Genomic DNA, 72089 nt, shown 5'->3' with positions numbered 1-72089 from the left:
GAGAGGAGGACCCTGGCCTGGTCAGTCAGTCAGGAAAGCCTTCCCTAAGGACATGCTCTATGTGCAGACACCTGAAGGATGTGTAGGAATTAGCAAAGCAAAGTGATTTAGGAGAACAACATGTGTGAAGGCCCTGATACAGGAAGGAGCCTGGTGCATTTGAAGAACTAAAAGAAGCTCTGTATTGACGGGCCATCAAGGGAGAGCAAAAGAGTGGTGTGAGGTGAGGCTGCGGAAATAGGCAGCAAACAGGTCACACAGGGCCTTGGAATGCCATGTTAAGGATTTGGCCCTTTATCGGTCAAGTCTCTTTTTGTTACACATGACAAGACCTAATGCAAACTAGTTTAAGTTGAAAAGGCAATTTATTGGTTCATATAATTGGAAAATCTGGCATTAAAGCTTCAGGTATGGCTGAATCCAGGAGTTCAGTTAGTATCATCAAGACTTCCTTTTCAATGAATTAGTTATCTTTGCTTGTTTCTGCGTTTGTTATTAGTTCTAATTTTCTCTTGCACTGACATATTCTGTCCATTTGGTAGGAAAATAGGCTGATATTCCAGGCCTATATCTTTACAACCTATAATCCAAAAGGAAGAGAAAGTTACCCCTCTATCTCCATTTTGAAAAGAAAAATCGGGGAAAGACTCTAACTGGCTCAGCTTTGGTCACATGCTGGAACCATTAGACTCACTGGACCAATCACTATGTCCATAGGGAGGCAGTATAATGATCAGCCTAACCTGGGCCATGTTCCTACCACTGTAGCTAGAATGAGGGTGGAGGGTGAATAAAGGAAAAGGGGAGGCACCATGACTGACAGACGTAGGGCCATATGGAATATGGGAGGAGACTTCCCCCAAAGAAAAGTGGTGCTGATTATAGAAGGGAAATGGGAAAAAATGTGGGATATACAAAAACATTGGCAAAACAAAATCATAATTAACAAAAAGCTATGCGACTGAAAGTTTGTATGCAAGTGAAAAACAAGATAAGGTGTATTTTTTTGAAAGATCACACTGGCTATTGTAAGACTGGAATGGAAGGAAAAGGGTAGAAGCAGAAGGGACTTCAGATTCTAGGCCAACTGAAACACCTCCCAGCTACCTAGAAATTATCTAGAAATGCTCAATAAATCATAGCAAATATCCTTTTAAATGCACAGTAGTACTTGCAGGAAAGTAAGAGAAATCCTCTCGGGGGCAATGACAAGGAGGAAACTGAAAAATAAGTGTTAAGTGAGTACCTGAATCTGCTTTCCCTTGGAAGTTCTTCCAGTCTTAGATAACCAAGAGACTTATGTTTTAACAGCCGCATGGGGAAAGGAGAGAGGGTCTCAGGCCTAAATGAGATGGGCATTAGATCTGAGAACCTTCCTACTCCTGCCCATACCCCACATAAAGCTGGGAATTTCAGTGAATGGTGAAATAATGAACCAGGGGAAAAAATGCACCCACCATCAAGGAGAGAGAATAAGAAAGTATTTGCATCTTGGCCTGGCCTCTGGGTAGAAAAAAAGCCATCCCCTTTGAGAGTGTATAGATATGAGTCTTCTCATGGGTTTGGGGTTGAAATTTATTCTGCTGGCGTGGTCCTGAAATCTTCAACTTTAAAGGGATTCCAAACAAGTCAAACCCAGCGGGGTACCTGGAAGAAACAAACACAAATTTCTCTAGAGACCCTCAATCTAGGATGCACCCGGAGAAATTCCACTGAACATGTGCTCACCATCCCATGCTGAGGTTTTCAGCCATCTTTTTTCCCCTGTGATGACCACATGGGCCGTTAGCTGGCCAGTGGCCACTGGAGCATCCTGACCCCTTCCCAATCTGCTTCTGACCTTCCTAGTGCCTGTCCTCATGATTCCTCTTCCTGCCTATGGCTGAACTGAACCCACTATAGCCCTCATCTTTGCATCATTCTCTGGCTTGGAACTTCTGTCTTCTTCTCAACCTAGTCTGGGGTTTCCTTTAGTTATGAAGCCCCTGACTGCCCCCCAGTGACAGTTTTTCTCCACCTCTTAGGCCCAGCCTGGCTTTGAGATCTTACACACTGGCATGACCCCATGTGTACTATGCCCCTCTCAGTTTGTTCTGACCCTGCTTGCTGGACAAAGACAGAGGGAACAGGAGAAAAGGAGAAATGAACCAGGACAGGCTCTGGGTTGGTCTTCATCCCAGTCTGTGGCATCTCGTGGAGGTGGTGTGGCCTGGGCTCCTCCTGACACAGAGCCCCTTTGCCCTCTTGCTGACCAGGCCCGAGTCAGATGGTGGGTGTGGGAGTCTCTCCTGACTCCGCCCCCCAACTGAGGAGTGCCCAGACAGTGCTCCAGAACCTGAATTCCTTCCCACACCATGGCCTGTGGCAGTGAGGCTGGCAACACAGAACATTGGCACAGAGTTCTGAGGTGGAAATCAAATAACTATCTGACTCAAAACAGATCCAACACAGCAGTCTTTGTGAGAAGAGAAAAGCCACCAGCAGGCCAGAAACACTAAGGGAGTGGGCTGCCAGCTGCACCCAGTCCTGCAGCCCCTCAGTGAGGAGGAAAGGCCCACTCACCTGCTGTCCTGAGAGACAAGGGCCTTGACAGCCCTGACAGGCCAGGAGAATAAGCACATCCAACCCTCAAGGCAGCCCTCAAGGTGTGGAGGAGGGTGACAATGGGCCCCATGAGCTCATGCATGGGGATGTGCTTTGCTAACAGCACTGGGTAGAAACTGGCTCAGGCCCTGGGATGTGCACCCGCGCAGGCACCTTGGACCCACCATTCCCGCAGCTCTCCATGCACATATATCTCTACCTAGTGCCCGTTGCAGGGAATTGCTGTTGTTGGTTTAATTACCTTTGTTCTTGACTAGCACGTGGTCTCCAACGTAATGTGGTGGCTGGCACATAGCATGGGCTCAAGGAATGTTAGGTGCCCTACATACAAACGAATTCTGTTCTGAGAGTCCGTTTGTAAGTGCAATTTGTTCTTAAGTCCAACAAAATTAGCCTAGGTACCCAACTAACACAATCGACTATATAGTACTGTACTGTAATAGGTTTATAGTACTTTTCACACAAATAATACATAAACATCAAACAAACATGGAAAATAAAGAAAACATTTTTAATCTTACAGTGCAGTACCTTGAAAAGTACAGTAGTACAGTACAACAGCCAGCATCCAGGGGCTGGCATCGAGTGAACAGGCAAGAAGCGTTACTGGCTGGAGGAGGGAGAGGAGGTGGGAGATGGTAGAGCTGAAGGATCGTCAGCGATAGGAGACAGAGGGCAAGCTGCAATTTCACTTACAGCTTATGTGATTGGACATGCGAACACACGTTCACATCTTTGGAAGTTCACAACTTGAAGATTTGTATGTAGGGGACTTGCTGTAAATGCATTATAGATCTCCATTTTCTTGCTGCAGACAGAGGAGGTTAGACCCTATCTCTAAAGGACTTTCCTTTGCATACAATTTAGAAGTGCAGACTCAGAGACCGAGGACACGAGTGCAGTCTGGCTCCACCACCCACTGTCTTGGACTTGCAGCAAGTTTTTTTAACCTCCTTGTCTTCCATCTGTAAAATGGGCATGTTACAGTAATCATCTCGTGGGGGTGTTATGAAGGTGAAGTGAGGTCACTTTTGCAAAGCACTTAGCACCCTGCCAGGTCCATAGTGGGCACTCAGCAAACGTCAGACTCTGAGCTTATTTAGTGTCTACGTATATTTATTTCATAATTCATTTGCACATTCAGTCATTCATTTAATCATCACAGTGGATTCAGGGCATTGTGAAGACAAAAATGAACAGAAAGTCTTCACACTGGAGGAATTCATAGTTTAGGGGCATTTGCTTTGTGTTAAAATAAGAGCTCTACAGACACAAAAGGCCATATATTATACAATTCCATGTATATGAAATATCCAGATGGGGCAAATCCATAGAAACAGAAAGTAGATTTGTGGTTGCCAGGGGCTGAAGGGAGGGGAGAATTGGGAGTGGCTCTCGTGGGTACCAGTTTTTTTAGGGGCAAAGAAGATGTTTTAGAATTGAATAGTGGCGATGGTTACACAACCTGCACAACCTTGTGAATACACAGAAACCAATGTACACTTTAAAAGGGAGAATTTCATGTATGTGAGTTATAACAATTTTTTAAAGGGCTCTAGAGTCTAACTGCTTGCTACTTATAGCTACTGGACCTTGGAGAAGTTACACAACGTCTCTGGGCCTCAGTTTCCTCATCAGTAAAATGGGGATGATAATCACCATCTGGTGGAATACTGGGGAAAACAGCTCAGTCACCACGCTGACTTTACCAGTGTTATTTTAATTTATAAGATCACACAATAATTCCAAATTGCCAACCAGATAAGAGTAAGATCCATTAAAAAAATTAATTAAATAAAAAATAAACTTTTATAAACATACTGCTTGGGTTTTGTCACATCACACATCACATGATCTGCAGAAAATTTCCAGAGTATTTGGAACCTATACCATTCCATGACTTAAGCTTTTCCAAAGGAAAGCAAACAAGGGCTTAACTCGAGGATCTGAAACTTTTTACTCTAAAGTTCAAATTTTCAAGAGGAAAGCATCTGGGCATTAAAAAAGAATCCCTTCTTGAACTAACAGCAACTTGAATTAATATTTCAAGACAAATAATTTTCAGCCATATTTAATCAACTTTTTCTCCACATTCCCTGGAACGGTACCTGGCATAAGGCAAGTACTCACTAACTCTGATATTTACACTGTTAGCTCTGATTATTACACTACGGGAATTTCTCTGCAAAGGATGTGAATAAATTAAATATGAATGAAATAAATGCTGAAGAAACATGAAAAAAAGAGGGACCAACTAATGGTGGAAAGGAGTTGTAGGTCAGAGCATCTTATTCGTTCATCCATTGGTGAGTAGCAACATTGGCTAAGATGAAATATGATGCAAACTATTATATACAGGATGGATATACAACAAGGTCCTACTGTATAGCACAGGGAACTATCTTCAATATCCTGTGATAGACCATAATGGAAAAGAATATGAAAAATAATGTATATATGTGTATAACTGAATCACTTTGCTATATAGCAGAAGTTAACACAACATTGTAAATGAACTATACTTCAATACAATTTTTTTTTAAAAAGATGAAATCTGATTAAGAGTGAGGACTTGACTGTGTTTTATCTGAGACCTGTCACTTGTTAGCACTGTGACCTCGAGCAAGTTACCTAAACATTCTGCACCTTTGCTTTTTCATGTAGAAAATGGGAATAAAAATCTTCCATTGCTGTGAGCATTACATGAGTAACATAAAGTGTCCAATTAAAAAAATAAAATCCTGACAGCCTAGTGGAATGGGGGTCACAGCCAGATTCAAGTTGCCTTGAGATAATAAGAAATGTGACTTTTTCTTGCCCATCTGAGTTCATGGACTCACTACACATTTACTGAGCCCCTACAGTGGGCCAGACATTGAACTAGACCCTGTGGATACAATGCAAGACATCATTTTTCTCCTTCAGAGACTATTGTAAGGAGTATGAAGCGTTGTGTTCATCTGAAGGAGAGGGTCTGTCTTACTCCTGGCTAGGTAGATTGAGCAAATTTGTTCTTGTCTTACCTCAGATTCCCAAGAGAGAGCCTGATCATTCCAGCTTATCTTTTGGAACCAAGCCGTAGGTCAGAGGTGATAAGTTGTTGACAGGCCAGTGGATTGGCTGCCCTTGAGTCAGGTGCTCACCCCTGGTCTAATCAGCTGTGGCCAGGAAATCTGAGGGTGGATCATGTTCAAGTCATGGCCATATCCTCCTCCCCAGCAGAAGCTAGTTTCCCTTAGAAGGGGAATTGGGTGGAGCAGACAGTATGACATTAGCATAACAGGGAAAATTTTTCCAACAGATGTAACAGCACATGCAAAGTCAGACCAGTGTGGAAAAGTATGAGATATTTGGGGAACTGTGAGGGTGGAGGGTGGAGAAGTTGGATTGTGATTGGAGATAAAACTGGAAAGGGAGGCTGGGGAAGAGCAGCTGGGGTGAACATCGTCCCCTTTCTCTGGAAGTCAGGACATTCTTTCACTGCAGGGCAGGAGTGATGGTGGTAAACATCATTATCCCATAAACGCTCACTGTGGTCCCAGTCTGGGTCAGAGATCACAGTGGGCACTAGAGTGGGAACCCCTGCCACTGTTGTCAGAGGTCCCCTCCCCACCCACCCCCCAAAAAGACATTTTGAAGGCAACCCTTCATTTGCTGGAAACTGCTATATAATAGGACATAAATCTGCCTTGAGCGTGGAGGTGGGAGCATAAACATGAACTTAGGGGCCCTGAGAGGAACTGCTCTTATGATGCCAAGCACTTCCCTAGCACAACAACCAGGCTAGACTGGTTCAGGGAGACTGCACAGATGCGGCAGACCCCCAGGTCTTTCCTGCCTTCTGTAATCAGCCACGTTGCAAGGGGCTCTCTCCTGATAACACTTGGAACCCCTGAACCTGGGCTTCTGTGCAGACTAGGCTTGACTTCTCCCCAAGTATCAGCTGTGTAAATATCTCCCTACCACCACCACCCATCTGTCAGAAACATAATATCAAATTATACATCAAATTTTATCATCAGTTCGTCTTGCTAAAATCATCATTTAAAAAATTAGATCTGAATAAAATTTTATTTCCCAAAGGAAGTAACTGAGGCCTTGTTTCTTCTTCTAGGTTTTACTTGACTGTTATCATCTGATCAACTCTGGTTTAAATCTCTGTTCCACCACAGGCTAACTTTAACCTCAGGCAAATTACTTAATCTCTTGGCCTCCATTTCCTCATCTGTAAAATGGAACTAATAATACCCACCTTTAGGGTTATGATAAGGATTCAATGACATGGTGTATATAAAGTGATTAAATGGTATCTGGTACCAAAAAGGTGATCAATACATATTAGTAGTAGTAGTGGCTTGTATGATTTGGGGCAAATAATCTGATTGCAAAATGTCATATTTACTGCAAATCTACCTATTTGACAGCACTGTTGTGAAGATTAAATTAAAGAAGGCGAGTTGAGTGCTTTGAAAGTGCTGTACAGCTTTAGGAATCATGAAGTCAGACACGGGGAACTGTTACAGGCGAGGCTGCAAAGTGGCAGATGGAAAAAGCCGAAGTGTAGAAAAAAGCTGGGGCCGTGAACTTAAACTACTGAAATCAATCTTTAATTCACTTCTGAGTTTAAAAATATCTGTACAACTATTTTATTAATATGTTTTGTACTATTTCTGAAATCAATTGTGATTTATCTCATTTAATAGTAACTACTAATTGTCTGTATATTGGGCACATATTTTTTATCAATTTACAGATTGGCTGGTCTATTTTCAAATAGGCTTTCACACCCACAAATGTTAATTAAACATTTGTGAAAGAAAGTAGGAATATTCCTCAGAAGTAGCAAATAAGTTTTCATTGACATTCCCACTACCATTGATTAATATATCTCGTCCAGTGCATTGTATTGGGGTGTCTGGGGCCCTATCTGGACTTAGTAGAAATAGTGCTGCAATTGATTAGTTATGTCTGTCATGGGCACGGGAATGTGAAATAATAGCACATGTCTATACTTAGAAAATTGACAAATGGATGCTCTTGGTGAAAATAATTTCAAGATTAAATTCATTCTCCTGCCCACCTGACTCAGAATGGTATATTTAGCGATGGGAGGGGGTGGAATATTTGAGTATTATGACAGATTGTGTTTTCCATAAGATGGCTACAGAGCTTCCAGCTCACGTGCTCTTCTGCAATGTGACCTTGCCACTCCTCCAAGAGGTAGAGTGTAATGCCCCGTCCCTTCAATCTTGGCTGGCCTGAGTGGGTCATAACCAATTGGATATAGCAGAAGTGAGGCTGCCTGACTCCCGAAGCTAGGTAGGAAAGGAATCTCAGCTTCTGCCTGGCTCTCTTGGCATACCTGCTCTTGGGAAGCTTCCTCTGGGAAGCCAGCACCGTGCTGTAAGAAAAGCAAGCTACACAGGAGATCATGTGCAGGTCAAGCTGTCGACATTCCCAGCTGAACCCAGCCTTCAATTCTGAGAGGCTCCAGATGATTCCTGCCCATGGCCTTTGAGTCATTCCCAGCTGTTCTGGCCTTCCCAGGTAAGGGCTCAGACGTCGTGGAGCAGAGACAAGCTATCTCCTCTGTGTCTGCCTTCCTGACCCACAGAATCTGTGAGCATAAAAATATCATGCAAAAGTTTAACACCACTAGATTTGGGGTGCTTTGTTACACAGCAATGGTAAACCAGAAGAAGCATCCCAAACACCGAGGGTGGGTGCTGGTGGCGGGTCTGCTTTTTCCTTCATCTTGATTGTGAGAATCTGCACAGGACAGGAAAACTCTCAAAGTTTCCATTCCTTTATCTGGGATAATAATAGCCTTCCTATCACAGTACAAAAATGAAGTCAGAAACCAATAGAGACTGAGCTTTCATGAGACAGAGTGTTTATGAAACAACACCGTCATGAAGAGCAAATGATTGCTACTCTTGACTAGCCTTTCCGTCGACTGGAGAGTGGCACTCTGAATCACGAAAGACGTGCCTTCGGGAAAATAGTTATTATCCCACTTCCACAAATCCAACTTAATGGATCTAGGTAGAACTTTCACATTTGGTAAAAACCAAACCAAAGCCCTCAAAAATTCCCACATGACAAGCAGACATGAGACATACTCTTGCTGGCGGTGACCTCACTTCTCTTAGATAATGACACGCCAAGTTTGTGGGACTGCTTCTTGCCTCTGATAATAAGAATGAAGAAGAGCCTCTCAGCCTCCCAGAAGTACATGCTGTGTGCCCTTCCAGTGCGAGGCCCAGGGCCAGCCTGCCCACCTAGTCCCATCATGACTGCCCTTCTGAGAACCTGCTTGAGGTGGGGCTTTGGGGCTTGGGCCTGCCTTTGTTGAGTCTACTCCTTAAAGAAAAATAACTCCTTTTGGATTCAGGCTAAGTTGGTAGAACCCTCCTCCAGCTATACCCCCAATTAACTTTTGTAGCAATGGGAGATAAAATACTTTTTAACATGTAAATCTAATTTTATTCAAAGTGACCATGATACATATCTCCCATCTCCTGCCAGCATCCCCCCCGCACCCCGACCCTCTGTCCTGGGTGCTTCTCCCCTTCAGCCTCTAAAGCTTTAGGAAAGAGTTCTTGGCTAGACAGTCACTAGCTGCAAAAGTTGGTCAACTCACTGGTCACCTGTAAAATGAAGCTAATCATACCTCACAGGTTGGGGAGGTCACGGCATAAGGAAACACTCTGCCATGCAACAAACATTTCATTCACTCTTTTTTTTTTTTAACATCTTTATTGGAGTATAATTGCTTTACAATGGTGTGTTAGTTTCTGCTGTATAACAAAGTGAATCAGTTATACATATGTTCCCATATCTCTTCCCTCTTGCGTCTCCCTCCCTTCCACCCTCCCTATCCCACCCCTCCAGGTGGTCACAAACCACCAAGCTGATCTCCCCGTGCTTTGCGGCTGCTTCCCACTAGCTATCTATTTTACGTTTCGTAGTGTATATATGTCCATGCCACTCTCTCACTTTGTCACAGCTTACCCTTCCCCCTCCCCATATCCTCAAGTCCATTCTCTAATAGGTCTGTGTTTTTATTCCTGTCTTGCCCCTAGGTTCTTCATAACATTTTTTTTTCTTAGATTCCATATATATGTGTTAGCATACGTTATTTGTTTTTCTCTTTCTTACTTCACTCTGTATGACAGACTCTAGGTCCATCCACCTCACTACAAATAATGCAATTTCGTTTCCTTTTATGGCTGAGTAATATTCCATTGTATATATGTGCCACATCTTCTTTATCCATTCATCTGTCGATGGACACTTAGGTTGCTTCCATGTCCTGGCTATTGTAAATAGAGCTGCCATGAACATTGTGGTACATGCCTCTTTTTGAATTATGGTTTTCTCAGGGTATATGCCCAGTAGTGGGATTGCTAGGTCATATGGTAGTTCTACTTTTAGTTTTTTAACAAACCTCCATACTGTTCTCCATAGTAGCTGTATCAATTTACATTCCCACCAACAGTGCAGGAGTGTTCCCTTTTCTCCACACCCTCTCCAGCATTTATTGTTTGTAGATTTGATGGCCATTCTGACCGGTGTGAGATGCACTCTTCAAAAAAAACGTTTATTGAACTTTTATGATGTGGCAGGCATGGGGCTAGACCCTGGGTAAACATTGGTGAAAAAAGCAGCCCCTGCCTTCTGGGAGTTCCAGGGCAGTAGGAGAAATGGAAAATAAACAGGTAGAGTGCAATAAGTGCTGTGAAGAGGATGCTGCTACGGGAACACTAGAAAAAGCTCCCAAGCCAGAGATTGGAAGCTCAGAAGCTTCTGAGGCCTGAGGAAGGAGTAGGAGTTGGGGAATATGGGGGAGGGTGGGGCAGAGGAGAAGGGTGATGCAAGCAGGTCCGAAGGCCTGGAGACAAGGGAGCACGGTATTTCCAGAGAACTGCAGGTGGGTTCACGTGGCTGAAGCATCCAACATAAAGCAGAAGGTAGAAGCGGAGCGGGGGGTGGGATGGGAAGCGGCAGGCAAGTTTGCATGGGTCTTGTAGGCTACATAAGGCATTGGAGAAAGAGCACTTGAAGGAGTCAGCGTTGGAAAGAGCACTTAGCCAGTGATGAGAATAGCGGATGAGAGGGGACAAGAATGAAGGCCAGGGGCTGTGAGGAGGCCTCTGCTGTAACCCAGGTGGGATGCAATGATTCTGTGCATGAGCTGCTACTCATTTCCAACTCCTTTTGCTGGGGGTTCAGAACATAGAAAGATGAAGGGTGTGTCTTTTACATATTATGTTTTCTGGAAGATTCTAACACAGTAAGGCCACGTTCTGTCCGATGAGTAAACAGGAAATGCAGTAGAAGCAGCGTGGGATGAGCTCTGAGGCAGAAGGGGCAGAAGGACCCAGGCCCCAGAGCTGGCCTCCCGGGCACTGCAGTGAGCTCGGCCTTTGCTGTCATCCTCCATGAGGCAGGGCCCACCCCCTGGAAGCCCCGCCATTCCCTGGGCCTGAGGAACATCCCTGAACAGGAACCTCCTTCTCTGAAATCAGAGCTGAATGTCAAGAGGGAGGGGAAAAGTTGAAATTTCAGAGTTGGGGCCCAGACAGTTGAAACCCAATTATCTCGCTGTAGTCCTCACCACACCCTAAAGAAAACAGGCCTGACTCACGGACCACATCAATCCTGGGAGGCAGGGAAGCTTGGCTGTGCGCTGCTGGCCGGCGTCTCAGGGTTCCGTCTCCCTGCACGCCTGGGGGCACGTGTTGGGGTGTCTCTCTAGAGGCCACAGAGGGAGGAAGGGCAGCCCATACCCTAGCCCATCCCACTGCTCCACGGCCCCAGACACCTCCCTCTTCCTCCTTTGAGCTAACAGCTCCCAAACCTATAGCCAAGTGGATCAGGGAAAGCAGCTCAGTTATGATCAGGTTTGAGGAGGAAATTCTTGAAGCCGCTGCAGGGGCCATAGACCCAGAACTGTGTGCAGCTGATTCAACAGATGGGGGGTGCAGCAAAGGGTCATGGAAAATGAGCGAGATTCAGGGTCAAAATTCCACTTCTACCACATGGTAGCTGAAAACCCGGGGCAAATTACTTAAGCTTCTGTTGAGTTTCAGTTGCCTCAGCTCTAAAACGGGCACAAGAATGTCTTGCTTGGAGGGTTACTGGAAACCATCTTCTGAAACAGAAGAGGTGCTTGGAAAATTTGGATTCTAACAGCATGTGTTGCCTATACAACTCCTAAGGCACTTATCTTACACAGCCTTTCTTTCTTTCTTTTTTTTTTGTATTGAAGTATAGTTGATTTACAGTGCTCTGCCAATCTCTGCTGTACAGCAAAGTGTCTCAGATATACACATCTATATATTCTTTTTTTTAATATTCTTTTCCATTATGGTTTATCCCAGGGTATTGAATATAGTTCCCTGTGCTATACAGTAGGACCTTGTTGTTTAGCCATTCTAAATGTAATAGTTTGCATCTACCAACCCCAAGCTCCCAGTCCATCCCTCTCCCTCCCCCGCTCCTCCTTGGCAACCACAAGTCTGTTCTCTATGTCTATGAGTCCTACACAGCCTTCTATTTGTGTGGGACTCCATTCCTCTAGCTAGTCTCACAGGCAGCTGGAGGGCAGCAACTGTGTGTTTCACACCCTTGCCTTCCCAAGGCATCTCACACTTAAGGTGGTCAATACGTGTTTCCTGGCTGACTATACACCCAGGTATCCATATCCCCAGGGTAGGGGTTGGACAACAATGCCAAAATTAATAGAGTTTCTGGCACCCAAGGCATCACCCTTTAATCACCAAAATACAGGGGCATTTGCACGCCTTTCTTCCACCTGTTAGAAGTAGTTGAGAAGTAGCCAGTTAGTACTAGAGGCAATACAAAGCATTGGTAAACCATGCAGGACTAGGGCTGCCCCGCCGGGGTACATGCCACCACCCTCCCGTGGTGCGAGCTTGGATGATGAGCTGAACCTCATCTCTAAAGCGGGGATATTCAGAGTACTTACCTCATAGTTATTGGGAGCATTTACAGAGTATATGGAAAGCACTCAGCACAGCGCCTGGCATAGGATTAATGTTCAGCAAGTATTCATCTTCACCTCATCATTGTCAAAGCTCAGTTCGGTTTGCTGGGCTGGACTCCCCGGTTAAATGGCAACACTGGAAATCTCACCCCAGATAAAGACCCTGCCACCTGGAATGGGGATTCTACCCTGGGTCGGGGAGGGGTGCAGAGCTGGGCTGTCTCTCTGGAACAGTCCACACGGCAGGTGACTATGGGAAGTGCCTTCCAAACCATAAAATGCATTTCAAATATTTGTTTTATAGTTTTTGTTTTTCTGATTCTTTAAAATCTAGAAACAATATTGTAAACATAATCCTAGTTCCCATTTATCTGATAACCTACCATGAATGAGATACTGTGCCCATGGCTTTTCACAGACTTACTTGCTTTATATTCTCAATGACCCTACAAAGTTAGAACTATTTTTCAAGCCCATTTTAAAGATAAGGAGAATGACATTCCAAGATCACTCAAGGTCTCAAGTGGTATTCAAACTCAGGTCTGTTGGCTCCCAGGACTATGCTTTTAACTACTAAGTTACACTCGTGGGCTGAATATAGTCTAAGATGAATAAGATGCCAACGGGCTCAAGATTTCCAGCCAAATGCCAGAAATCCTGCTCTCAGATTCCGAGAGTTCTGTTTCTGTCCCCTCAACAGGCAGGGTGGCATCTCAGCACCACAAGGCACAAGACGGTGCTTTGCTATTTCAGATCTCCTGAAAACTATTTTCCTTTTCCTTGTTCCAAGTTAACCGTGTCGAGGTTAATTTATCCACCTCAGAAGGAGCCAGGGCCCAGCTGACCCTGCTAAGATTTGAAATTATAGTTCTTGAGTCAAATTTTAAACCAAGCACAGAGAACATTTTTTTTTCTAGCTAGGACATCCAAACAAAATACAATACCACCCACCCCCTCTAAAAAAATCTGGTTTCTTTCTGAAATCAAAAGAGCGTTTTGTAGGAAAGAAAAAAGACAGAAATAGTAGCTTATTTTGCTTTAATATCCCAAAATATTTGTGTGAATGGGACTACGCTGCAGAACAAGGCAGAACTCTGTAGACAAGCACGTCTCACTCTGAGGAAAGAACTGATTGGAGAGAAGGCACCAGAAACTGCATTTTGCTGGATTATATGTAAACGATAAATGGGGGGAAAGGCTCACAAAGGAGAAAGGAACTTGCACTGTCATTTCACAGGTGGATCCTAAGGATGGAAATTAGCCTCATGAGCTGATGCTCAACCTCCATCTTCCACTGTAGTGTAAACAGGACCTGGTGCTAAGGAGACAAACACCCACACACCAGTGGTGCACGAGGACACAAAAAGGAACTGACGGTAGTATAAGCCCATGGGTCCCTTTTATTCTCTTTCCCGCATGGCTCCTACGGGCATATCAATGGGCAATGCCTTGGAATTGTACCATTTGTCAATGACTGGTTAGTGGAAAAACCGAATCCTAAAAAGCCTGGGTGAATACACTTTGTTTCTGTTCATGCTCTTCAATCAGATGACTCGGAGGGCCTGGGGTGGAGGGATGTACCGCATCTGGCCCGTCTTCTTAGGTGATAACAGTGGGTGCAGTGCGTCCTGTCCTTTCCTGGAGATGGGACAACTTCAGGGCAATAGAAATAAGGGGGGCCAACATGACCTGAGGGAGACACAAAGAGAAAAACCTTTGCCATCCCTTTCTCTAGACACGGATCCATAGCTCCAGCCCTGAGTAGGCCTCGAGCTCCAGACCCATGTCTGACTGCTACTCCGATAACCCAAAGGCTCCTCAAACTCTGTAAGTCTAAAAACAAAGACATGTTCTTTCTTCACAAAAAAACCCAGTGCCAGCATTCCCTATTTCAGTCAATGATCTATTACATAAAGCAAATGAATGACTAGGAGTCATTCTTGATACCTTCCTCCCTCATATTCCTGTTGTCCAACCCACCAGCAGCCTAAGTGACTTATCTTCTACCTCTCTCCCATTGTCACCCAGTTCTCTCCATCCCAGTGCCACAGCTCTCGCTAAACCAAGTCCTCCCTCTTACCTAGAACAACTGTGCTTCCACGTCCGCTTCTGCATCCTCCTATTTGTTTCCCACACTCTACCCAAAGAACTCTTTTCAAAATACACCACCCTCCCATCTACCTCTCACTTAAGGGAAAAAAAGAATTCTGCTGTTGCTTGAATAAATAAATATTTTAATATTAAAAAAAGAAAACTATGTATCTAGTTGAACTGCCCATTTTATAGATGAGGAAACTGATACCCAAAGAAGTGAAGTGATTTAGCCAAGTGATTCAAGGGCAGAGCCAAGAGTAGTACATTTTCTATTGACCACTGTTGCTTTCCCTCGTCTAAATCTCTACCAACTCATTACACCTGGAAGAAAGTTGGAGAACCACTGCAGGCACTGACATACCACTTGCCATCCCCCTTGGGGCTCCAACAGTCCCAATGAAGTGCTGAGGCTGAGGCCCAGGGGAAAGGCACGTCCCCAGATAGAATGGTGGTACACCTGGGCATGTGGGCACCTTGCATCCTTCAGGGCCCTCCCACTTCCTGAGGACTATGGTTCAGACGAAACAACTCTCACTCATTCTTTGTATTTACCATGTGTCAGGTATTAAGACAGAGAAACACAACTTCCTTCCTCTTTTGCTCTTGTGCTATTATTCTGTGGATCTACAATGTGGACACCATCGCCTTTGATTTTAGTTTTAGAGATGTCTCAACACCACAGCAATCTGGCGATAACTGGAGCTAATGCCTGGCCACTGGAAAAACTGTAAACTTGAAGCACCCTTTCATTTCTCTCTTTTTGTAATAAAAACAGTTGTAAGAGCCACTTTTCCTCAAAAGCTAGTTCCATATGTCAGGCAGTGTTCAGAATTTTGCCTTCATTATCTCCTTAAATCCCTGTAACAACTCTGTGAGGTAAGTAGCGTTCTGCCATTTTACAGACAAAGAAACCAAAGCTCAGAACATTGAAAAGACTTACCCAGGGACACACAGTTATAAAGGAACTGAATTTAAAACAAGATCTAACTCCAAAATGGGTTAGAGAGATCAAAATCACTATGCCAGGGGTTTCCAAATGAGTTTCACAGGATTCTAATTAGGTGTCAGAAGGAAAAAGGCTTTGTGGGAGAATAGACATGGCGAACTGGCCTATGTACTGCAAGTCTGCTCCGAGCTTGAAGGCGAGGTGTGTGTTGTGAGCTGCTAAGACGGGGCTAACGTACCCCAGCACTTCCTAAACTGGTTTTGGCTCTGGAGCTCTGGTTGGGGAGCAGTTTCCAAAACAAGGAACACCCGTGGGGAAACTCTCCCCTGTGCGTCCCTGCTTCCCCATTTGGGTGGTTGTCCTCCAAGTTCTCTGTTCCACCTCTGGTTCCTAGGGCCCCTCCTCACTCTAACATACCTCTGGAGACACTCTGGGTGGGGCTGGGACCCCAAAATACAAGTCCGAAGACTCTCCCATAAAGACCTTTCTTTCTGGGCCACGAAACAGTCTCTCCCTGCCTACCCCCTAGCCCTGACCAAATCTAGAGCCAGTGTATGTTCTGCCAGGGCAGGTGATGAGACCAAGCAAAGTGGCAAATAATCAGTGACAGACCAGAATACCAGATCAGGGGCTGATCTGAAAGATTAGTTCTCTTGAATCTGCCACTTAACCAGGCGTGTGAACCTATTAACTATTATTTAACCTTTCTGAGCCTCCGTTTCCTTATCTGTAGAAGGGGTATTAATAGATAAGAATAACAGATTTGAGAATGAAATGAGTATATCCACTTGGGTAATGGGTTTAGAACAGAGCTTGGTGAATAGAAAATGCTCAGATAATTATTAGCTATTATTGCTTTCTGATGCACTGAAGAAGACGTGGAGGAAAGTGAGCCCACCTGTCTGATCATTTGAGAAACGGGTTGTGATGACAGGCGCAATGGAGCCACTACCCTTCCCTCCAACAGAAAGAACTAGCCGGGGCGCAGGGCCTGGGCATTACCTGGGGGTCCTGGTAGATCTTGGCGATGTCCTTCTCATAGCTGTCGACGTACAGTCGAACGGTGGCGCCTGCACTCCCGGTGCCGCTCAGTCGAAAGATGATGCGAGAACCGTCTGCAAAAATGAGCCGCAAGCCCTGGGAAAGGTAACAGAGTTTCTTTTTTCCTCACATGCTGGAAGAAAGATTGAAGGCTGACAAATTATGAGGGGTCTATTTGGAGATCTAATTTCATCCGTACTTGATCAGTTGGAGGATTAGATCCTTGAGAAACGGCCACAGTTGAGCCCCGTGAGTCTGCCCTCGGTCAGCCTGTCACTGCATCCAGCCAATGGGGGTTGGGCTCATGGGGGAGAAACATCCCCAGGGTCAGGCGGGAGACAGGATCCTGGGGAGGCTGGCTGACACAAGCCCTGCCCTCTCCATCCCGCTTCCCTGTGATTTATGGACTAACCATTCCAGTTTGAAGCCTAATAAATAAGTTAATAAATAAATAAGCTGCTAGGTACGGAAATCCGATTTCCAAATCAGGAGGGAAACACGGACAGAATGGGCTGAAACCAGAGCAGAGGAGGTTTCAGGTGAAACAGAGGAAGAACTCTTTGCAAAACACTGATGGAGAGCCTCAGAGTAGAACAGGGGGCCATGTGCCCCAAATGGCAGAGGCCAGCTATTCCGACCTATTGAGCCAGATCCAGTGGTCAGTCTCCACCAGTGCCTGATGACTCAGAGCAGGGCCCATGTGGGTGCAATGCCAAGCCCCGCCCCTCTGTCTCCTGCCCTCCCCCTTCCCTCTCTGGCCGCATCTCTTGTCCTCAATAATCTTGATTCAGGGAAAAAAGGCTGGGGACTCTTGAGGTAAGAAGGCTGAGCAAGACAGTTATCTGAAGACCCTTCAGTCTTGATGAGGCTGTCAATTCTTCCATAAAAAGAACTTTGCCTAAAGCTGATGGCCTACCAAAAGGAAAGGTACTACCTCTCATCTACTATTTGTCACCAGACCCAACCCAGGGTTTAATCATGCCACTCAGCACTGAAGACAGTGGATGAAATACACAGAGTACATTCCCACTTAGTCAACATGGGGAGGATACAGTTAATACCCGTTTACCATTTCCTGCTCTCTAGACACATACCAGGGTTGGCCTCCGTCTCCCACAACTTTCAACTTGAAGCCTCTTAAATTTTTTTCACTTGACTGCAGATGCTATATCTACTTCAGAAGATTTTCCCCCCTCCCCGGTCTTCCATCTAAATGCTCAGACTTTCTGATTATAAAACGTGGAGCTGCTGACTTCCTCCTCTGAGCACAGAGCACAGGGCCCGTCCCATGCATACCTCAGCATCCCGCCTCTCTCCTGGTACATGCCGGATGCGGCGCAGAGTCGGGGTTTACTTTGCCTAAGGGTCTGTTCTCTCTCTGAAGCCTCACCACAAAATCTTCTGCTCTGCTCTGCGCCCCCCGGACCCCACCCTCCGCTTTCCTACACCCACCCTCTCCTCAATCCCAGGCCTCTCTTTTTCTAATTATCTCAGACATCATTTACGATCATCCATACTAGACCCAAAGTTCTCACAGATGGTGAAAAAGCATAAGGAAGAAAAGCCACGGGGCCAGAATTTTGACAAAGGGAGACTCCAGGCACTGAGGGTCACTGTGGCCATGCTCCATCCACTCGTCCACTACCTGCTCTCCAGAGAGAGACTTTAAATAAGTCCTGCAGCCCAATTCCTTCAAAGCTTGCTGGATGCCTTGAGAAGGACCCAGCCAAAAATCTGGGTCTGGATCAGAAAAAAAGCTAACTGGACAGCTATAGCATAATATTACCTCCCTCTTTATTATCTTTGTTTCTAAGTTATGAGTCCATTCTGTGACAACAACAACAGAACCAGAGGAGAGAGGAGCCTGAGCCCGGGTGTTAGTGAGAAGGGATGACCCAGCCTGCACCCTGGGCGCCTGGTGCCCAGTGAGGGAAACGCTAACAGTTCTGTACATATCCAGACACGGTCCAGGGTCTCAACTGTGATGTCATCCTACGCGCTGCTGTGTTAGGGTCAGCTGCGAGTCACGTGCTACAGGTAATAACAGTGAATGTTTCTAAGTCTGTAAATGGCTTCTCTGTTTTTTTCTTCTTTTTTAGAAATCAGAACATATCACAGAAATGTCTATGAAGAGGCTACTCTCATGCCACGCCGGCATCTGCTACAAGCTCTTGAGAGAGAAGAAGCAGGTTGAGGTCTAAGGCAGCAGTTCTCCATCTTTTTAAGATTCTAGGGCTCTTTTCTGCACACACTCACAACATGACCTCTTGCATAGAATCCTGGAGAATGTAAAAAGTCTTTCTGGAGCCTACACTAAGAATCCCAGAATGAGGGCATAGGGGTGTACGTAGAATCAGGGCAAAAACCATGTTCCCTACAAGTACCAGTGCAAATCATGTGTGACTCAGCAGAAAGCCACTTGAGAAAACAGGGCAGCAAAGGACAAATGACCAAGAAGCCTTTTTCTTTTTTCTCTTGAGATTTCAGAGATGAAGCTCCGAGGCTTCTCTCCCACATCGCACATACGTCCGTTCCTACCTGATTTCTTGAAACACTTCCATCCACCGGATCATTGTATTCAAAGTTATCAATTTTCACCACAGTGTAAACTTTATCTCCCACTGGGAACTGTTTCCCCACGAAGGAGCGATCAGAGATCAGGGCCTCCAAGTCCTTCATCATTTTGTTTGCGCCCTCGGCTTCCACCTCCTCGTAATCATACCTGGAAGAAATCACAAAGTTGAGGCCTGCGGGCTGACTTCAGATCACACCAACGTATATCACCACTTTCTACAGCCTTTGTTTGGCCCTCCCCCAAACCATCTAACTTCAGAAGAAGCTGGCAAAAATATGAGCGTGTCATTCTCTGGGGATGGAGCAGACGAGGGATGAAAAGAAGGGTTTGGAGGGTTTCAGGAAAGGGTTAGGAGCTTCTGAATAAGCAGAAAACTCCCATCTTGGCTCTTCTACAGAATAAAGCTCTTAGAAGCTTCAAAGGCTTTTGAGAGAGATTATCTAACATTTAATCACCACATCCTGAGGATGTAGAAACAAAAGCAACGTTATCTGCATAAATGCACACGTGACTCAGGCACTGCTCTTCCAAACTGCTGGAGCTTCTATGGGATAAATGCCGGGAAGGCTCCCAGTCTGGGACCTGCCTGAGGCTGCTGAGATTTTGGATAAGGAGAGTTCCAGTCTCCACAGGAGCTTCCTCAAGTAAGGCCAATTCTTTTTTTTTTTTTTTCCCGGTACGCGGGCCTCTCACTACTGCGGCCCCTCCTGTTGCGTTGCAACAGGCTCCAGATGCGCAGCCCCAGCGGCCATGGCCCACGGGCGCAGCCGCTCCGCAGCATGCAGGATCCTCCCGGACCAGGGCACGAACCCGCGTCCCCTGCATCGGCAGGTGGACTCCCAACCACTGCACCACCAGGGAAGCCCAAGGCCAATTCTTCATTGACCAAATGAAGGAGCCAAGCCCTAACTCTTTTTTTTTTTTTTAAGCCCTAACTCTTTACACCTGAAATGCCTCCCTCCTCTCAGTGAGAGTGGATTCCCGTCCACAGCATTCACCCTGACAGAGGAGGCCTGGTGTGGATGCAAAAGGGCCAAGAAAAAAAAGTACATCACAAATGAAATTCTATGACTGTTACTTTTCCTCCAAGAATTGTTCTTGGCTTCTTTCTTATGAGGTTAAAGACTCTTACAGGTGGCTTTTCTTGTCCTAGTGGCACACACCCTCTTGAGAGCGTTCTTTTTTAGAGGCTCAAGATAGCAGAGTCTATATTTATTTGCAATAGTGAAACAAATATGATATGCGCAAGCAGACACCTCTGAGACATGAGAAATACCAGGGAATTAAGGCCAACTATTCTGGCTCCAGGATTCCATGAATCAAGGACAGCAGTCCCCTTAATCCTGAAGTCAGCTCTTTCCCCCAGTTAAAATGATAAACAGCAAAAAATTACAACCAGGTGTTTGTGCTTTACATCTGTGACCTTTGGGTGTTTGAGGGAAATGTTCTATAAATCCTAGGCACAGAAGGGTATAATGGAAAGAATCTGGGCTTTGGAATCAGAATGAGCTATGAACCCAGCCTTTATTGGTTACTAACTGTGCAACTATGGGAAAGCTGCTTCTTGCCTTATCAATAACTGTTTTCGAAGCTGATGTGAAACAATGCATGCAAAAAGCACTTTTGTTAAATAAATGGAGGGTATAATGGAGTCTTAACTAACCATAAATTCAGTTTCTGAGGACTTTATTTGTAATACTTGGTGAGCAGTTATTTGAAATGAATAAAAATGTGTTAAGATAGTTTTTAGATGGAGACTCCTAATTGATTCAAGAGTGACCCTCTCTGAACAAACCCTCCTAACCTTATTCCATTCTGGTTACTTTTCATTTGTTAACTCATTCATTTATCTATTCAAAGCACATTTACACAATGTCACTATGAATTAGTGTCTGGTGATACCATGGATTACAAAAACAGATATGGTCCTGCCTTCATGATCCTTTAGGCTCTAGAGAGTTCATGACTGCTGTTCTAAATTACCAGATTTTTCTGGTTCTTAGAAAGTAGAGATTCTTGCATTGGTTACCAGGGCTACTGTGTGGTACCACGTGGCAGTTACTACTTATACCTTCCACAAAAAATAACCTGAGGGAGAAAGATAGCAATATACTTGTCCAAAGTCAAAAAAAGGATTCTGATTAAGGAGGCCAAGTTCCTGAAGGCTGAATTCTTTTCCTGACTATCCAAAGATCATGGACCATTAAATCTGTGACATATTTTAAAAATTCTCTAGTCTAACTCACCTATTTTATAGAGAAGGCAACTGAGGCTCAGAGAAATAATACCTTTGTATTTCTTACATAAATAATTTATTTAATATGCTTTTCCTCATATTTATTTTCCATAATTAGAATAGTGAGGTTCAGGAAAAAAATTATTAGATTTTTACACTTACTGTGGGAAAGGCAAATTGAAATTAGTGAAAAGTACAACTGGAAAAAAATGTTAATGCTTCTTAAAAATAGAAGTACAGGGCTTCCCTGGTGGCGCAGTGGTTGAGAGTCCGCCTGCCGATGCAGGGGACACGGGTTCGTGCCCCGGTCCGGGAAGATCCCACATGTCGCGGAGCGGCTGGGCCTGTGAGCCATGGCCACAGGGCCTGTGCGTCCGGAGCCTGTGCTCCACAACGGGAGAAGCCACAACAGTGAGAGGCCAGCGTACCGCAAAAAAACAAAAACCAAAAACCAAAAAACATAGAAGTATGTATGGTAAAGAAGACTTACTAACTAGTCTAAGTATTTTGTCCACTGATGAATCCCCAGTGCTTGGCAGAAAGTAGGTACACAGTCAATATATATTGAATCAATGAATGAAGTATTGATAACTACACAGCCTTTGGGGACCTATTTTAATGAGTCAGAAAAGTTGATTTAGACTAAGTATAATTGTTTCCATAATTTCAGAAAAAGTTTCCATACTTTCAGTGTCCCAGAGTTTATAGAACACTTTCAGACTCATATTTCATTTAATCCACTCAATAGCTAGACTGTTATTTCCATTTCTACAAATGAGAAAACTGAGTACAGAAAGAGGTTAAATGACTTCCCAATCTACTAGGGGGCAGAAATAAAATTCTAATCCGTTCTTCTGAATCCAAATCCAATGTTATTATCATGTCCACCTGATAGGTACATTTAAAAGGCTGACAAAACATTCATTCTTTTGAATATGTTAACTAAAAGTTTTAAGCCTCGTTCTTTACGACTAACATAAAAGTTGACTTCATCTCGACCCTGATTGAATTATATTAAAAATCCTCAATTGATAGAGGCTGAAGGAACTGAGGTTTTATTATCACTTAAGACAGGGAGTAAAAAATTTGTACACATGAGAATTCTCTCTATCCACTTCCCCATGCTACCTCTGTACCCAGCCAGGCTGTGGCTTACCTGGTGAAGAAATTCCGGCCATACTTTTGCCAGTGATCTTTGAGGATGTCCTCCACACTCTGTTTGCGGGTGGCTAGGATGGAGAGCCAAGCAAGGACAGCCCAGAGTCCGTCTTTCTCACGGATGTGGTCAGAACCTGGTCGGGGGACAGCATGCGGCTGTGAGAAACGTGATTTCTCCAAAATATTTGGGAATAAACTCCTCAACAGTATATGACCCAACCAAAAAAGTCATAAAACTTTACTGAGGAACTTGAATACATGGAAGAAACCACGTATTGAATAAAGCCACATACTATTGAAAAGAAGGTGATGCTTCCCAAAGTAATTTTAGAAATTTAAGGCAAATGCCAATAAAAATGTCAGCAGGGGCTTCCCTGGTGGCGCAGTGGTTGAGCGTCCGCCTGCCGATGCAGGGGACGCGGGTTCGTGCCCCGGTCCGGGAGGATCCCACATGCCGCGGAGCGGCTGGGCCCGTGAGCCATGGCCGCTGAGCCTGCGCGTCCGGAGCCTGTGCTCCGCAACGGGAGAGGCCACAGCGGTGAGAGGCCCGCGTACCGCAAAAAAAAAAAAAAAAAATGTCAGCAGAATAATTTGGTGGAACTTGATGTATCAATTATGAAGTATGAATGTGAGTGGAAAAAACAAAAGAACATGATCACTGTGAATTTTTAATAACTAAAATAGTCTGGTAGCTTAACGGAACAAAAGAGAGCACCCAGAAATAGACCCAAACACATATGAGACTTGAATAAATGATAAAGGTGTCACTTTAAGGCTGTAGGAAAGAATGGATTACTTTTTTTTTTTTTTTTTTTTTTCCAGTACGTGGGCCTCTCACTGTTGTGGCCTCTCCCGTTGTGGAACACAGGCTCCGGACGCGCAGGCTCAGCGGCCATGGCTCACGGGCCCAGCTGCTCCGCGGCACGTGGGATCTTCCCGGACCGGGTCACGAACCCGTGTCCCCTGCATCGGCAGGCGGACTCTCAACCACTGCGCCACCAGGGAAGCCCCTGGATTACTTTTTAAGTAGTATTTGTCTAACTAGCTAAACAGTTGGGAAAAAATCCGTTTTTTCCCCTATAAAACACCATACAAAAAGAATTCCAGATGAATTATACATTCAAATATAAAAACTGAAAACCTTTAAATATTAGAAGATATATATATTTTTTTTTAAATCTTAGAGATGGCAAATACATATAAATTCAGAATTCATAAAGAAAAAAATCTATGTATTTTTCTACTTAAAAATTAGCATTTCTATCAGCAAAACTACTATAGATAAAATTAAAAGGCTAGGGCTTCCCTGGTGGTGCAGTGGTTGGGGGTCCGCCTGCCGATGCAGGGGACGCGGGCTCATGCCCCGGTCCGGGGGCATCCCGCGTGCCACGGAGCGGCTGCGCCCGTGAGCCGTGGCCGCTGGGCCTGCGCGTCCGGAGCCTGTGCTCCGCAACGGGAGAGGCCACAGCAGTGAGACACCCGCGTACCACAAAAAAAAAAAAAAAAAAAAAAAAAAAAAATTAAAAGACCATTGGTAAACTTAAAAAAAAAAAATACACATTTGCAATATACAGTAGATATTTAAAACACTCAATATAGAAAAAGTTCTTATATATTAATAAGAAAAAAGTAAAATCTTGATAGAAAAACAGGCCAAGGATATAAATAGGCAATTCATCGAAGAATAAATATAGGTACCCAATTTACATAATAAAAAGCTGTATTTTTAAGAAGACAAATTAAAGTTAAAATCACAATAAGAAACTGCTGCTTGTTTGACAAATGGCCATAGATTTAAAAATGCGAACACCTAGCATCAGGGGAGGCATAAGGGAAATGGGATTCCAACATGCTGCTGCTGGGAGGGGTACAGTCCTTCCAGAGAGCAATTTGGCAAAAAGTATGAAAGGCTTAAAAATGGACCTACTTGTGGATCCTCCTGGATCCTCCTCCAATCCTAGGGTATCTTTCTTTAACCAAAAGGGGTTTGGTTAAATAAACTCTGGCACATCTGTCTCCTGCTAAGGTCCTTGCTAAACTCTTTATCAAAAATAACAAATTGGCTCCTTTGGATGTGCTTATATGCATGGAGATCCTTTCCCAAGAGCCTGATGGGGAACAGAACTCTCATTTTTTTGCCTTTAACTTCCTTATTCTAAAAAGAGCGGACGATATTGAGCTTTACTTTCTGATTTCTGAATAGGACTCGATACAATCCCTCCAATAATGTTTTGCATGTTATCATGCCTTGAACTTTTTTATGTACCTCTCTGTCCTTCTTGACTTCCCACTGGGTCTTATTCTCCTTACAACTGTGAGAGTATCTAGCACAATGCTGGCGATGAGGCATGAGGTAAGTTTGTTTCCTTCCTCTCTTCATCCTTTTTGACCCAGTTCAAATATCCTCTCCTATCTGAGACTAGCTCCCAGCTTCCCTGGACAGTGATGAGCTACTTGTTCTTCTCGTACAGCAACTGCTCAAAACATGTGGTGCGGCGCCATACTCCTTGAGCCTCGGCCATCTATTTATGAGCCTTTTACCCCACTGTCCATGTATGTCTTGGAGGCATCTCTTATATCTTTGTAACTTAGTCTGGTGGCTAGCATAGCACATGGAATATATTAAATAACTAATTGTGAAGGAGTTCATAAATGAATTAATCAATTAATATTCTACTCCAACATCTTCTCTTTCTCTTTTTGGTTCATAAAAATATACAACTTTTTCCCCCAAAAGAGTCCCTCTTCAGTAAGACACTACTTTTAGAAACAGCAGTTCTCAAAACCTGGATGCTGACAAACTAGAAATATCAGGCAATACTTTTAGCACTTTATATAACAAATTGAAGAAATGTTAACCTAATTTTATTAGCTATGGACTTTTATTTGCCTTTAGTGCTATTTCAAGGAACAGAAAGTTAGCTCTCTGGCTCCTACAGCTTTTGCAAATGATATGTTTTGGCAATAGTTTACCCTGAGCAGTAAGATCCTAGCAGCTTCCCCAGTATACTGAGAATTCATGACAGAAGTGTACAGCTTGGAATTATTCATCTGTGAACCCCTAGGTTTGGTTTTTTTTTCCTGCCCTTCCTTCCTTTTTCTTTTCTTTTTTCTTGGGGGTGGGGTGCAGAGAGGCGGAAGGGAGGTGGCTAGACTGAAAGCATAGGGGGCAGTGTTCGTTTGTGCTTTTCCTATTCTAAGTAATGAACTGGCTTTTTCCTTTATGTAGAAATGACAATAAAATCTAAAAATCTCACCCAACTCTGACCAAGTTACTTGGAGATAACTAAATCACACACCTAATATTATAAAGAAGTCATCTGCCTTGGATAATATAAATAAATATTCTATTCCATTTACACAATCCCCAGTCTCTTTGAAAATTCTCATTAATTTCACTAATCACCTTGGATGTATCAAAACTCTAGGTAACTCTGACTAATACTCAGGAAGTCTGGGTAAGTTTCATTTTCTTTAGGGTTCTAATGAATGATGACAAGTTAGTCGTGAAAAAAGGCAATGGTGTGTGTATGTGTTTCTCAAGCTACTGTTGTTTTTGCAGTTGTGGCAGTTGTTCAATGGAAAACGTTTTATGCTTAAGAGTCAGAAAACCTGAATCTGAAACTTACTTATAAGCTGCTTGAATTTGGACAAGTTACTTAACTTTTCCAAGCCTCAGTTTCTTCAACTGTAAAATGGGGATGATGCCCCCTTTCTCACACAATTTTAAGACTTTTCTGCGATAGAGAGTGGAAATAGTTTATAAATTGTTAAGTACAATATAAATGCAAGATACCATTATTAATAAGGGAAAATAAAAAAACTTTTAGGGAAAATTAACATTTTCTACTACCTCATTAAGCTTTCAAAAATAACGTCCCTTGCAGCTCAATAACAAAAAAACAAACAACCCAATCCAAAAATGGGCAGAAGACCTAAATAGACATTTCTCCAAAGAAGATATACAGACTGCCAACAAACACATGAAAGAATGCTCAACATCATTAATCATTAGAGAAATGCAAATCAAAACTACAATGAGATATCATCTCACAACAGTCAGAATGGCCATCATCAAAAAATCTAGAAACAGTAAATGCTGGAGAGGGTGTGGCGAAAAGGGAACACTCTTGCACTGCTGGTGGGAATGTGAATTGGTATAGCCACTATGGAGAACAGTATGGAGGTTTCTTAAAAAAACTACAAATAGAACTACCATATGACCCAGCAATCCCACTACTGGGCATATACCCTGAGAAAACCATAATTCAAAAAGAGTCATGTACCAAAATGTTCATTGCAGCTCTATTTACAATAGCCCAGAGATGGAAACAACCTAAGTGTCCATCATTAGATGAATGGATAAAGAAGATGTGGCACATATATACAATGGAATATTACTCAGCCATAAAAAGAAACGAAATTGAGCTATTTGTAATGAGGTGGATGGACCTAGAGTCTGTCATACAGAGTGAAGTAAGTCAGAAAGAGAAAGACAAATACCATATACTAACACATATATATGGAATTTAAGAAAAAAAAGAAAAAAATGTCATGAAGAACCTGGGGGTAGGACCGGAATGGAGACGCGGACCTGCTGGGGAATGGACTTGGGGATATGGGGAGGGGGAAGGGTAAGCTGTGACAGGGCAGGAGGGTGGCATGGACATATATACACTACCAAGTGTGGAATGGATAGCTAGTGGGAAGCAGCCGCATAGCACAGGGAGATCAGCTCGGTGCTTTGTGACCACCTAGAGGGGTGGGATGGGGGTGGGGTGGGGGGGGAGGGAGACGCAAGAGGGAAGAGATATGGGAACATATGTATATGTATAACTGATTCACTCTGTTGTGAAGCAGAAACTGGCACACCATTGTAAAGCAATTATATTCCAATAAAATGTAAAAAAAAAAAGAATATAGAATCAGAGAAATCTGAATTAGGTAGAATAGAAATTTCAGAAGGTATGGTGCTTGATAAAAAAATAAAAATAAAATAAAATAAAAAAATAACGTCCCTTAACTCTACATAATGGGAAAGAAAATGGAATATAACCCAATATGTTCTTTTTTTCTGGGCAGTGTGATTACAGTGCTTTTCTCTTCTTCCTTATCTAATTTTTTCCAGTTATGAATGTGAATTACTGGTATCATTTTTTTAATTAAAAAAAAAAAAGCCAATCCCACTGAAGTGTAAGAAAGGGAAAACTATCAGCAAGCACCACTGATCCCAGCTGACAGGAGTTTTGCCTCAGGTCTTTTCATACTTAGTCCAGGTCAGGGACCAACTAAGCCTATGGGGACTCTGCCCTTTCAGCATCTCCAAACACCTGTCACTTGACTTTGACTTAATCAGCACCTTGTGACATGTATAAACTGCTCAGTCAGGGCACACGCTGGTCTCAGCCAAGAAAAATGTCAACCTTTGTTCAGGGAGCCAAGAGCCAATAGTTTGGGGATTAGGTTTCATTTACCAGTACGAGCATCTCAGGAGTGCCCGGGCTCCTGCCTCTGCCAGGCCAAGGCCTGTGGATGGACCACGGCAGCAGAAAAAGAGCTCCACAGAGTTCTCTGAAAACCCTAGCATCCATCTGTCCGCCTCTGTCTCTCTGCCTCTCTCTCTTTCTCTGACCACCTCTATCTCTCCTTCAGTCTCCTAAACATGCCTGGAAATGTCCACCCCACATATACCTATTAGCCTGGCCAACATCTCCTGCAACTACTTTCAACTTCCTCCTTATCTAGGATGCCTTACTTGTTACCCTCTGTCCTTACCCCTATTCTATCACACCCTGTCTGCTCTTACCCCAACCTACGCCAAGAATTGTATCCCCAGCTCATGCCTGGTGTGCAGTCAGCTCTCAATACAGGCTTGCCCAGAGAATGCCCAGACCTCAGCTGACTGGCTGGGAGGTCCAGCAGGCCTGCTCTGTCCACAGTGCTATCCTCTTTGGCTTCCACTGCACAAATGACTTCCCTGTGAAAGGGCAGATAAGCTCCTCAGGAAGCCTTTTCCAGACCACGCCGGCCTTCAAGGGGGCTCCTCCTCAGCAACCCCCAAACTTTCCATTTATCAATTCATCCTGCACTGCTTCATGACTGTCCCTGGAACTTTGTTTCCTTTGGAGGAAATTGGTAAGCGCCTGACAGGCAGGAAACGTGTCTTAACCCAAACTCCATTTGATACTCAACAAATTTGAATCAGTGCCTACCATGTTCCAAGTATATGAGAAAATACTAAGATGAATAAGATACGTTCCCTGCCCTCACAGACGAGCACAGATGTACAGATGAGGGAGACAGACATGCAGGTAACAGTTTAACTGAGTTAGTTATAATTAGGGTATCAGCCTAGTTCTACTGGGGTGTTCTGCCTGGGAAATTTCCAGAGATGGGATGCTCTAACCTTCCTGCGGGGGCTTTACCTACAGGAAAATGTACTCAGTAGGTATGCAAATCAGGGCAGGCAGAGAAGTAGATAGGACGTCTAATCCCCTACACCACAGAACCAGGTTAGGCGCCCTGACTATACAGTTCCCAGAGCATCCTGTACTTCAGTTTCTATCACTTTCTATTACACTTGTAAGAGCCTAGCCGGGGTCCGATTTCCTTCCCCAAATGTGGCCTCCACGGAGTCCTCCACAGGGAGGTTATGCTTAACACTGTGTTCCCAGAACCTAATTCAGTATCTGGGTTACAGTCAAAGCTCAATAAACATTTGAGGAATGAGTTGATGAAAAGAAGTATAAATGTGAAGGACTTTTCATAAGAAATTAAAATTAAAAGAAATCTGCAAAGCATGAATGCTGTACTTCTTCAAGATATCACTCCTATATAATATATCATCACTAGGACCTTTTCAAGATGGGATGGGGGAAAAATATTGCTAACCTTTGGACCCAACCAGATCAGAATTTACTGGCATATTTCCACATGATACCAAGTTAATCCTCAACCTGGTTTCCTATCCCTCTTTCCCAGGACCCCCCACTTTTCCCAAGGAAGAGTTTAAAAAGCAGTGACATTCTATTCTAATCAGTGACTTCACTTTCTATTTCCTTCCCAGCTTCCCAAGAATTCAAGGTTTCCCTCCACCCTTGTGCATGAACACGTGCGTCAGCATCCACAGTTAGGGGGGCAAATAACTGCTCCATGAGATCAACCAAAAACAGCAGGTTCACCCTGTCTAGTTCTGGTGCCCTAACAAAAACACCTTTATCGGGCTTCCCTGGTGGCGCAGTGGTTGGCGGTCTGCCTGCCGATGCAGGGGACACAGGTTCGTGCCCTGGTCCGGGAAGATCCCACATGCCACGGAGCGGCTGGGCCCGTGAGCCATGGCCTCTGAGCCTGCGCGTCAGGAGTCTGTGCTCTGCAACGGGAGAGGCCGCAGCAGTGAGAGGCCCGCGTACCGCCAAAAAAAAAAAACACCTTTATCCCTGGCATTTGTAATGCTGATGTCTGAGGAAGCATCATAGCCTTGGTGGCTACAGTAGTCATGTTAGACAGTCGCTGTTTCTCCACCAGGAACAGACTAACGTATACCTGGTAAGAGTCATATTATGGCTTGTGCTTTTAAATGCTAGTGGTTTGTTTTATTTGGTGAGCCAGTTCTGAAGTCTGACTCCTATGCACCTCTTTGCCAGTAAACTTCTCCTTTTCTTTCATGAAAGGTCATCTCGTCTCACAAAGACCTTGGGTCCTCAGCTCTGGACTATGGAGAGGGAACGATGCTGAGTCCCCACAAGAGTCCCAGACTGCAGCCAGAGGTGAGGTGGGCATTCTCCACGGAGGTGGGCATTCTCCACGGAGGTGGGTGTTTAAGCAGAAGAGCACTGACTGGTTATTTATGACTCCAGCAACACACAGAAAATTATGTCGGATAACGTTTAAAGTTCTTTCCTTTCCAACAGCAGGATTCTGTTGGTCTGAATGGATGATGCCAAGTAAAGAGCGTGTTCTCCCATTCATTCAACAAGTGTTTGCTGAGCACCTGGTCCATTCTGGGATTTATAGGAGGCTCTGGGGATATGACGGAGAACAAGACAGATGTGACTCCTGTCCTCATCGAGCTTACAATCTAGTGGAACCAACAGACGTTATTCAAGTAATCATAAATAATTGTGAAGTTACAGCTGTAATACGTGCAAGGAAGAAGTATGCGGTGCCATGAAGTCCAATAATAAGGGGATTGGACCCACTCTGGGAGGTTAGGAAGGCTTTCCTGAGAAATTGCCTCTGCTCTTGCCTAGAAAAATACACACATAAATGACCCTGTACTCAATTAAGCTACAGAATTTAAATATTTCAAAGCTTGTAGAATCACTTCTCCTTTACAGAGAAGCTCTGTAAAGGAACCGCTGGAAGCATCTGCCAACAAGGGGCATAGTAGGTGGAAATTAACTCCTCTATAAATAAGGAGATCAGAAGTTCAGTTAAATAAGTTCAGCTGCACTCACTTAGCAGTGGAGACCCATGGCTATGCAGCCTGGTTTTTTAAATGCTTATCTCAGAAATATTGCAGAACAATTGTCTTTTTTTCAGAGAGAGAGAATGAGTTTGTGGATTGTTCTTATGATGAATTCTCTCTTTTGATATAAAAGATATCAAAGGGCAGATAAAACCATGGTTGGTACTTAGTATTTGATGAGTGGGTTAATAAGTAAACAAATAAGAACAAGCTTTAACAAGAAATAATTTAAAATCTAATACTTGGATTCAAAGAAATCAGTTCCACAAACGTAACATGGGGACTTTTCTTGGCCAATGTTCCTAAGTAAAAGCTTAAGGGGGTTTAATTATCTACAACATTACATGGGCTAAACAGTATTACGAAATGTCCTAAAAGCTAACATAAATGAAAGTTACATCAAGAAAACTACAGGGTCCAGTTTTCTAGAAATAGTCATCCCATCTACTCTTTACTTGTCAGGTCAATCGTGGAGGATTTGGGCTCAGTTCTAGACACGATCTTCTTCAAAGGGCATTGGTGAACAGGGAAGCATCAAGAAACTCATGCTGGGTATATAACCAACGTGAAGTGGGGGATGACTGGAGGACTAGGGATGGGTGGCCAGAGAAGAGAACTGCCCTCTGGCATCTTGAAGGCCTATCATGCGACGGAGGAGCAGCTAAGACTCTGACCCACCTTGACCAGTGCTACCCACATGGGTCTGTGGGGCAATACGTTACTAGATATACCACAAAAAAGAGATATCGCAGTTAACTATGCTTAGGTAAAACTGTACAAACAGGATTCCTTATAGCAGAATGTTTTGGAATCTTCAAATGATAACATCATCATGAATATCCAAGACAGAAAGGTATATTCCATGTTTCCCAATCTGTATTGAACTCAGAACTCTTTCATGGAACTAGTATCTTTCCACACATCCAAACACCCTGGAAAGACCTGTTCTAGACTTTTCTCTTTTCGCTAGGCTCAGTACTGAAATAGGTACATGGGGTCAGGAAACCAAAGGTTTAGACACGGTGCCTGCCTTCAAAGACAGCTTCATCCATAGGGAAGAATTATTGACACCAAGTCTGCACTGGATAACACTGAGGAGATTTCATGGGAGAAGACCACCTCATAGGTCCATTGGGTATTCATCTAGTATCCCATGGAGTAACATGGCACCATCCATACTTTATGAGGTAGGAAAGGACTAAGCAGTAGACTTGTTACCTCTTACCAAAGACCTAGAACCTTGGGAAACCATGTAGCCTTTTTTGTAGACATTGTTCAACCCCCCAGACTCATCCATCTTTCTTAATACTCTCCGATTCCATCAAGCCAATTCATTACCAAGAAGTACTGCCACTCCCTCAAGGATATTAAACTGCTTAGAGTTTTGTCAATGGGTGTCTCAAATTTACCAGCTCATTCTACCCACCACGCCCTAGGACTTGTAGGAAAAGAAATCAGCATTCTATTCTGTTTAACTAGCATGACTTGCAACTTAATGGCAAGGCTGATAGAATGCTAGATTTTGACCTTTTCTTTGCTAAAGGATGGAAGAATAGTACTGAAGGACCCAGAAGACGGGTCCTTTTACTTCAAAATATTGGGTAGAGGAAATAGGAGGAGAGGAAATAGGGCCACTGAAGTACCTTGTAACCTGGCTGCTGGAGACAACACGAGGGAAAGGGCCACACGCCTGAATGAATGTTTAGAAAAGAAAGAGACTGATGTAGGATGGGTTACAGGAAAGTCATGGAGGTGGGAATTCAGGTCGTTATTGGACAGACATAGAAGAGGAGAGAGAGCATAGAAAGTGGGATCTAGGGGTCTTGGGACATCTCCCAAAGCGTACCATGTTCTACTCTTTCATCATACCACAATTTACATATAGATCCTTGTCGTCAACTTCTTGATCACCTAGCAACTTAGTTCCACCCTAATGGTCTCCCTCCACTTAACCTTAATAAATCACAACCTGTTGCTAAGGAAAATGTGTGCCTATTAAAGAGGAAGATGTACTGCTGTGGTGAAACCTTCTCTTAAATAAAAACAAGAAACTGAGTCACTCCACCATATTTCTTCTTAGAAATGAAAACATTTATAAAGGTTTCCTTGACCACCGAGGGAAGAAAAATGTGTTTATCACTGTTTAATCCCCACAGACTCAAGGATCAAACTTCCTGCCTCAGTAGATGTGATCCTCTGAAAGTAAAATTAGCCCTCCCTGGCAGAACGTGCTCATTGCTTTTCAAATGTGTACACTCCATCAGGGTTGTTATAAATAAGCTGTATCTTGATTTAGGACACATCAGCTACCGTTGCTATTTCAGTGCTGCCTTTAGCAGTCTAAGCTTTCTTTCACTGCAAATAGCATTTACAGGAAAGAAATCGGTGGCTCAGGACTGCACACTTACCGGTCCCGAAGCTCTCCTCCCCACAAAGGGACAGTCTGCTTGCATCCATCAGATTCCCAAAAAACTTCCAGCCAGTTGGGGTTTCATACAAAGTGATCTTTGTAGCATTAGCCACCCTTCAAAGGCATGAAATCAAAGTTACATCACAGCAGGACTGCTAGCATAGCCATGTGAGGGATGGAAAACAGCAACCATTATTGTATCAAGGGTCCCGTTTAGTATTCCTCAGAGGTACACATAATTCTAAGATTGGTGAAAAATCATATGAGAAAACTTGCACACAATGTGCTATTATATGTGGAGTCAGCGGAGGGGGGAAAAGGGGACGAAGAAAGAATTAATTCAGGTCACTGAGTTTAACATTTTAGAAGAAGCGACAGTGGCAAAATGGGCAAGGCTGTTTGGGGGGCCATTTAAACCCACATGTTTTGGATACAGACAATATTTATAACCATTCCATAGTGAATAAAAGAGTGATGTTTTGATGCACCTATAGTCATAGAGACATAGAATATTGGGTCTGGGAGGTCAGTATTTTACTGAGAAGGAAACAGGACCCAGAATGTTATGTGATCAGCCCGAGGTCACACGGCCAGGATGACCAATGCCTGCTATCCAGCTGCCCAGTCAGTGCTCCTTTCATTTCCCTGGAAGGCCCCCCAAGGACAGTGCCCAGTGCAGTCTCCCGTGTGCACCAGCTGCACCCACACTGATGCATGGTCCCCTGTCCCCCCCAATATCTCTTTTACCTCTCCCTATATTATCCTTAGCCTATTTGAAACCTTTGAGTGACTGTTTTTTTAAACCCTTGCCCTTGAACAGGAAAAGTTACCTACAATTCATTTACTCTTTTAGTGAGATTTGCTTTCCAAAATGCTTGTCTTATCACTAGCAACACAATATCATATTTCAATTCTAATATTTGAGGAAAATTAGATCTACGATTTTGAAACCTGTGAAAGTACAATGAACTTTTTTCTGGGTAATGAGGTATTTTCCATTGTGATTCTATATGTGGATTATCAATTTTTTCAGAACTTGGAATTAAACTGTTTTGGATTACACAGAAGGTATTTCAGGACCTGACCAGTCTAATGTACAAGAGCGTGGCCACACACCAGCTCACGACTTCGGATGGAGGATGTGAAGGCAGAAGTACCAGGTTCTAATTCTAGCTCTGATGTAGCTGTGGGGTCCCGGGCAAGACTGCTAACTACTCTTTTGGTTTCCTCCTCTTTAAAATAAGGACTGCTATGAGGATCAATTGAGATGGTGAATGTAAAAAGGCGCTGTGTCAACTACAAACTACTGTATGAATATTAGCCACTACTTTGTTAGCTGAAGTCAGCACTAGTTCTATAACACACACACACACACACACACACACACACACACACACATGAAATAGAAAACTACTGTATAGCTCAGTGGTTGGGAGCAAAGGTTCTGGGTTCAAATTCTGCTCCATCATTGACTAGCTGGGTGACCTTGGGCAAATTAGTTAATTTCTTTGTTCTTTTGTTTTCCCACCTGTAAAGAGGAGTTAAATATAGCATTTACTTCATGGGGTCGGTCTGAGAATTAAATGACTTAAAACATATCTAGTGTCTAGCATAAGGTAATGTTCAATTAATATTAATTATGATTGTAAGCGCCTAGATACATACATTCTGCTTTCCTCCCTGGCCTCGACCTTTTATTCATTCACTTGTTCTTTATCTATTCATTCAGGAAACATTTATTGGACACCTAACATGGTCTAGTTAATACTCTCCCTGGTTGGTCCTCATTTATAACTTATATTTTTCAGATGTTTTAGATGTGATCCCGTAAGCTACCCTAAAGCCTTTGCAAGTGAGATGAAATACAATCAATCAATAAATAAGCAAGTCAGAGATATCAACTGTTTACTGTCACTGGTACCGCCTTTCTCAAAAACTGAATGCACTTTTTTTTAACTATTCTAGCTTTACGTTTACTCAGATTTTGGACAAATGAACATTTACTATGCTTGTGTGTGTATGGGCATCTGATGGGGGCTGGATGAGGGATGTTTTTTGAAAGTTCTGCTGAAACACTGATCTTACATCCAACTGCTCTTTCATCCAAACTCTGTGTACACTGCTAAGGGAAAGTGAGTCTCTAGAATGATGTCTTGACTACAACAAAGTGCTATCCATTCATTTATTCATTAACATTCAATCATTCATTTTTAAAAATGATGTGTGTGTGTGTGTGTGTGTGTGTGTGTGTGTGTGTGTGTGTGTGAGGCACACCATGATCAGGAAGAGTTTAGGACAGTGAATAAGACATTCTTTTCTCTGTAGAAGTTTCTAGTCTTACAGGGCAGATAGTCAAGTAAACAGGCTATCAGGACACAGTGTGGTAAGTGCCAGGATGGAAGAAATGCAGGGTGCTAAGGGAGCACAGAGGGGAGACAACCAATCAGAAAAAAGTTCATCCACTCCTTCATAAAATAAACACTTCCATAGCACATACTATGCATCAGATGCCCTAGCTGAAAAGGGAAGAAGGATGTTCCCAGCATTGTGAAGGGCCTGGCGGGAGCCAAGGGAATGGAGAGACGTACCGGTCCAGGGCACCACTGGTGGGCATGCTGCGTGCAAAGCCGCGGACCCCGGTTTGCTGGAAATACGGAATGCTGAAGATGTTGGCAGCAATGACAGCCACAGAGTCTGAAGGGTTCACAAAGAACCCATGCTTGCCCAGAATCATGTTTCGATCCTTTGGGAGAAGGGGAATTCAAAGGAAGATCTTTTAATCAAAGTGCTGAAGAAACCAAACTATCTTACATGGAGGTTTTATAAAATTTAAAACTATGATACATTTATTCATACTGGCTTCTAAACACTGGATTTTATTCCTAATGGATCTGTACAGTACCACTGGGCCAGTGGCACCTCCGTGCCGAAGAGCTAAAACTGTTTTAAATTAAAGTGCAGGCACAAACTCCTTCTGGGCCGAATCCTCTGTTCTCCCTCGAGAGGCCAGCTGACTGTAACCTCCCCGACCTTTTCCAAACTCTGGAACTAATCACCTCTCTTCTCTCCCAAAAGAGAGGAGAGATCACAATGAGAGGAAATATGGGCTCTTTAGAGTCTGGTAGGTCTACCAGGCATCCTTCAAGGAACAAAGCAGATCCCCTCAAGGAAAGGCTTCTAAATCTTGGGCCCTCCATGTGGTGCAGGACCCAACAGAACATGCTGCCACCTCACTGCTCTCCTGGTGCCTGACATACCGGAAGTACTCAAGTAACTGAGATTATGGAGGGAGAAACTCCCATCATGCACTGCCACAGAAAGATGCATTGCAAATGATGTCTGCTAGGGACCCTTCTAATTTCTCCAAATTTTGATATGGGAATATCTATTTTTAGGAAACAAGGAATTCTAGATGATGTTAAAGAATAATAGCAACCACCAAAATATATTTTCGACTAAGTAAATATGTGTAGTGTTTACTATCTCTGAGATATCAAGTATACAAACCTAAGACAGTTTCCCTCCTCGTCTGTCATGTACTCACCAATGTAAATAAAAGTGCGTGTTCATTTAAAATATTAATTGTAGCTAAAGAATAAAATGCTAATTCTCTCATTATAGTTTCATCTTTCAGCTAATGTGAATGAACGGGTGAGTATATTATAAGGCCAAGACCCTTGCCAGAGATTAAGTAGCTAGCTGCTCGTTTAGAGCAAAAACCTACCTCAGGACAGGTACCTAGAACCCAACTAGTTCATGAAGCACCAGTCATGACATCATAACCAGGCCCCAATTACCCTGCCCCTCTTAGCAGACATTAAACACATGGGTTCCATTTCAAGGACTCATTCTGTTCAAGAGGGTCTTCTAATAACTGAGCCCTGACTCCAGGTGCAATGAAGGAGGTTGACTGGCACTCCTAGGCCCACAGGGCCTGGTAGAAGCAGTCTGCTTTTTCCCCCGTCTTTAGGATCAGGCCTGCCCTGCATCAGAGTTCACTTAAAAACACTCGTACCCACCCCATCTCCATCAAAGGCAGCCCCAAAATCATGCTCTCCTGTCTTCATAGTCTCCACCAGGTCAGCGGCATAGGTGAGGTTGGGGTCAGGGTGGTGGCCTCCAAAGTCCTCCAGGGGAACACAGTTAACTGCTGAGTTTGCGGGGGCTCCGAGCTCTTCACAGAGGATCTTCTTCACATACGGTCCCACAACTATGCAGAGCGTGAAATAAAGAACCAGAAAATAAAACTTACTACAGGAGGTGAGGACTTACTACATAAGGTGGAGGTGTTCTAGGGAGAATGGCAAAGAGAACATGCAAACTGTATTCAAGGGCTTGTGGGGAGATAAGTCTGGAGTAGAAAGTTCTACAAACAGGAATATTGAGAGGTTAGGTTGGAAAGGGTGAGGCCATTTGTTGAAGGAAAGAGTGGGGGAAGGGAAGGGAGCGAACCATTATGAAGGCCCTGCTACACACCTGTGCCAGGTGCGTCTCAACTGTTTTCTCACTCAGTCCTTCAAAAAAGGCCCATGAGCTGGTACAGCATAGTGCTTAAGAACCTGGACTCTGGAATCAGAGTGTCTGGGTTCAAATCTCAGCTCTGCCAATTATTGGCTGTGCCATTTGGGGAAAGCTATGTAATCTCTTTGCTGTGCCTCCGTCTACCCCACCTGCAAAGTGAGGATAATAATAGTTGATGTGAGAATTAAATGAGTTAATAGATATGAGGCACTGAGAACAGTACCAGCACACATTTTATAAATTTTGTATTACGATTATTTCCTCCAATTTATAGATAAGAAAACTGAGGTTCTGAGAGGAAGCTATTTGCCCAGACTTACACAGATAGTAGGAGTGGGAGCTAGGATTCAGAGCCCTAATCCTTCTCCTCTATCAAGCTATCCGAAAAACTGATCAAAAGAATACAGACAAACAAACAAAAAACAGTAACAATGAACAACAGGAAAAACCAGTCACATACTTTACAGTGATACTTAGTGTAACGATCAAGAATGTTCATCTCTAAAATGCTGAGAATGTTTTTTCACCAAGGAAGGTACCGACACCAATATATGCGACAGAGGTCAGAACAGTATAGAATACGTGTCTCCCATTAGGAGCCTCCCGTTAAGGAGGCTACTGACACACCACAGAATGAGGCCGAGGCAGCCAGGGCTGTGAGGCGTATAGCAACTGAGGCTTTCGAGGAACAACTTAAAGGCCTGGAGAAAGAGGTCAGCTTCGTGACCAGCAGCGACTAGCAAATACCTCATCACAGGCTCCGTTCTCAAGCCAGCCCAGGCTTCTGCTCATTCCCCTAACGTGACTTCTATCTTTAAGCTTTCATGCATTTGCTACAGCCAACTGCCTCAGCTGGGAATGACCATCACTTGACTCTCCACCACCCTACGTCTTTCTTTCATAAAAGATGAGTTGGTTGCCACTTTTTCCAGGAAACCTTTCTTGATACCTTTGGTCAAATTATGCCTTCTTCCACGCCCCAAGGAGAATACTTGAAATTCTACCTAACCCTCATTTTGCTGGCCTGGCAATGGTTGGTTTCTTACCTACCTCATCTCTCCAAGCATCGCAGAGCTCTTTGAAGAGAGTCTCTACTGAACCCCTGCCTACCCCCAAGCATACATGTAGTAGCTACTCAATACATGTCTGTTGAATGCTTTGAAAAGTCAGAATAGCCTTTGTCTGAATCAAGAAGGAGACTCATTCTGTGGGACTCCAGAGGCAAGTTAGGACCCAATGGGAGAAGCTCCAGAGACAGAAGATTTCAGCCCACCAGGAGAAGTTTTCTAACTGTGGTTTTGCAGTGTAACAGAAGGCCCTGACAGCATCATGGAAAGGGTTCAAGCACAGGCAGAAAGTCTTCCACAACCAGGAAGGCAGATGGATTCCAACGCCAGGGAAAATCCCTGTGACTCAAAGAGTCTAAAATTGTAAATTATTACAAAACAAATAAACTCAAGGGCTCAGGAATTCCCTACATGCAAGAGAACCTCATGGTTCTGGTTCGGTGACAGCTGCTCTCTCTACTGACCTGGCCACACAACCCACAGAGGAAAAAGAGGGAGAGACATACATCCTGTTTTTCCTGAATTTAATCCTCAGCCTGCTCTGGTCATCTTCTAAGTAAAGGCTTATGTGGGAGCAGGCAAGTGGGGTGTGGGGTCAGAAGCACGTTTATCGTATCTAGCAAACCACAGGCCAGCTCGGAAATAGATGGGGGCATTTAAGAAGAATGTAAGGCATCTTCTGAGGGGGAGGGAGAGTACACAAAAATAGTTGCCTGTTACTCAAAACCTGATGCTTAATGTGGAAACGCTGACCTTCACACTACCTTACCATTAGGAATCTTTCCTGCATACAATTAGATTTTTATCTGCGTGAGTATTACTCTGAAATTTCTGCAACGTAACTGTTTAAAAACCGTCCAACAGAGAGAGTCTTAAGAAAAGGTTTATTAAAGCATCATAATACACAAAGTCGAGAGCTGCTTCATGTCTTTGAGGGAAGGGAACAGAAAACAAATGGCTCCATACCTCCATGCATGGCGTCTATACGGATCTTTAGTCGGTTTGGACCAGAAAGCAGTTCTTTCAGTGCATTGAAATCAAAGATGCTTCTCAGCATCGTAGCATAAGCTTCCACCGAATCCACAATTTCCACTGTGAGAACAAGCAACATTAAAGATGGAGGAACTAAATACATTTAGAAACATTCTCCTCTGAAATGCTCATATTGCTGTAAACGTGCAATTGCTATTTTAAAAGGACATTTACGGAGCAGCTCCAATGTGCCAGGGCCGCGTTACATGATCTCTTATTCGATGCTAACAAATTTCCTGAGAGGTAAATGTTATCAGTTCTATTTTATAGATGAGCAAGTTCAAGTTCTGAAAGATTTAAGTAACTTGCCCACACACCTGGGATGGGGCACAGAGGGGAATTTTGACAGAGTTTTGCCTGATGCTAAACTCTGTTCTGCTGCCACGTTGATTCCCTATCAGTCTCCATGAGAAGTGTATTTTGGTGTCAAAAAATAACAGAAAATGTAACACCTTACTTTATTTTACTTTTTCCAGGCCCCTTGCCATCAAGACATATTAGTAAAAAGCAGAGAAAATAAATTTTTTTTATTTTTTTTTTTGCGGTACGCAGGCCTCTCACTGTTGTGGCCTCTCCCGTTGCGGAGCACAGGCTCCGGACGCGCAGGCTCAGCAGCCATGGCTCACGGGCCCAGCCGTTCCGCGGCATGTGGGATCCTCCCGGACCGGGGCACGAACCCGTGTCCCCTGCACCGGCAGGCGGACTCTCAACCACTGCGCCACCAGGGAAGCCCCAGAGAAAATAATTTTTAATGAATCACTTTTCACATGCACTGCTAAAGGAGTAAAACAAATGTAAGAACTAAGTATTGTTCTTGTTGAATTTTCACGGGTCTGAACATTTTCAAAACATGAAGTGTTTAAGAAATTCTCTACTGGTGTTTTCTAAACCCTAAGAATGTCTTCAGAATGTACCAAAGCACCCCTACCTCTTTGTTGGGATGCAACTGTCAGCTCCTTATGGGTAGGTTCAAACAAAAAAATGCCTCCCATAAACTTGCAGCCCAGAGGAAAGAATACATGTTAGAGCAAAGTTGAATTGCAAGTCACATTGCTAACCCATCTCATCCTCGTTTATTAATATGAATAATTTTATAAACATTTATTCCATCAATTATTGTCAAAACTTGGCATTCAACAACAAAATGTTTACCACAGCTGCTACACAGGGAGTTTCAATGTAGCCCCCAAAATGGTCTAAGTTGATTTTACTGAAAAGGAAATCAAAGCCCAGGCTTTGGAATCATTCACACCTGTGTCTGAATCCTGGCTTACCACTCACTGACTATGTGACCTGGAGCCTGTTACTTAAGCTCTCTCAGCCTTTGTTTCCTCATCTGGAAAAAGTGAATACTGACAGTGCTGCCCTCACAGGGCTACTGTAAGAATAAAATGAGATAATGCATGTGAAGAGCTTGGCACATAATAAAAGCTCAATAAAAGATAGCTATGAACATGACCTTACAGGTCTTCTCCTCAAGGCTGTTCGTTTTATACGTATGGAAACTGAAGCCGAGAGATTTGGAAACAACTCACCCAAGGTCACACAGCTGATCCCCAGCAGGGCCCAAAGAGCCCAGGTCTCTAGACTTCCAGACCTGCTAATTCATGCATGCAAAGCTTGGTGACCACTATCTTTCCAAAGATAAAGACCCATGTTATTAAAACCTTGAAAGGCAAATCCCTCAAGTTGGAACTAGGAGTGGGCAACAGAGGAGAAGAGTAAACATGCCTGTGAAGGGTTTGAACTTGTTTTCCAGGTCAAATTGCTGCTTTCCCAGAACCCCAAGGTCTACATGCAGGTCAGGACAAATTGCATAGTCTTCGATTGTCTTGCTGATTTGGAAAATTTTATCAGTTATTGCTTCCGGGGCAGGACCTGGAAATCAAACAGCAAACAGTGGGTCATTTTGTACAGTTGACATGGAAATACAAAGGGCACAAAGCTCATCAACTCCTCCTTACTAGCACATCTGCCATGCCACCATTCAAGCAGCAAAGTGTCGGAATTTTCTAAAAGGAAATATTATGTTAATGATCATGCATGCACGGCTCCTCATACTCAGGTACAGCAAAATGAAAAGCATCTCATTTTCACCAAAAGGAAACAAAAAGCTCCCTTGCTAAGGATCAGAACGGGAACCCTGACCTCCCAGGGCCTTGGTCATCAGTGTGTCCTACAGAACATAAAATTGGCTATACTCAAAATGACAGCAAACTCACCTCCATTGGAAATATTGAATTTGATTCCAAAATCTCCATTGGGTCCTCCTGGGTTGTGGCTGGCTGTCAGAATGATCCCACCAATGGCTTTGATCTTTCTAATGATGCAGGATACAGCAGGGGTGGAGAGGATTCCATTCTGTCCAATAACCAGGCGACCAATCTAGGAGAAGAAATCCAGAACAAACACTTTAACGTTAATAAATCCAGAGCTACTGCACAGAAATGCCAGAACAGCCAGATGGACAAAGAAATATTCTACTGGACAAGAAAAGATGTCCTTTAATGAACATCTAACAGCTTGGATTAATAGTATTATTATATCGAAGTAGAGTATTTTATTGCTGTTGTTGAGTAATATTATTACTGAAGTAGAATCAGCATTGCTGAACAAAGCCATTCCTTCAGATAGCTTTTTGGGACTTTGTAGTGTATGATCCAGGGACGCTGTAAGGCTTTGGCAAGAAAACAAAACACAGCCTTTCCAGACTAGGTTCATAATTTGGATTCATTAAAAATTTGTGAGAAAACCCACATTTTTATCCACTATAATCACACTTTCAATCCACATTGGGAAAAAGAATATAAATTTAACTAGTTAAAGGAATTCTAACCCAAACACAAGGCTTCTGTAAACTAAAATATCTGACAAAGTAAAAGGGGCAAACTTTACATGAAGAAATGTTACAAAATGCATCTCATAAATTTATGTTTCCAGTCAAGCTTGGATTTGGGGGTTCCTCCAAGCCGGACACACCTACCCATGTTAGGGTGTACCTGAGCTACTTCCTGGGCCTAAGGCAGGGAATGCTGGGAGTGTTACTGGGTAAACCAGCCAGAACACCTACATGAAAGAGCTACAGGTGGTACTTCTGTTGCGTTCTTAACTCACCTTCCCATACCTCTCACAGATGGTATCAGCACAGCTCCTTTGCTAAAATGAGAGTAATTTATATCTGTTTCAACACGACGCAAGTTGGAAAAGAAGGAAGAAGTTCTGTCCGTTCCTCTGACTAGAGAAGATGTGACTGCTACATGAAAAGATTTAAAAAACAAGGAGTTTGTGCCCCTCCTCCATTCTCCCCTCTGAAAGAAGGAAGGGACGAGGATGTTTTTAAGTTTTCCAGTTGTTATTTCTTCTTGCCCCACCCAAGATAAACATGGTTGAAGAAATGACTTGATGGTGGAAGATGCATTTCTAATGTTGAAAATGCCAATGAGATACCTGGATTCCCTGGGGAAGTTTTTCTGGGACTGTTAGCTTTGCCACCTTCCCGCAGGTCACTAACGGCTCGACTGCCTTATAATTAACCCTCTCCACTACCAACCACCTCTCAGGAGGCAGCCACTTCATTGCAGGCACAACTTGGCTCTCATGTGTCTCTCTCTGAACAATTTCTGTTATCCTAATATATTTCTTACGTTCTGCCTCCCTCAGGAAGTGGTAGCTCCCTGACTCAATACAGTGGTAATGGTAACATCTCACCCTTCCAGCAGTTTCCGGGTGTGGTTCTGATGAAAATAAAAGCCTATGGCTGAGCAGTTCCATAATTTCGATGAGAGGAGCTTACAGATGGCAGTTTAATTAGCCAGAGTGGCTGGTGGAGTTATCTGGAAACAGTGTTTCCCCATCAAGCACACTGACTTTTACTTGGATTCTGTATGTTCTTAATGTGGAAGGGGAAACTGATAAATGAATATTAAGCTATGCCACCCAAGTCACCCCTTAATTCTACCATTCCTTACGGTGAAATCTGCTGTCAGGAATGGTCCAAGACTGAGAGGACTATACCAGAAGGTAAGAGTAAGAGAGAAAGTCAAGAGAAGCAAGGGAAGTCCACGGTAGGTTCCTTCTCCTGAGCCCAAGAATAGGTACAGCTGGCCAAAATATTCCCTTCCAGAGCAGACTCTTTTCCATGAATTATCCTCAGCAATATTAATCCTCAACCTGATATTGGGGAGAAATTACTCTATTACCTTCCTCCCCTTAAGGATGTCTGGAGCATTGTAACAGCTCCTGACTCAACCTCCCCTGCCTCTCTCCCACCTGTACCTCCCTTGCCCTACCCTGGCTGAATCTATCTGACCTACTCAGGCCCACTTAGTTCATCTTTCTAAACCATAGTTCTAACTGTGTCCCTCCCCTACTCAAAAACCTTCCCTGTACCATACAATCCAGAAATTCCACTTCTAGGTATAAACACAAAAAGAAAGCAGGGACTCAAACAGATATTTGCACACCCATGTTCACAGCAGCATTATACACAATAGCCAAAAGTGGAAACAACCCAAATGTCCATTAAAAGATGAATGGATAAACAAAATGTGGCATACACATACAATGGAATATTATTCAGCCTCAGAAAGGAAGGAAATCTGATACATGCTACAATATGGATGTACCTTGAAAACATTATACTAAGTAAAATAAGCCAGACACAAAAGGACAAGTATTGTATGGTTCCACTTATATGAAGGACACAGAACAGGTAAATTCACAGCAAGTAAAACCAAAGTTGCCAGGGGTTGGGGGGAGAAGAGAATGGGGACTTCTTGTTTCGTGGGTACAGAGTTTTGGATGAGATGATGAAAAGGTTCTGGAACTAGATAGTGGTGATGGTTGCAGAACACTGTGAATGTAATGAATACCAATGAATTGTACACTTAAAAATGGTTAAAACAGCAAATTTTGTTAGGTATACTCTACCACAAAAAAGAAAATTAAAAAAAAAAAACCCTTCCCTGGGTCCCAAGTGTCTACCAACTTAGAGATACCCCTTCATGCCACACTGAGAGTCCTTCACCAAGCAGCCTTTCCTGCCCTTCCTCCTGGCCCTTTACTCCCTTCCGTAAGACTCACGTCCTGCTGCCAAGCTGGATACCTCACTCTCCCCCCAACCCCACATTTGATAGTTAACCATGACAGGGAGCAAACTTTAAAATATTCCTTTTAATTGAAAATAGGGCCTGGTGTTTTATGTTTCACACAAAAACAAACAAAAAAACAAGTTCCATTTTCTTTGCTCTGCCAGTCATACACACAGGTTCTATTCTCATTTCTAAAATTATCTCTAGGTTTAAAGCTCGGGGGACTGAATGACATACCCGTACTATAAACGGGGCCCCACCAATGTTTTATTTTGTACATTAAAATTGCCTGTAAATGCAGACAGCTCTGTGCAAATAAAAACAAAGGCAGAGTGTATTCCATTACCTGTAAATGTACCAGATAAAACTGTACTAAAGGGGAGAAATGAAATGATCTCCATGTAGCTCACTAGGCTGAGAAGCTCTCCTAGAATCGGCTCACGGGTGGAGTGGGTATTGACAAAGCTGAGGAAGGAACATTGACTTCTACCAAAATCTGTGGCAATAAATTTTCTTTCCTTTAGATTGCCTCCCTAAAGTTCTGCCCACAATCAAAGGGATGTTAAAACAGTCAGAATTTAGGATATGCTAGAAAAGGAAATCAAACTATATAGGATTTGATAGGTTTTATCAGATGAAAGTGCTTTATGGGTCCACTAAACGTTTTATGTAAGTCAGCCGGGTAGTGTGACGTTTAAATGCAACATTATTTTTAATGAGGAATGTCCTTGGAAAGACTTGAAAATATTGCTGGGGCTGTCACAGCTCTAACAAATAGGCAGTTACCATATTTAGTCAAGTATTATCACTTGATTGCATTATTTAGCAAACCTTCAGATGGTAAATCTGAGAAAGTCTATAGCGTCTGCCTGAATTACACATTCCTACCACATCTTCCACATCCTTCTGCTTTGCACAAAAATGAAATGAAGCCAAATATATCACAGCAAAGGGGACAGTGTACAAGATCCACTCAACAATCTAGATATATTTGGAGAAATAATGTTCCATTCGTTCTCCCCCAAAAGATTAAAAGCATCTTAATACCGTTCGTTCCCTTTGCAGCTCTCCTCAAATGGACAGCATGTCACATTTTATCTTAAAAATGTGTATGTGTCATAATTTCATATTTGAGTACTTTATCAGCAAATTTTACATGAGAGGCATTCACATTCTGAAACTGGGTATAAAGGAAACCTCACATAAACAGTAGGATCTACAAACTCTTCTAAATTTGATAACATATGCTTTTTTTTAAATTTGGCTTTTGTAATCACACCTTCTTAGTGTGTTGTTAAAACAGACTGAAAATGAATGCCCAACACATTTGGCTACAATGCTAAATTTTTATGTTCTCAGAATCAGAATTGCTTCCAGAAAGGAAATAAAACAGATTTTTAAAATTTATAAGTACTGAAGGACTGTGTGCTCCAAATTATTGCTAAGTGTAATCTAAAATCTAAAAATATATTTTTGGTCCCACAGAGGAATTTGCAGAGCAAAAAACACCAATGTCCTGATGCCTGCCTTCCTGTAAATCAGTAAGGCTGTGCAAATTGTTAGATTATCAAGATCAATGCTTCCTGGTGCAAGATTCCTTCTGATTTGGTTAATTCAGGCAACACAGTTTTTCACGATGCAGAGCGTTAGCAGAGCCTCCATATATTATAGTCTTACAGGAGTTATTATCTCTACCCTGCTGCACAAATTCACCACACACAGGGCTTCTTTGTGTTCAAGGTCATTATAAGTGGGTTCCCCTGTAACACGTCCTCTTGGAAAGCTCACACCTAACATTTTCCAATTCCCTCCTAGCATTTCTGCACAACTACCGGGATCCACAAATAACAGCGTGCCCTGGCTTTTGTTTTCCTGTTTGACAAGTGACTGAACTTCAACAAGGAAGCCATTGAAAGAAAACAAAATCTTCTTCTCTCCGCTGCTCATTAGCGCCTCATACACAGGACAGAGTGTCCCTCAAAACTAGTTGAATGTAGATAAGACAGCTTAAGCCTGGGGTACGCTTTGAATGTCTAAAAGCAACAGGTACTTTTTCAAGCAACAGGCACAGAGCACAACATAAGAAATTAAGCTTACATTCCCATATCCCAATGTGACTAATGTAATTTCAGGGGTAATATCACAATATACAATCTCTGAAGTCACAATGAAACTTAATTGGATGCTAGTAGCATTGAGGCGTTTACAATATACAAATCTTTGTACTTGTGTATATTTCTGCAAAATTAAGAGGTTATGTGGAGAGCCAGAAGCATAGCAATACTTATCGTATACCAACCCCATTGGCAGCTGCCATCTGCACTATTGTCTCTATTGCTGATTTATTAAAATACCGCCCATCTCCACCAACCACCAGTGAGGATCCCTGGCGATCTTTTAGGTCTATGGAAAAGAATACACTCTGGATGAAATTCTCCAGATAGCATGGCTTTGCCTCGAAATAATAGGTTTTCTTCCGTAATCCACTAGTTCCTGGTTTCTGGTCGTAGTAGGGAGCTGTAGCAAAAGTCAACAGAGGGAGAGGACCTTCTTCCATTTTTCTGTATTTCCCGGAAATCCATTCATCAGGATCACTCATCTTTCACTTCCACCAGTTGGCTCAGTGAGGGTGCCCAGAAAGCAGCCAAGGGTCCCCCAAATAGTCTGTCCAAACCGAAGCTGCAACAGTGTTGGCCGAGTAACTAAAATAGAGGTCTTGCCTGGAAGATCACTCTCAATGACGAAGCAGAGTTAATTCCTGTTGTCGTCACCCCGTGTGAAAAAGTTACGGACCAAACACCCACCCACATCCACAGATCTTCAAAGTTGTTTTGATGAGGACAGTCTGCCCACATAACCAAGCCAAATACCCTTCAATTATTTTTGCCTCATTTCCCTGTTAGGGTGGAGATGGGTCCAGAGGGTGTTGCATGCAGCAGACTTCAGTTACAAACACCAGGTGGCCTCCAGACTCCACTCTCAGAGCCAGACAAAGACGGAGCAAGTGCGGTCCTAAGAGGCAGGATCATTAACAAGACACCCTGGTGTGGCTCCCACCAGGCTCTCTGCTACTGACACCCCTTAAAACAGAGCCTCTCTGGGCAGTCATCACTGTGAAGGCCATCTGCAGCTAAAGTTGTTCCAGGCCATCTCACAAGTTAAAGGTCAATCTTAAAATGGAAGTGAAGGATCTCAGTTACCTCTGGTTTCCTTTCATCACTGTCATTTTTGATACTTAAGTATTTGATACTCAAGTGATTTTTTTTTACTTCCCACATGCAATCCCAGTTAGAAGGAAAAAGAGCATCTAACAGAACAGATTTATTCACTGGCCACCAAAGATTTAACAAAAAAGTATTCAGTTCTAGAAGAATAGATTCACAAATATGCCCTGAATGACCAACAGCTTGGTCATTCCCTTGAACTTATAGAAAAGTAGGGATGAAGATGCACCACATCCTTGAAAACATAAGCAGAATAGTGTGTGTATGGTAGGGGGAGAGGGAAGTAAGTTTTTCTGAATGCATGAGGCTTGATCAAGTTATTATTTGGAAAAATAATATGAACATAAGATTAAAATGTGTATATTCATATTCTCAGTTTTAAGTACACTTGACTTTTAAGAAAACATTTTTAGTGAAGCAGTTTAAGTCCTCTGCATTTGAAGAACCTAAGATGTTTAAAAACGTTCTACCTCATCCCATTTGATCCCTGAGATTTTATTAATAATCTATTTCAGTACATACATGTCGTGTTCTTTATCTGGCTCAGCGAAAGTTGTCAATTACGAAGCTCCATTGTCAAGGTTTTGGTGAACTTGTTAACAAGGCTTAAGAAGTAAATCAAGACTAGTTACGCCACATGTCTGGGGAGTTTGATGGGCACATAAAAGTCAGGTTTTCAAGGGAAAAGTAGTAATCTCTTGAGAAACAAAATCTGAGTATTTTTCTAATAATTTGTCAAGCCAGTCCAAAAGCAGACAGGCCCTGAGAGCAGCAGACTGCCCTCTGTGAGGCAAGAATGTCTCTGTGCTCCAGGGGCTACACATACTGGACCAGGAGAGCTAACGGGCTCATGAGCAGAAAGCAGGCCACTACCAAGGAAGCCTAGTCTCCTTCAAATGGCAAACGGGGCTGGCCCACCTGAAAAGAGGACCTCGAGACATAACATTATAACAATTCACAAGACACGTCTATTAAGCTGAAAACCAGTCAGCCAAAAGACAATTGCTTTTTATAGCTTATTTTTCCCTCTTATTTCAAGTTTAAAACCAAAATTCTTAGGAAGTAAGCTTCCTTTATGAACAGTAGTTTACACACCCAATGTTTTTCAACTTAATACAAATGCATTTTTTTAATTCATATATATTAAGTTCCGTGGCCATTTTTCTCTGGTTTTAGATAGGCTCGCAAATTATGCCAGTCTATGTGTCTTGACATATTTAATAATAGATCCGCATTCATGAAATATCAACTCAACAGTCTTTTCATTGGGAATAACAGAGCAACCAACCATGTAATTGGTAGTGTCCTTAACAAGGTCTTGAAAGCCCAGCATAGATTCAGGGACACTTCGTTGAAAAGGGGCTCCAATATCCCCACTAAAGCTTCTCTGCCCACACTTTCCAGCATGTTCTCTGCTGGTGATCGACCACTCTCTCTCAGCTCTTTCTGAAGCCAGAACTAGAAGAGTAATGTTTTGTCGGGGGCTTTTCCCACACATTCACTTATTTTATTTACAGTTTATGGTCAATGCAAATCAATTTCGTAAAATGAGAAATGATGAAGAATCAAGGCATAACTATGAAAATTCAAAATCGATAGATGTTCAACACAAAAAAACCCCACAAGCATCAAAATGGGTTTGTTTGCAGCATAAGATCCAACAGGTGTTATTTCAAAGGATGGCAAATGCTTGTTTGTTTGTTTTTTTTAAAGACAGTGGCCACATCATATACTAGAACACCTCAGCTTAGCAGTGTGTTTTCATATGGACTAAAATTTGTTTCTAAAAATATTTTTCACATTGAAAGTGTCGTAAGAGCTACACTTCTCCAGGATTAGGCCTGTTCCTAGGCCTAGTACCAGTTTCTAACCACCTAAAAACTGACTGATACAGAAAGTATTCCAAACGTAAGTATTCTGATTCTTAAAGGTTAAAAAATATATATTCTAAAGTAGTTTAGAAGAATCATTGCAAACAATAATGCTGGTGGTCTTCTACTCCTCACTCTCCAATTAGCTGATATGCCACTTTGGGGTTCATTATTTGATGGCCTCTCACTTCCAAGGTTTTTAAATATAGCTCCCCAGCGGAACATCTTCATATTTAAAACATTATTGAACACAAATGGAAATAGACAGCAGTGTTTGAGCACCGGGAAGTCCTACCTGTGAAACCTGGGGAATCAGGTCACTAGGTGAACCCAGCGCCCCCTTCCTGGATGGGAATGTCCGCGTGGGCACGTACACTTTTTTACTTCACTGTATGTGAGCCAGCTTTACGGCGAGGCATGGACTGGAAAAGACCTCATCTCTCATGGCCCCTGCACGTGCCAATGAATATCCAGCAATTTAAGTGCACATCAAATCTAAGGCTCCGAAGGAGAGAGTTCTGTTCCCCAAAATGAAGAGCAATGTTTTCACCAACTACACGTGTCAGCATGGTGTTTGTCAACATGCAAAACTAAACCAAAAAGATATAATCCTTGCCCTAGAAAAGCTTCTGTTCTAAAGATGGGCCTGGGTCATAATTTTATGGACACTACAGAATTCAACCCCACATAAAAATATTACCAGAAGCAAAAATGTTAGATGGACTGTGAAGTGTGGTAAAAAAGAAGAAGCATTAAAAACATTAAGCTTCCGAAGACGCTCAGACTAAGTGGGCTGGCTATTAAGAAACTCATTTGTCTGAGCTCTCCAGCAAAGGTTGAACTTCATCTTCGGAAACGTTACTGTCGAGCATAGCGAACCCAATTTAGCCTAATGAATTCGCCTGCCTTGCCAGTACTCCTTCACAATGACACAAATTACATTTAAACCATGCAGGGGATTTAAGGATTATTCCCTTCAGACAAGGAACTTTCATCCTGGTCTTGGGTCCAATCAATTTCACAATGGCAGAGTTATGAACCCCTTCGCTCCCAGCCTCGCAAAGACTCCAGCTCCCACTCTGATCAGCAATGATGCCTTCCTAGGAGAACACAGCAGAAACTGAAGACTTGCCAATCCTTTATTCATTCTACCTTTGTTTTTTGCCATTGACAAATATTTACTGGGTTACTAACTGCTGTGCCCCAGGGCCAGTGGGAGGGCTGGACCCAGGGCCTGAAAAGGTTCGCCTCTTCACACCAAGAATTATTCTTTAGAAAATGCCACAGGTGTGGGCATAGTGGATAGAACTGGTAACGCTTTCTCTCAGCACAAGCACTAGAAAGAAAGCTACTAACTGGGCTAAAAGCAGCAGGGCTCATTAGACCCCCAGCCCAAAGCCCTGCGCTTGTGACAGCTGCAGGTGCCTGCCTGAGTGCTTGGCGTGTTTGACCCCAGTGACAGGAAACGAAAGCTGGGAAGAGTCATTCATTTCTCCAACCAACAGTAAGTAGGCATGCAGTGAATGCCAGCCCCAGGAGAGGCACTGCAGGATAATGCAAAAACCACAGGTTCAGGAGCCAGACACAACCAGGGCTCATATCTTTTTTTTTTTTTTTTTTTTTTGCAGTACGTGGGCCTGTCACTGCTGTGGCCTCTCCCGTGGCGGAGCACAGGCTCCGGACACGCAGCCCCAGCGGCCATGGCTCACAGGCCCAGCCGCTCCGCAGCATGTGGGATCCTCCCGGACCGGGGCACGAACCCGTGCCCGCTGCATCGGCAGGCGGACTCTCAACCACTGCGCCACCAGGGAAGCCCCAGGGCTCATATCTTGCACTCTAAAATGTATGAGGAGGTATAATCTCGAGCAAGTTAACTGACTTGAGCCTGTAAGATGGGGATAGCTGTCAAGGTTGTTCTGAGAACTGAATCAGGCAACAGGTGTGAAAACACTTAGTACCTGTGTCTGGCATACAGCAGATTATCAGTAAATGTCAGCCCCTCACCCTTCCATCCTTAATGTCCTCATCTCTAAAATGGGATAATGATACCTGCCTCACAAGGTTTGGGGGACGATGACTTCCCTGAATGTCTGTGAAAGCCTTTGTGAACTAGAAAATGATGTAAAGATATGAATTTTTTTCACATTCTGAGGGGTGATAGGGATAGGAAAAACAGGCGAACGGACTTTTGTTCTTAAGAAGTTCTTTTTGGAGGAGCCATCACAGCCTGGTGGCCTCCGTGCTGTCCTGGAGGTGCATGGACAGAGCCATGGCTCGCAAGAGGTTGCAGTGATGGGGTAAGGCTGAAAAGTAGTTGGGGCAAGATTATAGAGTCTCATGAATCACAATAAAGTTTATTCTGCAGACACCAAAAGCTATGGAAATTTTTAAGCCAGAGGAATACAAACTGCTATTTTTTGGAAAGTTGAATGGCTGCCAGTGGTGCATCAAATAGCTTGGAGGAGAGACTGGAAAAAGATGAATCAAGGCTTGCAAAAAAGGATTGCCTCTGCAGCTGAGGTGGCTCTGAGGATCCTGGTCTCTGTGATCTTGTCAAAAGCTGCTCCTCTTACAAAGGACTTCAACTTTGAGTCTTGGCCAGTTTGGGCCCTTTTAAGTTATTTTCCTCCAATATGAAGACACTACCCGAACAAGCTCTTTCCTCTGACCCCTTCAGTTCACTCTCTCTCTTCTCTGAGAACTGTCCCCTATCCCACCCCACAACAGTGGATACCTAGGGCCAAGTTTCTACTGCAGGACCCTGATGGCAGGCCATGATCACCAACGGCAGACACCTGACCAAAGCTGGATCACTCATATTTTTTCTCCTAGGAATCTAGAATTAGGATTCAAAAGTGTGCCAGTCAGATTCAGTTAGTCCTTGAACTGGGAATACAGGTAAACTCAGGCGCTGTGGGGCAGGGATGTCGTGTCATGAGAATATCTATAGAATTGTAACTGGCAGCCAGATGATACACGAGAATATGAGACAATATTACGCAGGATCCAACTCTGGACCACTCAGGCATCCCTAAGAGCTGGGGGCCTGATGTATAGGAAGAACTGGAAAAGAATTCAGAGGAGATTCAGGCAGAATATAGGTTAGATGAATCTTCTCAAGTGGGCAAGTGTTGCAGACTCGTGAGACATGAGAGTTGCGGATTGTGGTCTTTGAACACAAGCCACTTGAGACTTCCCTGGTGGCACTGGCATTCTGGACTGGGGTGCTTCCATAGCCAGATTCCCAGTCAGTGTCACCCCCAATTCCATTGGAAAGGTAACTCCTAATTGCTTGGGATAAAAGAATTTTTTTTAAAAAACAGATCTTTACTGGAGTATAATTGTTTCACAATACTGTGTTAGTTTCTGTTGTACACCAAGGTGAATCAGCCATATGCATACATATGTCCCCATATCCCCTCCCTCTAGAGCCTCCCTCCCACCCTCCCTATCCCACCCCTCTAGGTCATGGCAAAGCATCAAGCTGATCTCCTTGTGCTATGCTGCTGCTTCCCACTAGCTAACTATTTTACATCGGTAGTGTACATATGTCGATGCTACTCTCACTTCACCCCAGCCTCCCCCTCCCACCCCGGGTCCTCAAGTCCATTCTCTATGTCTACATCTTTATTCCTGCCCTGCAACTAGGTTCATCGGTACCAATTTTTTTTTTTAGATTCCATATATGTGTTAGCATATGGCATTTGTTTTTCTCTTTCTGACTTACTTCACTCTGTATGACAGACTCTAGGTCCATCCACCTCACTACAAAAACTCAATTTTCTTTCTTTTTATGGCTGAGTAATATTCCATTGTATATATGTGCCACATCTTTATCCATTCATCTGTCGATGGACATTTAGGTTGGTTCCATGTCCTGGCTATTGTAAATAGAGCTTCAGTGAACGTTGTGGTACATGTCTCTTTTTGAATTATGGTTTTCTCAGGGTATATGCCCAGTAGTGGGATTGCTGGGTCATATGGTAGTTCTATTTTTAGTTTTTTAAGGAATCTCCATACTGTTTTCCATAGTGGTTGTATCTATTTACATTCCCACCAACAGTGCAGGAGGGTTCCCTTTTCACCACACCCTTTCCAGCATTTTTTGTTTCTAGATTTTTTGATAATAGCCATTCTGACTGGCAAGAGGTGATACCTCATTGTAGCTTTGATTTGCATTTCTCTAATAATTAGTGATGGTGAGCATATTTTCATGTGCCTCTTGGCCACCTGTATGTCTTCCTTGGTGAAATGTCTATTTAGGTCTTCTGCCCATTTTTTAACTGGATTGTTTATATTTTTGATATTGAGCTCCATGAGCTGTTTGTATATTTTGGAGATTAATCCTTTGTCTGTTGTTTCATTTGCAAATATTTTCTCCCATTCTGAGGGTTGTCGTTTTCTCTTGTTTATGGTTTCCTTTGCTGTGCAAAAGCTTTTACGTTTCATTAGGTCCCATTTGTTTATTTTTGTTTTTATTTCCCTTTGTCTAGGAGGTGGGTCAAAAAAGATATTGCTGTAGTTTATGTCAGAGTGTTTTTCCTATGTTTTCCTCTAAGAGTTTTATAGTGTCTGGTCTTACATTTAGCTCTTTAATCCATTTGGAGTTTATTTTTGTGTCTGTTGTTAGGTACCATTCTAATTTCATTCTTTTACATGTAACTGTCCAGTTTTCCCAGCACCACTTACTGAAGAGGCTGTCCTTTCTCCACTGTATGTTCTTGCCTCCCTTGTCATAAATTAGGTGACCATATGTGTGTGGGTTTATCTCTGGGTATTCTATCCTGTACCATTGATCTATATTTCTGTTTTTGTACCAGCACCATACTGTCTTGATTACTGTAGTTTTGTGATATAGTTTAAAGTTGGGGATTGGGCACTTCTTAACATAAAAAGATTTAGAATTAAGTGTAGACATGAAGTAAATCAAACTCGTAGTAGAGAGATAATAAATCATAGTATTAACATTTTTGCAATAAGCTTGGGAGAAAATCTATATTTAAGTATATTAAGAGACTCTGGGATATTGGTTTATCTAATAGATCGGCCCTGTGATTCCAATTTATAAGATATAGGTGAGTAACTTATTTTGACTTATGATTTCAAGTAAGAGAATTTTATAAAATTTATAAACATTATTGGATCATTCAAGAAAACTTTGAATGCACCATACTTATATGTTTAAATCATCAGATGCAGAGAGTTTACTGCAATATTTCAGGGAATGGATTCTAAGGCCAGACTGACAAAAGTTGGAACCCAGTTCTGCCAGTCACTGGCTGTGTGACCTCAGACAAGTTACTTAGCCTTTTTGGGCTTCCATTGCCCCATCTGTAAAAATGGGGAGAACAACAGTCCCCCTATCTCACTTATTGTTGCAGTCATGACTGAATGAAGTAATATACAGAAAATTCTAAAACCATTGCTGGCATAAGGTACCCTACACAAGTATCTGCTATTATCATTATTAGATTATATGAGAACAATGGGAATATTTTCAAAGTTTTGCTTGTTAGACAAAGGCTGTAAAAAGTAAATAAATATTTGATTTATAAACTTGAAATATTCATAGGAGTTTGAGTATATAGCTAAGATCTCTCTCTCTCTCTCTCTCACACACACACACACACACACACACACACACACCCTGCACCAACTTACACTGACAATGGAGTCAGCAGAGAGAGGAAAATGAAGCAGATGTGCTGAGATAAACAGAGAAGAGACAGAGGCTAGCTGCCTGGGCTCCTCTTGCCTCAGGCTCTTGTGAGGCCCAAGTGCCCACCCTGCCCTTGGCTTTCAGGAGACCCTCTGGCCTTACGATACAGTCCTCTTAGAGGCTCAGTGTGTCAGACTGGGTTTCTATTGCTTGCCACACCTGCACGCTTCAGTGTGTTGAGCAGGGCTCTGCAGTGCATGGCCCCCATTTGCCAGCTCTGAGGCAGGCTCCACCTGCTGTCCCATCCAGGCAAGAAGAGGAAGAAAAGAAACCTCCTGCCTTCACACTTTGAGCAACCTCAGCCAACAGCAAGGAGACCTTGGGCAAAGTATTTAACCTCTCGGCGCCCCCATTTTCTCATCTTTGAAACGGGGACTGATAATAGCACCTCCTTAGACTTACTGTGGCGATCATTTCATAGTATTGCAATCTAGAATCATTAGCTTGTAACCTGAAACTAACACAATGTTATATGTTGATTATACCTCAATTTTTTAAAAAATGCATCTCTTAAAGAGAGTTAAGAAAAGAAAGATATAGTATCTACAGCACAGGTTTGTTGTATAAAGGTACAATGAGTTAATAAGTATAAAGAGCTTAGCACTGGCTGGTTCTAGTGCCCTGTGAGTCCTACATAAGAGTTAGCTTTTATGACTACCCTGAACCAATCTGAAAATATGTAGCTGCGTTTAATAGCTATCTATGAGTACATATGTTTTAATAGAGTTAGGAAGTGTCCTTTAAAGAAAAGGAGAAACTACATTAAGCTATAAAGGTACAAGGCCAGAAGAATTACAAGGACCAAATGGTTTGCTTAGAGTTGTACAGAATCCCAGGCTCAAAAAATACTCCTGAAGCATATTTTGAAGTTAAAAACAAACAAAACCGCTCCCTAGGAGCGTGTACATCCTTTAGCATCTGCCAGTCTGTTGGCCCTCCGCTTACACCCATATGTCCAACAGTTACTATGTAAACTGACTTTTTCCATTCAGATCATCAGGCACTGTGCACCACGGGAAGATGACAGACTCAAGTTGTCAAACTCCTGATCTAAAAGGAGAGATTAGTAAGTCAATAAATCATTTTTAAAGGAGTAAAATCTGGGAGCTTACAAGGGTGCTCTGAGTGTTCAGAGGAGAGAGAAAATTTTTGGAAGGCATTCCCCACTCCACAAATACCATTCTTAACTTGTGTGGTTAAATCTAAAAACAGTCTCTCCAACTTGAAGATGCTCAAGGCTTAGGAATTACTTTCATACAAAATGCACATGTCAAGAAGACTCCTGTTTAATAAGAAATCATCAATATTCAATCATTCTGACCTAAAAAAACAATGAATATGGTTCATATAAAATTTTTATATGTATTTTTATCTTATTTCCTTTTTGGAGCATCCTTAAATTTTTTTTCATTTAAATCCGTGAAGAACATTCATTTGGAGTTAGCAGAATATTGTCCCATATTCTGGCTATTACCAGGAACTATGTATTAAAATCCTTTGGTAAAAAGAGGTCTATCTATAAAGAATTGCTTTATTTCAAATCATTCATAGCTGTATGCTTCCCTCTTGTGTTAGAAAATGGAATCACAAGCAAGATTTCCTACAGCCTCAGAATGGGTGGGCTACCTGCCTGGAGCAGCATTACACAACTCTCGGGGGTACCATTCACCTGGAATACAATGAGAATCAAGTCCCTTGGAATTCTGTGGCAGCCAGTGATTGGCCCTCTGTCAAATAATTAAAATGTGCCAGATTTCTTGACTTTTAAGAAGAAGAGACGTTACATTATTCTGTCTCCTCACTAAGGATTTTTCCAATTGCACGGTCTGGCCAAACTAGGATGTCCAGCTGTAAAGAAACTGAATGAAGGTGGCCACAGAGAGGGGGCATCTTTTTCTATGGGGTCTTTGTGAGTCTGAGTTTCTGTAAAATGGGGATAGTAAAACTTCCTTTAAAGGTTCTGACAGCAAATGAGGAAAGGCGTGTAAAGTGCTTATCACAATGCCGGCCTGCAGAGTAGCCACTCAGTAAATGTTATATAAACTACCAAAATAGAGATACTGAGAAGGACTGATCCCATCCTTCTAACACAACCCCTGATCTCTAAAGCACGTGGGCCCAGGCAGGAGAGAATCAATGCTCTGGGTCAGCCTGTGGGATAGATTAAACACCTACGATGGGCCAGGGTAAAGGTGGAGGAAGGGGAATCTACAGTCCCTGCTCTAACCAGAGGACTTCAGACAGGCCTGGGTCCAAATCCTGCCTTTGCCAGCTTCTGGCTGTGTATGGCCTTTCTGGTCTCATTTTTCTTATTTGTAAAACAGGGACAACGACACTGCTTTAAAGGCTGTTGTACAGTAGGAGATAATTGCAGTAGGTGACGATGTGCTGGGCAGTGTTCCAAGAGCTTTACAAGCATTAACCCACTTAATCTTTATAACAACCCTATGAGATCAATACTGTTATTCTCAGCCCCTATCTTAGGTATAAGAACACTGGTTATGTCATCTGCCCGAGGTCAAATAGCTGGGAAATTATGGAGATGGGTTTTGAACCCAGGGAATCTGGCTCCAGAGCCCACCCTCTTAACCATCATGCCGTGTTGCCTCTTATTGTATACTATGTGGCAAATACACAATATGCAATAGCTTTTAAAACAGCGATCTAAAGAGATGTGGTCATTTTCCCACTCTACACCATTTATGGGAATTCCTGGGATAAACAGTAGCCCAAGTGGGCAGAGGCAGGACACTCTCACTGGGTTTTAAGATTTAAGTGAGAACAAGGCTTCAGGAAAATCAAAAGTTGCACCACAACATAAAAGATTCGGGAACCCCCTAGACTACAGCTCTAGATAACTCTATTAAAAATGTCTACCTTGAGGAATTCAGCATAGTGGAAATCTAGGTTTGCATCCTTACTCTTGATAATTTTTAGTATCTTGGTGATCTTGGGCAAATCACTTACCCTCTATTTCCTCATCAGTAAAACAGAGGTCTAAATACCAACTTCTTAAGAGTTGTTGACAGGATAAAAGGAGATCATGTAAAGGGCTTATCATGGTACACAGGATTACATGTAGGTTCTCAGGCAGGTTTATTTAATAACAACCCTGCGATATAGGCATCCTCACAATCCCCATTTTACAGATGAGGAAACTGAGGCTTAGGGAATAAATGACTCGCTCAAAGCCTCACAACTAATAAACTGGAAGGCAGGCTTCGACGCCAGTTTGAACGCCAAAGCTGGTGCTTAGGCTGTATGGCTCCTTTGGATGATCAAGTGCATTTGAACTTGGAAAAAATTAAGAGGAAATAGATTCCAGGTGACTCTCATTGGGATATTGGGCAAGTGCAAAGTATATGAGTTTTGATGCCTGTACAACCCACTGCACTTGGTAGACAGAGCACAGGTGTTGTGTGTTGAACTGAGCATCCCACCAAAAAAAAAAGATATGTTAAATTCTGAACCCCAGATACCTGTGAATGTGACCTTATTTGGAAAAAGGGTCTTTGCAGATGCGATCAAATTAAGACGAGGTCATATTGGATTAGAATGGGCCATAAATCCAATCACTGGTGTCTTTATAAGGAGAGGGAGATTCAGAGACAGACACATAGGGAAGAAAGCCAGTGAAGACAGAGACGGAGATTGGAGCTCTCTGCACCAATGACTGCACCTTAGAGTCCTCCAAACCTTTGTATGCCCATTATTTAAATTAATTCTCATAAAACTCTCCAATAGGGCAGATACTAGAATCGATTCCATTTTACAAGTGTGAAAACTGAGATTTATATCAGTTAAGCAGAATACATGATATTGCACAGTAAATGGTACAACTGAGATTTGAACCAAAATCTTCAATTCCTACCCATCACTATGAACTAAAGTTATCTGGTAAGATGCAAGGAGCCACCAAGTGGCCTGTCTTCCGTTTGACATTATGTCAGAAGTCTACAGAAGCAGCGTGGATTATGGAGCACTGGAATCTTCTCGTCAATTATTACCATTAGTATAGCTTTAAAAAGGACAACAACGGTATTAGGTATATGCATTAAAGCAGCGACTGTGCCCTGCCTCCACCCTCACTTCACTCTCGGCTAAGGTCTCCCTGATTCCTCTTCATCATCCTGCACTTGCCTCAAAAATCACCTTGTCTGGGCAGAGAAAACATCCTCATTCTTCCCTTCCCCTTCAAGGTGGGGTTGAGTGACTCTGTGATCCTTTGATTCCCTGAACTTCTCCCCTGGAGATTCAGAGGGAGTGCAACCCTGCCAACACCTTGATTTCAGACTTCTCGTCTCCAGAACAGTAAGAAAATAAATTTCTGTAGTTTTAAGCCACCCAGTTTGGAGTCATTTATCACAGCAGCAATAGGAAACTAATACACTAGTATTCACACCATATTTTTGTAACTACTTATGGATTCTCCTCTACCAGCATGAATCCTGGTATGAGATTGAAGATTTTGTCTTATTTATCTTTGTACCTGCAACTATCTCACACAGTGCCTGGCACTTAAAGAGTGCTCAGCAATGCTTGTTGAATGAGAAAATACATGTGGTCCAGGAGGTGCACAGTAATGCCAGCACACATTTCGTGCAGCTTCCCATCTGTAGCATGACAGTGGCCTGGGCCAGGTAACCATGCCACAGATCCATCCCAAAATACCCATCTTCAACTACGCACTGCTAGCTCATGACTCCAGTAAGGTGAAGGCCTCAAATCAATGGCCTTGTGACTGACACTTAGAGCAACTGTGAATCTCTGCCTCACAGATCAAATTCAAGGGACACCGTATGGACAGAGACAGGATAGGACATGTAGGCAGTGGAGGTGACAGACATAGAAGACCTTCCCCTCTGCCCCTCCACTGGCTTCAGAGTTTGGAATAATCATAATAATCATTAGACTCATCAGAATCTTCTGTTTGCTAGCTACGTACTTCCAATGTCAGGCACTATGGTGAGTGCTTCACAAATTTTACTTTGTTCTCACATTAATCGTTAAGGCACATATTTTTACTCTCTTTATACCAAATCTACTTACACGGTGAAAGGCTATGGTGAACTGTGTGATAAGCATGTTTCTAGTGAATTTGACCTCAGAGGGCTTGGCGCCAACTGCATGGCCCAACCCAGAGAGGCAGCTGTCTTTTGTGACAGGAGGCAACCTCACTCCCAATTCCATCTGAGTTTCCTACACTTATTTCCCTTTTGCTTCCTTTTTAAATGGATTTCATTTGGCTCCACAGAACGCATTTCTTTCAAAGTCCCCATGGGGCAGCGTAACATAATAGTTTTATTACCAAAGCAAAAGATCTTTCCCCATCCCCACCCAGTTATGCCAACCCAGCTCCATTTTCTGGCCTCTTTGCAATCATGGGATGATCTCTCAGAGTTGAGGTGGACACAGGCTTAACACCTAGGTTTCTGGTTTTCGTGGCTTTGAGCTGATAGTACTGCCTTCCAAGGTCAGGGTCATTTTGTCTACCTGGGCTTTCACAAAACTTTCTACTGTGTACAATTTCTAAATGCACCAAAGCATGCTGAGATGCTTACCAGGATGGACGAGAACTGGACCCCCAGCCCACTGCGGTAAACTGCGGAAGGAAAGCAGAATGCCAGAATCTCCCTCAGCATGAACTGTCTTCTAAGACCTTCTCGACAGGGCAGTGTGCTTGAACAGTATAAAATGTAACTCATTTTCAACAGTTATACCAGAGTATTTTCATCTAAATTAATATTATCTCCTTCAAAACAAGCACCCTGGGTAGCAACGTATGTATTCAAACAATGCTGACATTGCGCTAACATTTCTGGAGCTCTTTTTCAGGCAGCTGTTTTTACCGTCTGTGGTACTTTCTTTGAAAGTCTTCAGTCTTAACAAATTTCATCCTTTGAGAAGAGATGTGAACTTTGGAAAGAGAAGAAAATTGGTTGGAGCCATGTCTAATGAATAAAGTGGGTAATCAAATCTCGTTACATCATTTTAGGTGAAAAATGAGGCATGACTATAAAATAATGTGACTGGTTCCCCTAGGTGACCCATAAACCGACTAGCTGAAAAATAATTCCCGTAGAGGAGTTTCAAAATGCTTTGAGCACTAGATGCATCACTGGAATAAGTGTATGATTCCCAGAGTGGTGATTTGGCAGGGTACAATACTAATTTGGATATATAAGTTCAAATATGTTTGTAAAAAAAAAGAAATCTGATTGCTTACACTCATGAAAATGAAGAAGCTATTCTCCTGGAGAAATTTCTCCTCCTTTTTTTGACAGCCTGGTTGGCTTTGGACAAGGAGTGTGCTGAGAAAAATAGACTCATCTCCTGCAGAAAGGCTTCATTGGACACACTACCCCCTCCCACACATAACCCCCGCCTCAAGCTGGGGCAGGCATCCCGGCTCTGAGCGTCCACAGCCATCTCTTTTCCCTCAGGTATTAGCACTTATAAAACTTAGTGGTGATTGTCTGTTTTTGTGTCAATCTACCTCCTTCAACTAGAGGCTCCTTGAGAATGAGGACATTATTTTGATCCTGTATCTCCAATGCTCGGACAATGTGCACAGAAGCACAGGACACTAATCCCTGTTCTGGAGGCGGACCCTTTGCCTTTGCTTCTCACGTTCCCAGGGCTTCGCCTGCCAAATATAATTTCTTCTGCCTGGCAAGCAAAACTGGACATTCAGTCTGTGTAAAATCCACCCATACAAATTTATAGAGGCCTAAGGTAGAGTTAGTGGCTGCTTAGGGCTGAAGGTGTAGGGGAGCAAGAAGGATTGACTGTTAATGCACAGGGCTTCTTTTAGGGTGATGGAAATATTTTAAAATCAGATTGTGGTGATGGTTGCATAACTCTGTAAATACACTAAAAAATACTGAGTTGTACACTTTAAATGGATAAATTGTGTGGTGTGTGAATTATATCTCAATAAAATAGTTTTATTTTAAAAGTCCTCCACAATGAGAATGATTGTTGCCTAGGTTCCTTTCTAAGCCTGTAGTTGGAATAAATGATAGTCAAGGTCTTTTAAAAAAATCTAGGTACCGATATAAAATTAGGTCTTTATGTTCCCTCTGTAAATCTATCACTTGAAAATGACTGAGTGGTTTTCACTAAATTTGGAAAGCATGTTTATGATAATGAGGACTGTGAGGTATTCCCCAAGATTAATACTCCCCTTCATTTGGACTGACACCCCCAATATTTAGCCTAACACATAGTACCCAGAATAACATCGATATAGGCATACTGCAGAGATACTGCAGTTCCAGACAACTGCAATAAAGTGAATATCACAATAAAGCAAGTCATACGAATTTTTTGGCTTCTCAGTGCATATAAAAGTTATGTTTACATTATTCTGCCGTCTGTTTAGTGTACAATAGCATCATGTCTAAAAAACTTGTATATACCTTAATTTTAAAATATTTTATTGGTAAAATAAAATGTTAAGCATCATCTGAGCCTTCAGTGAGTTATCTTTTTGCACTAGCAACTTCAAAGATCATTGGTCACATAACAAATATAATAATGATGAAAAAGTTGGAAATATTGCGAGAATTACCAAAATTTGACACAAAGACATGAAATGAGCAAATGTTGCTGGAAAAAAACTCGTCACAGAGTTGCCACAAATCTTCAATTTGCAAAAAATACAGTATCTGTGAAGTGCAAAAAAGCAAAGTGCAATAAAGTGAGGCATACCTGTATTTCCCAGCCTCCCTTGCTGCCTTAGGAGGGCTTAGCCTAAGTTTCAGCCAATGGAACAGGAGTGAAATCGATTACATGCAGCCTCTGAGAAAGGTGTGCCTTCCTCCCTCTTTCTCCCCTTCCTGTTGGCTGGAATGACCATATGGTGGTAGGCAGCTACGTTGGACTATGCAGATAAGGGCAATTCACTGGGGAAGGCTGAGCAACAAAAGAAAAACATGCATCCTCTGACACAGTGGAGCCCCCACCCTAGGCCTGGACTGCCCACACCCAGTCTATTACAGAAAGGGTAATACTCTTGAACCTATTACTATGAACTTTTATTTTAAGTAACTTATTTTAGAACTCTGCTATAGCAGCCAAAACCTACGTTTTAACTAATAAAATTTGGTGTTCTGTACCAAAACAGAATCTAAAATATGCAGCATTGGCATACTTTTTATGGCCATGGCAAAATTTTTACCACCACTACCCTGGAAGGCAGACCACGGGCCAACCAAACCTGTAGCTCTAGGCAAATGGTTAGGAGAATTCAGAACAGGAGTGTTTGTTGGCTGCTTCTTGCCACAATACAGAGAGGAGCTCAGGCAAGGACTAGGCATCCTGCAAGCAGAAATGGAGGTGATGGTTCTGCTAAGGAAAGTTTTCTTTGTGGCTTGTACACCATGTTGCCCAAGTCCAGTAATTTGTACACTGCAGAGTTGAGATGAAGATCATTTGTATACCTACGCTAAAGCAGCTACCCATGAAGCAGCAGGTGTAGCAGAAAAGGCTTAAATCTTTCCTGGGATTCTCTGCCACACAGTGGGAACTAGCCTACCAGCAAATAACCCATTAAGGATACTGTCTTCTTACCCAGCCTAGCTTTTCCTACTGTCTTCAAGTGACCATCAGTGACAGAGAAATCAGGGGAGGGACAAAGCATAGAGGCCAAAAAATAAAAGCTAATGTTTTCAGGCTTCTAAACTCCATCTAGGTGAGAACTTTCACTGTGGTTATCAGTGTTGGAGAAACAAAGGACTTTTAGGAAAGATAAATGGGGCCTTAAAGGAATGGGTAGGGGATATTATAATTTTGTGATAATGTCTGTTTCGGTGTGGTGCTGAGTCAATTTTCCTTGGTTTCCAGAAACTCTCTCCCAGGGACGGGATTTATGACAACTGAGGAGGCTCTGCTTTTAGGCAGAGAAAGGGGTTCAGAAAAATGCCTATTCTCAAAGGCCTTCAGCTCGAAATAGTTTTTATGCCACAGTGATGTATTCTGGACCCCTTCAGACTTCAGAAAAGCTTTCAGAAGAATGATTTGAGTGGGCTACACCTCTAAGAAAGTTAAGCAGGCAAGTTTCTATGATCCATTCATTCTCCCTTAAATTTCCTTGAACTTGACACAGACATACCCAGTCATTCTGTGGCCACTGGAGCTGTGGTTAAAGTGGGGAATCACCTTTTAAAAATGGCTACTGAAGCACTGACGTATATACACTACCAAATGTAAAGTGGATGGCTAGTGGGAAGCAGCCACATAGCACAGGGATAACACAGGGAGATCAGTTCGGTGCTTTGTGACCCCCTAGAGGGATGGGATAGGGAAGGTGGGAGGGAGATGCGAGAGGGAGGAGATATGGGGATATACGTATGCATATAGCTGATTCACTCTGTTATACAGCAGAAACTAACACGACATTGTAAAGCATTTATACTCCAATAAAGATGTGAAAACACACACACACACACACACACACACACACACACACAAATTAAAAAATAAAAAAAAAAATTTTAAATGGCTCCTGAGTGTGCCAAGTAATCTAGGGCTTATCTTCAGTTGGGAGAATTTGGAGAAGAGTTTTCTTACCTGGTGTCCTCAAACGGGATGGACCACAAACGGGGTAGCCCTAGGGGTGGGGGGGGATGTTTGGAAAGGGTGAAAAGGGGCTGCCTTTGCCTCAGGGTTTTGTTGCTTTTTTAACTTCAACTGTTGGAAGTCTCCCTTCCCAATGCTTATCCCAGTCACCATTCAGATGAGTCCCTGAGGCACAAGATAGAAAAGGTGAATGAAGCCCTGAATAAATACAGTGAGGAATGTCAATCAGCTCAGGCCAATGAGGCTGAAACACTTTGAACACTACGTTTTCGTACTGGAAACAATTTCTTCCCTTTTTCCTCTTCATGAGTGCCCCAAAGTGTTTCTGAAAAGAAGAAACGTGACAGGTAGGTGGTGGTACAGAAAGACTTGATTGACTTGTCCAACCTGCTAGAAATGGTGGAGCTGGAATCAGGACTCTGGTCTTCTGATATTTCATCCAGTTGATCTTTTCCATAAATAAGTATATCCCAAAGCAAGCAGTTTCAGGGATTGTTATATCTTACTTAAAAGCTTGGGAAAACTGGATTGGGCAATGTTAAGTAGGACTTTCAGAGCTTTTAATATACAAAAGAGTCATGTGAGATTGCAAGAGGGCCCCAGAATGATATTGGGAAATATCAATTTCCACCACCCCAGGGTTGATATGACTATCCATACATTATAAAAATCTTCCCAGGGTTAAGTTTGGCCTCTTCCTTTTAAACTGCTGTTAGTGGCATACAGGGAGGGTGAGATCCTGTTTTCCTACAGATTATACCGTACGGCTCATTTTGGCAACTGACACATGAATCTGTTTTTGCCTGCTGTTGAGTGTGAATGATTCTGCCCAAGGAGTACTTTCCTCCCAGGTCACACTGCCTGGTAGGATTTGGGGATAAGGATTTGGGGGTAGGATTTGGGGTAACTTTCCTCCTGAGTCACCACATGGTAGGATCTGGGGGTAAGGATTTGATTCTGAATAAATATTAGTCTTTTTTTTTTTTTTTTTTTTTTGCGGTACTCGGGCCTCTCACTGTTCTGGCCACTCCCGTTGCGGAGCACAGGCTCCGGACGCGCAGGCTCAGCGGCCATGGCTCACGGGCCCAGCCGCTCCGCGGCATGTGGGATCCTCCCGGACCGGGGCACGAACCCGCGTCCCCTGCATCGGCAGGCGGACTCTCAACCACTGTGCCACCAGGGAAGCCCAAATATTAGTCTCTTATACTGAGCTCTAATATGCTTACAAACACCTGTGTTGCTAAAGAGTGAGCTGAAATGGTCACTACATTGTGTGAGTCCCACGGGCTTAATCAGCAGGGTGAGTAGCCATTCTGGGGCCAAACCAACCAGCGTGAGGACCACAAACACTGGCGGGAGCTCAAGATGAACTCGCAGTTCATCTGAATGGTCTCCTGGGATAAAGCAGAGAACAAGACAAGCCCAGGCTTCATCCACTTGAGACCTACAGTCAAGAAGGTTTGTGTTGGAGGCCAGGTGGGTTACAGACAAGCAACCCAACAACCACTATAAGATGCAGTCAGCGCTGTTATGGAGGTGAGCAAGACAGGCTACGAGAGCAGAAAAGTGGTGCACCTGATTCAGGGATTGGGAGCAGAGAAGTGCCAACTAAACCCAGACCTGAAGGTGAAGGGGCGAGAAGAACGCTCCAGGTGGAACCAGATGTGAGAGAGTAGAGCACGTTGAAGAAGTAGGTTGAAGAGGCTGGTTGGAGAGAGCCCCATCCTCCAACTCTATTGTTTCACGCTCTACAGGAAGCAACCACACTAAAAACCCCTCATGTTTTATATTTTACGAGATACTTCCACACATACTGCTTTATTTTCTCACTACAGCAAACATTTCAGGCGTCCCTGGCCCACACTCACAGAGTCAGGAAAAGAGACTGGGAATTGCCCCCTCTGTTTCTGGAATGCAAGAGATGTTACACAGTAGCAAACACAGATATGCCAGGACTGTGTTCCAAATACTAGATTCCCGCAGGGAGTGGCTGAGGACACTCTCAGTCTGGGTAAAGGTTTTTTTTTTTTAACATCTTTATTGGAGTATAATTGCTCTACATTGTTGCGTTAGTTTCTGCTTTATAACAAAGTGAATCAGCTATATGTATACATATATCCCCATATCGCCTCCCTCTTGTGTCTCCCTCCCACCCTCCCTATCCCACCCCTCTAGGTGGTCACAAAGCTGATCTCCCTGTGCTATGCGGCTGCTTCCCACTAGCTATCTGTTTTACATTTGGTAGTGTGTATATGTCAATGCCATTCTCTCACTTCGTCCCAGCTTACCCTTCCCCCTCTCCAGTCTGGGTAAAGCTTTAAGCAGTAAATGAGCATTTGGAAGGTATCCCAAATTCCCTCCTTTTTCGCTTGGGCTAATCTAAGTTTTTGTCACTTGTACCCAATTGGGTTCTGACTAACAAGGCATCACTCTATTTTGGTTGGGGCCATGGAGGGTAAGAGGAAGGTAGGAGACAACGCTGAGATCTATGGGGTGTGGGCATTAATATGTGCCTCAGGCTGGGTATGATTAACTTAGTGTCCCTATATTAGCAGAACATTGATAACAGAAAGTCCTGCCCTCAGGCTCATCCTGAGGTTTCCCTACAAGTGTCATTCAAACAGTTTCCAGGTGAAAAGGGGCTGCCAGGCACTTTTAAATATGTTGTTTCATTTAATCCTCACAAGAGCCTCACTGTGTACATATTATCATTTCCTGTCTTCACAGACAAGGGGGAAAAAGGATCAGAAATTGAATAACTTGCCCAAGAGAACTGTCCCCAACTCCTATGATTTTTATTCTTTCTGCCTAGAATTCCTCCCCCAACAAATCCATCTTAGAAACTCCAACTCATCCTGTAAGCCTCAATCCTGCTACCACCCCTCTGTGAAAACTTTTTCGCTTCCCCTTCCGCACCCAAGTACAGCCTGCCATGCTCTTGTCCCTTCAGCATCTGGCACATAACTCCCTCACAACACCTAACACACTGTGCTGTCTGCTTATTCCTATCTACCTCCCCTTCTAGGCTATGTACTTACTGAGGGCAGGAATGTATTATATCCCAAGTACTAAGTACAATGACTGATAAGAAGTAAGCACATAATAAATGTTTAATGAGAATAAATGTATGGGTCATAAACTATATGCTGGCTTTAAGTGCTGGAATATACTTGAAGTATTTTCCATATACTTCATAATTCAGGGCAACAGAACAAGGATTCATTGAATGCTGCATTGCCTTAGGTACGAGGGAGTGTCACATGTAAACTGACAATTTCATCTATTCTAGCGGTATCTATGGGGAAAGGTCAGTTAAGGGAGAAGAGTGGCAGACAGGGGCTGCCGGGAAACGCTTTCTGAAGATGCTATCTAGATTGCACCAGAAGAGAAAGAGCAGCATATTTAAATCCCTGGTGAGGGATGAGAGAGAGAGAGAATCAAATCAGAGAACAGGGAGCTGAGGATGGAAACCTAGGGAATAGCTAGGATGTGGGTAGAGTAAGCAGTCCATGAAGGAACTCTCAAAAAGTGTGAGTAGAATCGGGAGACAGTGACCAAGGCAAGGGAATGAGAATTTTTAATGAGTACGAAGTCAGCAGTGCCAAATGCAACAGGCAGGTCAGATAAGATAAGGCCCAAACAGTGTGCAATGGATTTAGCAACCAGAAAGTCATCAGTAACCTTGGCAAGAGCAACGTCAGTGGAGTGGTGGAATAAACAGAAGCCAGACTGCAGTAAGGCGGTGAGTGAACGGGAGTTAAGAAATCTGTGATGGTGAATGCACACAACCTTTACAAAGATTGGCTAAAAGGGGGCGGGGAAAGCAACAGGGTAGAAGCAAAAGGGTGAAGAGGTTTTAAGAACATATATTTTTAGTCTTAACCAATTCTTTTCTTTCACCCCACGCTACTCTCAAATGGACAGTTTTCCAGTTGGACCCCTTAAATTCCCACTATGCTGTAAGCCCCTTAAGGACAAATCTTGCTTCTAAATCATCTTTTTATTCCACCCATTTCTCTGACATAGTATAGGCTCAGTATTTGCTGAAGAAATGCAAATTCAACACAGGTGATAACAGGGAAATGAACAAGAGTTGTACTGGGATACAGGTCTTGTTCATTCTTCGTTCTTCTTTCAAGGGAATGTGAGCTTGTCTGAAAACTCAGGATTATAAAGAAAACAAATCCAGACAATCTTCTCTCACCGATGCTTATAAACGTTTGACCCAGAGAGGCAGATGTAGATTGTTCCCAGTTTAGATTTGAGAGACAGCTGGAAAATATATCTTTAGACTCAGGGTCTCTTCATTCCCAGAAACTGTTCAAGTCCTTGGAACTAGCAGGTGTATACTAGATTCTCAGTGCTGCCATTAGAGTTCCTGTTGAACCTGCCTAAGTTTCAGTTTTCTAATTGGCATCTTGAAGATGCCCATAATAGCATCTACCTCATAAGGCTACAGGAGGATAAATGAGATACTGCAGGGAAGCACTTTTCACAGGGCTTGGCAAAATGGCACTCAATATGTTAATAAGAGAAATAAAGTACTGCTAAAATGGATAAAAATATTACTAAATATTACTGAGTTCCAGAAGAGGTGAGTGTAAGTCAAATCTTATGTTAAATATATAAAGAAAAAAGAAAACTTAAAAAAAAAACTCGTTAGAAAACTTTTTTATAAGAGTAAACAATTACCCCAATTTACCTATTTTAGAAAGCCGCATTTTCGCAAACGTGTCAGGTTGACTGAAAAGTCTACTTCAAGGTTTCACCTAAGCGGACCTGCCCCATTAACTCATTTAACGTTCCTTAGCTGTGGTGGCAGAACCAAGGTATTGCGTTAATTTCCTGGCCTGCCACGACTGCTTACACAAGAGCGCCCTTGGGTAGGTGGTTTCTGTTCTAATGGAAATTCAGCTCCAGCCCCCTCGGTGGAACAGATCCAGTAGCAACACCGAGCAAAGACTACCGTTTTCAAAAGCCTGCCCCCCCAGCAACCAGGCCGCTCCAGGGCAGAGGCAGAAGCTCCGTCCCAGCAAACTTAGGGGACGGGGAAAGGGACTTTGCGACCGCCTCCTCAGAACTGAGCGCTTGACCACCAGCGGGGCGGGTGCCCAAAGCCTTGAGCTCGCAGCCAGCGGGAAACGCCAGTCCCGGACGAGAATAGCAGGCAACCCGGCGGGATGCAAAGGGGTTCTGAGCAAGACGGCGGCCTCTAACCTTTCCCGGTTAAGGCGACTGCACTCTGCTCGGTAACTGCATCTTCACCGGCAGAAAAGGTTAACGTAAAGGTCAGAGGCCTGGACGGCGGCGGGGGGAGGGGAAGGAGGGAGGAGGAGAGAGAAGGGAGGTGCAGGAGGCGGAGGGGCGGGCCTCCCAAGGTCAAGCCCTGCCTTCGCCTCGCGCCTCCCCACCCGCGGGGGCGGGGGGGCGACGAGGGATGGGAGGAGCTGGCAGAAGAGCAGCTCTGCGGCGCCCCGTGTCCACTGTCCGGCCCTGGGCCACCTCTGTCCGGCCCGCTAGGCCAGGAAGAGCGAGCGCAGAGAATTGTGGGGGTGGAGACTGAAGCGGCGCGCGCGGAAGTGGCCCCGCAAGAGTGAGGCAGAAGGCGGGCGGGCGACGGGGGCGACCGAGGAGCGGGCGCGTCCCTTACCCCGTTGGCGGCGGCGATGCGGACGATGAGCTGGATGGCCTCCTTCATGTAGAACCTGCCGTCACCGCCCACCACCAGGGTGGCCTCCTGCCGCTTTGCCGTCTCCACGGTGGAGATGATACTCTGGATGAAATTCTCGGCATAGTTGGCGCTGCTCTGAAACACCTTCACCCGCTTCCGCAGCCCGCTCGTGCCCGGCTTCTGGTCTTGGTACGCCTTGGTCTTAACGGTCACGATCTTCACCATGGTGGCGACTAGCTTCCTGGGGCCCGAGCGGACTCTGCTAAGCGAGGGGCGACCGGAGCTGTGGCTGCAGCTGCTGTGTGGTGAGGCCGCTGACGGGTCGGGGCAATGCAGGCTCTCTCAGCGGTGCTCGCCCCTCCTCCTTAAAGGGACAGGGGACAGGGCCCTCCCTTCGCGGCCAGCCCACCTCCTTGCAGGTCCGAGAGGGAGGGGAATGGGGAGCGCCCACCCCTAGACCTCCAGTGTGATGGGTGGAGCCTCTGTGATTTACCCTCCCCTCGTAAACCCATCCGCTGTAAAATGAAATCCGGAACTCCTCCCATAAGTGGAAGAGCAGAGCTTGGGGTAGGGACCGGGTCACAGGGCAAGGACTTGAGGCAGAGTGGGAAAAATAGAGTAGGGACAGCCGGACTTAGAAGACTTGGGAAGGTTCCAACTTAGGATTTTTCCGCTTTATGATGGTGCGAAAGCAATAAGCGTTCAGTAGAAGCCATACTTCTAATTTTGATTTCTGATCTTTTCCTGGGCTAGCAATATGCAGTAGGTA

General features: G+C 43.4%; 1 protein-coding gene across 3 annotated transcripts; it reads right to left on the bottom strand.

Moving 5' to 3' along the window:
- Positions 1-13637: 13637 nt before the first annotated feature.
- Positions 13638-71761, bottom strand: PGM1 (phosphoglucomutase 1). Of its 3 annotated transcripts, XM_067726396.1 has the most exons (12): positions 47553-47971; positions 43278-43319; positions 42386-42548; positions 41895-42041; positions 40098-40223; positions 37563-37753; positions 36132-36286; positions 33542-33657; positions 22665-22800; positions 19236-19419; positions 16659-16793; positions 13638-14305 (listed from the first exon to the last, which is right to left on the bottom strand). In XM_067726396.1, exons 1-12 carry the CDS (start codon positions 47850-47852, stop codon positions 14216-14218), a joined length of 1785 nt encoding a protein of 594 aa, XP_067582497.1. In that variant the 5' UTR covers positions 47853-47971; the 3' UTR covers positions 13638-14215. The 3 variants fall into 3 exon arrangements, with proteins under 3 accessions (XP_067582497.1, XP_067582499.1, XP_067582498.1); XM_067726398.1 differs by lacking the exons at positions 43278-43319; positions 47553-47971 and adding an exon at positions 71300-71761; XM_067726397.1 differs by lacking the exon at positions 43278-43319 and having other exon boundaries at positions 47553-47969.
- Positions 71762-72089: the final 328 nt, after the last annotated feature.

The sequence above is a fragment of the Pseudorca crassidens genome, chromosome 2 (genome assembly GCF_039906515.1).
Source record: "Pseudorca crassidens isolate mPseCra1 chromosome 2, mPseCra1.hap1, whole genome shotgun sequence".
Taxonomy (NCBI): domain Eukaryota; kingdom Metazoa; phylum Chordata; class Mammalia; order Artiodactyla; family Delphinidae; genus Pseudorca; species Pseudorca crassidens.
The sequence above is the reverse complement of the archived record's forward strand: the minus strand, read 5'-3'. Positions and strand labels throughout refer to the sequence as shown.

Coding starts and splice junctions, on each gene's coding strand:
- PGM1 (XM_067726396.1), bottom strand. CDS start 47,852: ATGAGTGATCCTGATGAATGGATTTCCGGGAAATACAGAAAAATGGAA. Junction 42,042..42,385: donor ATTCAATATTTCCAATGGAG/GTGAGTTTGCTG, acceptor TTTGATTTCCAG/GTCCTGCCCCGGAAGCAATA. Junction 33,658..36,131: donor ACCAGTGGTGCCCTGGACCG/GTACGTCTCTCC, acceptor ATGCCTTTGAAG/GGTGGCTAATGCTACAAAGA.